The 72,089-nt window shown below is 39.1% G+C and overlaps 2 protein-coding genes across 3 annotated transcripts; both read left to right on the top strand.

The window, feature by feature from the left end:
* Nucleotides 1-15,994: 15,994 nt before the first annotated feature.
* LOC137223211 (peptidyl-prolyl cis-trans isomerase A-like) lies at nt 15,995-16,784 on the top strand. Its single transcript, XM_067734722.1, has 2 exons — nt 15,995-16,109; nt 16,450-16,784. The coding sequence occupies exons 1-2, from the start codon at nt 15,995-15,997 to the stop codon at nt 16,782-16,784; spliced, it is 450 nt and encodes a 149-aa protein (XP_067590823.1).
* A 16,868-nt stretch (nt 16,785-33,652) lies between these two features.
* Nucleotides 33,653-66,012, top strand: CCNI (cyclin I). 2 transcript variants are annotated; one of them, XM_067736329.1, is made up of 7 exons: nt 33,655-34,190; nt 41,339-41,495; nt 54,184-54,312; nt 57,509-57,583; nt 57,726-57,866; nt 58,166-58,396; nt 64,443-66,012. In XM_067736329.1, exons 2-7 carry the CDS (start codon nt 41,382-41,384, stop codon nt 64,884-64,886), a joined length of 1,134 nt encoding a protein of 377 aa, XP_067592430.1. In that variant the 5' UTR covers nt 33,655-34,190; nt 41,339-41,381; the 3' UTR covers nt 64,887-66,012. The 2 variants fall into 2 exon arrangements, with proteins under 2 accessions (XP_067592431.1, XP_067592430.1); XM_067736330.1 differs by lacking the exon at nt 41,339-41,495 and having other exon boundaries at nt 33,653-34,190.
* Nucleotides 66,013-72,089: the final 6,077 nt, after the last annotated feature.

The following is a 72,089-nucleotide window of genomic DNA, read 5'->3' as shown; positions in this document are numbered from 1 at the left end:
ACCCCTATCCTCCTGCTTGGCTCTAAATCCCCTCTTGTCCTTTTTGGGGTTGCAGTTGGGTCAGATCTCTGTTGGCTGCCACAACACCCCACGGAGGTAGTCTCCCTTGAATGAAGTCTGCCTGCCTGACTGTCTCTAACAAGTGTCATGAATAATTTTTTCTTTAACATTGCCTTGTCTTTCTCTTTAACTAATCAGTCATCTCTTGATGGTTGGTAGGCAGAGTGGGAGGAGAGGCACATTTTGGAGATGGCTCCAATACTTTAATCTTGTTTCTAATAATTTAACCTCATTTATTAATATTTAAGGTGTTGGTGGTGGGATATTTATGCCTTAACTACTTAGGAGGTTCGAAAAGGAGAATGTGATTAGAGGCACCAAACTGTGAGGGTTAGGAGAATGGACAGCAGGAGTTACACCCACCATAAAAACTGGTATTATAATAAAAATACATTAAATTTTAATAAGGTTGGCACTGCAGTCGCAGTTCATTTGTTGAAATGCATGGATAAGGAACACAATAGCTGCATGTCCTATGCAACTCCTGGTTGGAGGTTTGCTGAGAATGACTGGCTCAAGAGTAAGACCACCAGTTTCCACCTAGGTAGTTTTTATTCTATTATTGTATAGTGAGCATGGAAAACCTTTTTTTTTAATAATAGAAATGGCTTTTAATGACCACATTATGGGTTATGGGAAAGCGCTAAAACACATATCATTCATATAGATACATACATATTTACTGTCCTATTATGTTAGTCCATTCTCCAAAGAATATTTTTTTTTGGTCAATATTTTTTTTAATTGAAGTATAGTTGATTTACAATGTATTAATTTCTGCTGTACAGCAAAGTGATTCAGTTATACATATATACATTCTTTTTTAAAAAATATTCTTTTGCATTATGGTTTATCATAGGATATTGAATATAGCTCTCCGTGCTATACAGTACAATCTTGTTGTTCATCCATTCTATATATAAAAGCTTACATCTGCTAACCCCAGCCTCCCTCTCCATCCCTCCCCCAACCCCCTACCCCGCGGCAACCACCAGTCTGTTCTCTATGTCTGTGATTCTGTTTCTGTTTCATAGATAGGTTCATTTGTGCCATATTTTAGATTCCACATAAAAGGGATATCATACAGTATTTGTCTTTCTCTTTATGACTTAGTTCGCTTAGTATGATAATCTCTAGTTGCATCAATGTTGCTGCAAATGGCAATATTTCTGGTTTTTGATGGCTTTGTAGTATTCCATTGTATATATGTACCACATCTTCTTTATCCATTCATCTGTCGATGGACATTTGGGTTGTTTCCATGTCTTAGCTATTGTGAATAGTGCTGCTATGAACTTAGGGGTGCATGTATCTTTTTGAATTATAGTTTTGTCTGGATATGCCCAGGAGTGGGATTGCTGGATCATATGGTAATTCTATTTTTAGTTTTCTGAGGAAACTCCATACTGTTTTCCACAGTGGCTGCACCAATTTACATTCCCACCAACAGTGTAGGAGAGTTCCGTTTTCTCCACACCCTCTTCAGCATTTGTTATATGTAGACTTTTTAACTGGCCATTCTGACCAGTGTGAGATGATACCTCATTGTAGTTTTCATTTGCATTTCTCTAGTAATTAGCAATGTTGAGCATATTTTCATGTGCCGTCTGTATTTCTTCCCAAAGAATCTCTCTTAAGTGCCAAAAAAATATTCACTGAAATTCATATTGAAAAATGAGACTTTTAGTCTTTAGAACAAAAATGGAGGGGATGGGGGCTTCCCTGGTGGCGTGGTGGTTGAGAGTCCGCCTGACGATGCAGGGGACACGGGTTCGTGCCCCGGTTCGGGAGGATCCCACATGCCGCGGAGCGGCTGGGCCCGTGAGCCATGGCCACTGAGCCTGCACGTCCGGAACCTGTGCTCCGCAACAGGAGAGGCCACAACAATGAGAGGCCCACGTACCGCAAAAAAAAAAAAAAAAAAAAATGGAGGGGATGTAAGGTAACATGCTAAATGTCCTATAGGTAGCAGAAAATGTTGGGGTCTTTTAAAATGTGCACAGACTACATAATGTTACCAATCCTACCCTAGACAATGCATCTAGGAGATTACTCTGTAACCTAAAGAAACACCTATTCAAGGTGGGTTTTGTAGATGAAGAGCCTGAGAAAAGGGTTCTAGTATGTGTACTTTATTGAGCTAATGTTCTTTAGGAAAGGCTGGAGGAAGGGAAGAAGCAGTATGGGAAAGAGCTGAGCAAGGATATCTTCCTAGGTAGAGTCTGGGAAGGAATACGAAGGAGTGAAAATGAGTCAGTCCTCAGTTACCCTTGGACAGGGGAGACTCTCAGTAGTCTCCAGTGAAGTGGTTCCACTTAGCCAAGGTCAAGACTCTGGAGAAAGTCATGGGTATGAGCTGTTAGCCAAGGCCCTCGCAGCAGCTGGAGGATGGCTGCCCCAGCCTGTGAAGGGGATCTGGGCTGGGCTACATTGCACACCACACTGCTGTTCATTGTTCAGTGATGATTTTTAACACATGATGGAAGGAACTTCATTTTGTGCATTCTTTGTATCCCTGGTACTTATCAGTGCCTAGCATATGGTAGGTTTTTAATAAGTTGTTTCCTTCATTTAAATTACATTGAGAGCCTCCTATTGAATTTACAAAGCGATTTCTTAAAAGGGTCATCTAAATTCAGATTTGACGTTGTAGCCTTGTGAAGTAACACTGTGGTGTTTTCCTTCCTGCCCTGTCACCACCCCCTGGCTGCTTACATTTTACAGTCTTCTCTGCATATCAATAGGAGCGGAAGGAAGTGTGGTCTTGTGGCCGGAAGAGTAACTTGAGAACCCGGAGACCTAGCCTCACCTCTTACTGGATACCCAAGAGAAGTCACTGACCCTCTCAAAGCCTCCAATTTGGGGAAAGGAGACCTTAACATGGTCTGTTTTACTTCTGTTTAACTACTTGTGTGTGTCTTACTTCTCTCTTTTTTTAAAAATAAATTTATTTATTTTTGGCTGTGTTGGGTCTTCGTTGCTGCACGCTGGCTTTCTCTAGTTGCGGCGAGCCAGGGCTACTCTTCGTTGCGGTGCGCAGGCTTCTCACTGCGGTGGCTTCTCTCATTACGGAGCACGGGCTCTACGCGTGTAGGCTTCAGTAGTTGTGGCTCGCAGGCTCTAGAGCGCAGGCTCAGTAGTTGTGGCACACGGGGTTAGTTGCCCCGTGGCATGTGGAATCTTCCCGGACCAGGGCTCGAACCCATGTCCCCTGAATTGGCAGGAGGATTCTTAACCACTGCACCACCAGGGAAGTCCCATAGGATACTTTAAAAGCTAGTAAACAGAAAGTTCCTAGACCTCTAAGGGTAAATCTTGAGTATTTCAAAACTTTTCCTACATTATTATCTAGTCTGTTCTCAAGGACTGCGTAGAAATCAGATTCTCCTCTCTAGAAACTGACTCTCACAGGAGAAGACTGCACAACCCCCCTCATTATACAGAGGCAGGACCGGACGGAGAACTCTACTACCCCATCTATCATACCATGGTAGGGCCAGATAGTAAATAGGTTTGGGGAAAGGAAAGTTGGTTTCTGCTGGCTAGTCCCTTCTCAAGCATGGGAACCTTATCCTTCAAGGGATTTAGTTCCCTTCCATATATCACACCCGTATCCAAACATTCTTCTTTCTTAGCCTCCAACCTGCCTCAGAGAGTTTACTGCTCAGGAATGGGTATAGAGATACCTACAGATAAGTTGGGTCATCACTGCTGAGTGCATGGGTGCTGGGGTGGAAAGAACATTAGGGAGAGAGGGAATATGGTAGAAATTTAGCAGTGCTCATCTTAAGTATTTTTCCTCTCATTCCTGGGCACACAGGAACACTTCCCAGCCTCCCTTGAAGTTAATTTGGGGCCATGCTCAGGCTCCAGCCAATGAATTAGAAATGGAAGTGATGTGTGTCATTTCCAGCCTACGGCAGTTGAGAACACAGGTGAATTCTCACTCATCCCCTGCTTCGGTGTCACTGGAAGTCTTGTGTTCCAGATAGAGTAGCTGTAAGGTGAAAGCAACCTGGATTCCCAAGTCATCACTTGGGAGGGAGCTGCTGAACCTCCAGTAGACTCTGCAAGAGTGATCTGGGTAAGGTTTGAGGGTTTGTTTATTCAGGCAACACAGCAGAGCCTCTCCTGACTAATACAGGGAAGGATACAGAAAGAGATGTGATGAGGGGCCCAGAGCCGGCCCTGCTCTCCTCACCACTTTGCAGAGCTGCAAAGAAAGGACCTCTATTCTAGAAAAGGAGACATTAAAAACTCTTTGGGGAAGGTGGACCTTAATATCTGTATGCTTCTGTATTGTCTTTTACAATGGGAATGTACTTCTCATGTCATTTAAAAAATAAAAAAAGAAGAAAAAGGCTTCGGGCAACTTTGAGAAGAAGGCTTTCTGATGAGGAATTTGGAAGACTGCCACATCCCTCAAAACTGTTTCTTTCATTTATAGAAAGATTTATTTGGGTTACCAAATGCCCATTTAAAAAATGACTCAGTGAGGCCGCGTAAACAGAGTGAATTCCTGCACTGGTATGATTTCAATCACAAATACTGGTGGTTACTGCCTGAAGACACAGCCTGGGTCAGCTTCACTTGGCAGGTTGATGGTGTAGAATGCCAACTTGCTCCAGTTGGTCAAGCCTGACTTTTGTCCCCTCACAATGCTGAACAACAATACTCAAAACTCTTTCAGCAAAATGGGATGGTTTATGTGGATGAAGTGTATTTCCTGCCAGTAGCCTGAAATGCTTTGTAGAAGAATATAAAGTAAAATAAGATAGTAAATAATTAAGTGCTGCTGACTTGTAAAAAATGTGGGATGACCACTCTTCTGAATAAATCACAAGAACTCAGAGAGGCTGGTTTGCATACGTCCATGAAACATCAGTTCACTGTCCTCCGAGAAAACGAGTCTTCTTTATTCATGCTGTCGGTGGCACCAGGAACTGAATAAGACAATAAAAATCAGCTTCATAAATTCTGCTTCACAACCTTGGTAGCACCATGTGGCTTAGATGCTCCCAGCAAGTCTGCCACATAAATATACCTTCACAGAAACTTCTATTTGTCACCAAATATTGAAGAGAAAGAGGCCCAGATGAACAAGAAAAACTTGAGCTCTTCTCTCTCCCCATTCCTCTACTTCCCTGCTGCCTACACTTCCCAAAACTATGAAAACCTCTCTCATCCGTCACTGATTCTCCTCAGTGATCAACTGTTCACACATGGGCAAGAACTCAGTGAATTTTCCCCGTAAGCCTTTTATCTCTCATTGTGGAGCCGTGGCTATTTGACCCATTGAAGGGATTTCACACATCAACGCTCAGACAGAATGTTTGGGGGATAAAGGGCCTATGCAATCACATGAGGATTATTAGCAGGTTGGTCTAGAAATGGAAACTGATCAAAATCATTTCATGCCACTGGGGTGAAGTCAAAAAATCACAGCTCTGCCAGTCTCTCCTCTTCCAAAGGCATCCTGCTCTCCTAAATGAAGATCTAGAAGGCTTCTGGAAGGCCTGTCTCTATGAGCTCTCAGTGGTGGCCTGCTTTCTCCCCGCCCTGGACTCGGCCTTGACTTTGCATGAATTCTCTGGAACACGCCTTCTTCTATCTCCAGGCCCCGCCCTGTCTTAGCCTCCTGAGCAGGAGTTTGGGCCGCCCTCCCTACTTCCAAATTTTAACATTTCCCCTTCCTATGCTCTTAAGGATGGAGGTGGATACTTTGCTTTTTCTAGGAAACTTGGTTTTGTCTTCATTATAGAAATATATTTTTATCCCACCCCTTTTCTGAAATTTTGCAATGCTCTGATTTAATAAGGAAATGCCCTAGGTTACTTGATATAAGAAAATGGGTTTGTTATTACTTTTTAAAGCCTCATTTTAGCATCCATTCATTATTAGAGGCCCCCAGGATTCCAAAACTCTCCAAGCAAATGCATACACATATCATCACACTTTTTTTTACATATTGTGAGGACTCTTTCATTAAGCCTGCGTAATTATATTGAAGTTAAATTGGTCTGCAAGAACAGAAACTGTGACTCACTCAGTACTTAAACCCAATTCCAAGTTACTATGATAAAACAAGTATTTGTTTTTGATTCTCCATCTGTTTCTGTGTTACATCTTATTCTCTCCAAAAATAATTGGAAATTTTTAGAAAAGTCTTAAGATTTCCATTGAGGAAAATTGATTCATTGACTATGTTGTAAATACTGAACTAACTGGAGTAACAAATAATGATTCCTTCAAGTTGTCTAAGTTTTATTTTTGGAACTAAAATTCCAAAAATTAGATGGACTAATGGGTGTTTTTTTAGTATAAAATATCTTAATAATAAAATTACTGAATATAAACACCCTGATGGTTTTCCTGTTGCAACTTTAAGTTGTTATGTTATTTGAGTAGCTTGAAATCTTCACAAGTCTTGGGCAACATGCCATGTATTGTAGGTTGAATATTGATCGATGTATATATATTTTTTCATTTATTTATTTATTCATTTATTTAATTTTTGGCTGCATTGGGTCTTTGCTGCTGCATACGGGTTTTCTTTAGTTGTTGAGAGCGGGGGCTACTCTTGGTTTCGGTGCACGGGCTTCTCATTGTGATGGTTTCTCTTGTTGTGGATCACAGGCCCTAGGCACACAGGCTTCAGTAGTTGTGGCATATGGGCTCAGTAGTTGTGGCTCGTGGGCTCTAGAGCGCAGGCTCAGTAGTTGTGCGCAGGCTCAGTAGTTGTGGTGCACGGGCTTAGTTGCTCCACAGCCTGTGGGATCTTCCCGGACCAGGGCTCAAACCCATGTCCCCTGCATTAGCAGGCGGATTCTTAACCACTGTGCCACCAGGGAAGCCCCTATGTTTATGTTGATCTATGAACATTTATAACCATTAAAGCAAGAGGCTATATTATTAAAATGTTTAGGGTCATACAGAATAACATACAGAGTTATGCAAAAACTCTACTTAGCCTACAGTTTCCTTCCCTCCAATATCACACTAATAACCTGGGATGTTAGCTAGGAGGTACAACAGAAGAACTGGGGTTTTATTGTCTCTATGTTCCTCTCATGTTGTTTGTGAGTGTTGAAGAACCATGGAATGATCAAAAGGGAGACAGCAGAAGTCAGAAAAAACGTAGAAGTTGCAAGAAATACAGAATAGCCAGTCCCTTAATAAACTGGTATTAATGGTACTTTCAACTATTGATTAAGCAAATAAATGAATGGGGTGAGGATTTCCAGTTTGCTAGGGCTGTCATACAAAGTCCCACAGACTGGATGGCTTAAACAACAAAAAATTATTTTCTCGCAGTCCTGGAGGCTGGAAGTCCAAGGTCAAGCGTTAGCAACTTTGTTTCTCTTGAGGCCTCTCTCCTTGGCTTGTGGACAGCCTTCTTCTCCCTCTGTCTTCACATCGTTTTGCCTCTGTACATGTCCGTGTCCTAATTTCTTCTTAAAAGGACCTAGTCATATTTGATTAGAGCCCGCTCCCACAACCTCATTCAAATGTAGTCACCTATTTAAAGTCACCTATCTTTAAATATAGTCACATTTGAGGTACTGGAAGTTAGGACTTCAACATATAAATTTTAGGGGGTCCTGAAATTCAGCCCATAACAGGGTCCTGACCAAGCCACCTGCTGAAAAACCCCAAAATTCCATTTATAATATGCAAAGCATCTTTTCAAATGCATCAATGAGCTGAGAGGGGAAAAAAAGATAAACACAAAGACCAAAACCAAGTTAAAATGGGAAACTCGGTTCCCATTTTAACTTGGCTTTGGTCTTTGTGTAGCAGTGAAACTGGTTTCACTTTGGGGGTACTTGTCAAAATCCGGTGACCTTAAGCACCTTAAGTTTTTTTTGTTTTCATTTTTGTTTTTCTTTAATTTGCAGGGAGCAGAGAACAGGAGATGAAACCCAAGACCTACCCAAAGTGAGGAATCTAATTAGAGCTCCCCAAAACCAAAGGGATAAACACTCAGTATAAGGGTGAGCTAGAAATAAGCCTGTCCCCTACTCATGCCACCAAATCATGGGACCGCAAGGAAAACTGTCACTCTTGAACCATGGCGTTAGGTAGAGGGAAAAGTATTCCTCCTAATCATTCACAGTTACAAACCAGCCTCAAGCAGGTTTGTAGCCTGAATTTATGCTACTTTTGTTGCCCCCAAACCCCTAAAGTTTAGAATTTAATTTAAAGTAGTCTTAGGTTGGTCTTGCTCCCAGGTATCTGGCAGAAGTGTTCTGGTTATTGACTGCTGGACAAAAAATCCACACTCCCTCCAACTCTGCAGGAATGCTATTATACTCGTGGATTCTGTGGGTCAAGAATTTGGAAAGTGCAAAACAGGGACAACTTATCTTTGCTCCAAGGTATCTGGTGGCTATCTGAGAAGACTTGAAGACCGGGAGGTGACTCAGGGGCCGGAAGCTATAATTACCTGCAAGTTAGTTTACCCGCAGGTCTGGTGGTTGATACAGGCTGTTGTCTAGGACTTCAGCTGAGGCTATTGGTGAGAATACCTACATATGACCTTTCTATGTGGCTACATGGGCTTTCTTACAGCACGGTGGCTGCTTCCAAGCCCAAACTATCTGAAGAGAAGTAGGGTTAAACTGTGTTGCCTTTTATCTCCCAGCCTTGGAAGTCACATAGAGTTACGAGCCCTCCCTGATTCAAGGAGCAGGAACAAAGACCCTGCTCCCCCATGGGAGGATTGTCAAAGCCACATTGTAAGAAACGTATATGAAATGGGGGATATTGTGGTTGCCATGTTTGGAACCTACAATCTACCATCCAGAAGCATAGGCAAATTCTTTTTGAAAGAGCATTTTTTCAACTCAAGGTTTCAAAGTTTTTCATCAGATAAAGTTTCAAAGAATAGCAGTACAAGAATCACAAAATACATAAAATTCATAAAGAAAGAAGGCATGTTACGCAAGAGCCAGCAAAAGTAACCAACAGAAGAACCAGACTCACAAACCTTCAGATATTGGAATTATGAAACACAGAAAATAAAATAACTATGCTTAATATGTCCAAAGGAATAAAGGTTTAAAAATATGAATTCGGAAGAAATGACTCTAAAATTGACCATGCAGATTTGAAAAAGAACCAGCAAGAATTTCTAATAATAAAAATATAAGAAATAGGGCTTCCCTGGTGGCGCAGTGGTTGAGAGTCCGCCTGCTGATGCAGGGGACACGGGTTTGTGGCCTGGTCCGGGAAGATCCCCCATGCCGCGGAGCGGCTGGGCCCATGAGCCATGGCCACTGAGCCTGCGCGTCCGGAGCCTGTGCTCTGCAATGGGAGAGGCCACAACAGTGAGAGGCCCACGTACCACAAAAAAAAAAAAAAAAAATATATATATATATATATATATATATAAATATATATATATAATAAAATAAAATTTGAAACTCAATTGACAAGCTAAACAGCAGATTAGCCTCATTAAAGAAAAAAAGTCATGAACTGGACTATAGATCTGAGGAAATTATGTAGATTACAGCACAGAGAGTCAAAGTGAGAGCAAATATGAAATAGAGACTAAACAACATGGAGAGTAGAGGAAAATACCTACTAGAGTTGAAAAACAAGAGGAGAGAGAGAATGAGTTAGAAGCAATATTTGAAGAGAAAAGATCTGATAATTTTTATGAATTTTATTGAATTTTATTTCATTTTTATGAACCAATGAAAAAGATATCAGCTGACAGTTTTAGAATTAGCCATGAACCCCAAGCAGGATATATAAGAGGAAATCCACACCTAGACACATAGTGCAGCAATCCAGAAAAAAAGAAGATATTTAAAAGTCTATCCTTCCAAGGAGTAACAATTATGCTGACGTCAGACTTCTCAACAAATATATGAAAGCCCTAAGTCAGTAGATATCTTCAAAGATGTCATCCTAAAATTATATACCTGGAAAAAATATCATTCAATAATGAGGATGAAACAAAGGCATTTTCAAAAACAAGAAAATGCAGAAAGAGTTTATCACCAATATATCTCAACAGAGGATGTTCCAAAAGATTGAAAGAAGGAAAGTGATTTGAGATGGAAAGTCTAAGACGCAAGGATGAATGGCAAGCAAAGAAAGTAGGAAAATCTAAATAAATACAGACTATATATTATAAATATATATTTATATCATATACAAATATATTTAAATATAAAACAATATGAATAATATCTTTTTGGGTTAAAAATACCCAACAATTGCACATAAATCAGGAAGGAATAATCAAGAGCAAAAGTGTTTCAAAGATCCTCCTCTTATTTAGAAGTTAAAGATACTACATGATAAATTTCTAAAGTAACCACTAAAATAATAGAAATGGAATGAATAAAACAAGAAAAATTACTCAGATAATCAAAAATAGTCATGACAGGAGGAAAAAATATATAACGGGAGATATAAAATAATATCTTAGAACTAAATTACCCTAGTAACCTAACAAATGTAAGTAAATGGGCTAAAGGCTCCATTAAAAAAAAAAAACCTATCAGACTGGATAACAACAACAAAATCCAGCTATGAGCTGTTTACATGTGTGCTGGCTCTTCCTTACTCTTCTCTGCCTGGCTCTGGGCCCAGCTCTAAGCTCTGTGTCCCCTGAGATCTTTTGCTTTCTAACTTCTGGTTGGGTTTGGCCAATAGCAGATAGGGGCAATAGATCACAAGGCAGGAGGAGAAAATAAGGGTATCAGTTCCCCTAGTTTCCCTCCCTGCTGGGCCTGAGTTTTTCAGTGGTTGTGTTGTCTCTACTTAAGACCACTGGTCCTGCAGGTGCCCCCTCTCCCAGCAACAGTTTATATTGGATTCCAGTAACACTATTTCCTTTCTTTGACCGTTCAGTGCTAGGGTATACATGCTTTTCCGTTTCTAGTACCTGAGTACTTCACCATCTTTTATTGGTTCCCTTAATGCTGCCCATACCTTTATAAAGAATTTCTTCATTAAACTCTCTTCAGTTAACATTTTGAGTGCACTGCCTTTTTATTTCCTGCCAGGATCCTGACTCACAACAGGAGACACACCTAAAACATAAGGATACTAAGAGATTGAAAATAAAAGGTTGAAAATGTTATAGCATGCAAATACCAACTCCCCAAAAGCTGATGTCACTACATTAAAATGTACTTTAAGATTAAAAAGCAATATTAGAGATAAAAGATATAAGATGAAAAATTCACTTCATCAGTAATACAGCATTACTACCGTAGCCTCAAATTACATGAAGTGAAAAGAACAGAGAATTAGATAAATCTTTCAAACTAATAGTGAGTAAAAAAGATTAAAATGATCTAAAAATAAGAGTTTGCTTTCAAAAAGTACACCATACTTTTGAATGGCTTTATGACAGGCTGTTTATTTTTCTAATTTTATGTTTTCTTAGAGTAATATAACCCTTAGTTTGTATTTACCTGAGAAGAAATTGGTTGGCAGCAGAGAAGGACAAGTACAAATGTAGAAGGTGGCCAGAGGAAGCCAGTTATAGTTTAAAAACTCATCTCTCGGGGCTTCCCTGGTGGCGCAGTGGTTGAGAGTCCGCCTGCCGATGCAGGGCACATGGGTTCGCGCCCCGGTCTGGGAGGATCCCGCGTGCTGCAGAGTGGCTAAGCCCACGAGCCACGGCCGCTGAGCCTGCGCGTCCGGAGCCTGTGCTCCGCAACGGGAGAGGCCACAGCAGTGAGAGGCCCGCGTACCGCAAAACAAAACAAACAAACAAACAAAAAACACTAATCTTTCTTGCAATGAATATGACTAAGCATTAATATCATTAATAAATATTACCGACCTAAGAAAAATACTAAAATTCTAAAATGGACATGACAATGATAATTTATGAAACAGAAGCTAAAAATGACTAAATAAACAAATGGAAAAATGTTCAACTTCACTAGCAAAGAAAATAAAACAATACATTATTTTCATATAAAGTTAACAAAAAATTCTTTTAAAACTAGATCTAATACCCAAAGCTGTCTAGGATAAAATAGACACTGTCATGTACTGCTGGTGGGAGTAAAAAATTAAGGCAAGTTATTTCCTTTATAACACTTGACCCAGTAATTCCATTTCTGGGAATCTATCCCAGAAAATAATTTGAATTAATGATAGAGATTCAAGTACAAAAAGGGAATGTTATTGATAATATATTTGTTAAAAGACAAGAATGCTCTTCTCTTTCTTTTCCCCTTTCCTTCTTTCTCCCTTCCATTCAGTTGTTCACTTCTTGAGCAATTCAACCCCAAACGCATTAGGCTGGGGCTCTGCAAAGTAGGTGTCCCCGTAGGTGAGTGGGGGAAGAGCCACGGTAGCCTATGTGGGATGGCAGAGCACCACTGGAGAAAAGTGTCTCTGCAGGGGATTGACTCAACTCAGGATGCAGGAGCCCCAGCAGTAAGAGGAGAGCCTCTGTGGAAGGGTAGAGGGGTAGCCCAGAGCAGGGTGTCATAGCCCAATCAAGGTGAGGAGGGCATTTGCAGGGGTGAGAGTGTGGTGGCCATTAGGGGAAACAGTTACATATAGGGGATTGGTCAAGTAAGTAAATATATTGAGGCTAAGGGAGCCAGGTTTCTCACTTCTACAGAAACAAGTTACAATTATATAAAGGGAGAAAATAAGAATGAGATATTGGCTTAGAATTGGGGATATTGGTATAAACTCATGGCTGTCAATATAACAAAATAGATATAAAAAATAAAAACAAACACAGATATAAACACATGTATGTATATGTACATATGTCTGTTCTGAGGGTTTGGGAGCAGTGTCACCACTATAGCAAGGAGCCCACTAGTGCATAGATATTGGTTTCTAAATATTCTTCTCCACTAAAAGGAACCAGGGCTCTTCAGAGAAATAGATGATTCCAATGTTGGGGCAGGGAATGTACAATAAAGCTGGAGCATCTTGCACCAGAAAGTAAGGGTGGGTTCAGAGAGTAATGGGATCATTTCCAAAGGACACATAAGTCATTGACTAAAATAGAATGGGTCATACTCATTCAAATGATATCAACAAATGGATGAATTGACTGCTTGAAAAGGAATGACTGTTTAAATAGTCTTTAAGTATCTCCCTACAAAATATTTACTATTTATAAGGGGGGAAAGATGTAACCATGCGCTGGAAAAGCCTGGAAGACACCACCTTAATAAAGTGATCTAAGTTAACATCACCATTGATGGGACAAATTGAAATCATGCGTCATCTGATAGGATACAATGAGAAGAACACAGCATTGTTTCTGGAATACACGTACCAAAGACACATGACTTGAATCCAATTATGAGGAAAGATCTAACAAACCTACACGGAGGAGCATTTTACAGAATAACTAACTTGTAATCTTTAAAAGGATCAAGGAAATGAACATCAAGGGAAGGGTGAGGAACTGTTCCAGACGGAAGGAAACTAAAGAGACATGACAACTAAACACAATGATTTACTCTGGACTAGATCTTTTACTATAAAAAAAATTATTGGAACAACTACTGAAACATGAATAAGTTCTGAGGATTAGAGGGTAGTAGTGGATCAACATTGCTTTCCTAATTTTGGTGGTTGTGTTATGGAAAATGTCCTTGCTTGTGGATAACACACACTAAGGCATTTAGGGAGACAAGAGGATTAAGCATCACGTTGGCAACTTATTCTCAGATGATTTGGGGAAAAAAAGTTATTTGTTCTGTTCTTTCAACTTTCTCTAAACTTGAGATTGTTTCCAAATAAAAAGTTTTTAAATATAGAAACAATCTAAATATCAAATAGCCTAGTAGACTTTCCATAATCTGGGTCCAACTTCTCTAACTTCATCTGTCACCAACCCACCAGGCGCCCATCCCAATGCTCAACTGTTTGGTCAATGTTCTCACACCCTACACAGTGTAGTTCAATTCAGCTAGACCATATTTCGTCCCTTTATGCACCTGAATGTTCTATTTTCCTTCAAGATTTGATTCAAAAGTTTCCCCTAGAATATGGTTCTCTCTTCTCAGTGTGATTAGCTGTCCCTCCAGCTCTCGCAGCATCTGGGGCTTCTCTTGATCTTACAGAGGGCACTCCTTATGTCATTAATGTACTCAACTCTCTTCCCCTCTGAGCTTCTTGAGACAGGGACTGTGTCTTCTTGATCCAACATTCCTCATTGCCTGACAGTGAGTAGATTCTCATAAATCTTTGTTAAATCAAAGGATAAATAAACAAATGAACTGGTCTTCTGCAAATACAATCAGTCCTTCCTCCACAATCCATTCTCAATGGAATAGCTAGAGTGACTCATGCCTCTTTCTCCTGAAATGTCTCTCTAGGGCTCTCTACAAAGCTTAACATTGCGCCAGAGGCAAAGGGAAAATATTTAAGAGATTCAGATCCATTTTCATGGAGCAGGCTATGAAGGGTGAATTTGGAGCTGAGAGACAATAAATTGATAACTAGCATAGAGTCTATAGTAATTCTTTTAGGATTCACTAACTAATAGAGCATAAAGTGCCAAAGAGTAACTATAACTTCAGAAATACCTCAAAATATGTTGACATGTCTGAGTCACTATGCTTTTTTAATAGACATATTATTTGGTGAGCCTATGGTTTTGGAAGTCTCTGGCACAACACCAAAGCCCTTGGGAACTGCTAGTCGAGAAGGTGGTGTACAAATATCTTTGCATAGACATAATGCCCTTTACAATCTGCCTATGTTATCTTCCCAGATTCCTTTCACAAGACTTTTCCAGATTCTTTTCACAAGACTTTCTCTACATTCTTTCTACAGTCTAACCAAATCAGAATAACCTGGCAAATTCTTTCTCATCCTTCAAGACCCTTTTCAAATTCTACCCTTTTTCCTAAGCTTTTCCTGACAACCCTGGCACAGTTATTCTCTCCATCTGCTCTATTCCCACTGAAGAAAATGTATAGAATACATGCAAATTCCTTTTTGTGGGGGATAGAGATAAATAGTTATAAAATATCAAGCACTATTCTAATTACCTTATACTTTATATGCTTTATACTTTATATACCTCATATACTTTATAAAATTCTTTATATAATTCTTAAAAACCTTAATAAGTGGCTACAACAATTAATATCTCCATTTTGCAAATGAGGAAACAGAAGCTTAGGTTGTGTAATTCTCATTTAGCTATTGAGGAGCAGAGCTGGAAAATGTACCCAGACCTGGGCAATTCCAAAACTCATGTACTAAACCATTATGCAATATATCCTTCCAATATTATCACTTATCAGAGTGTATTGTAATATTTTAGTTTGCATACATGTTGCCTCCCTGGATAAAACTCTTTCAGAGACTGAATCTTACCCACCTTTGTATTCTCAGCATTTACACAGTGCCTGGAAAATAATAAGGGCTCAGTATTTTTTTTCTGGGGTGAATAAATAGCAATTGTACAGAGAGCAGTTAAATATAAATCAAAGTACTTCCTGATTGAATAGGAAAGTAATGGTACAGACAGTAAGTGGTCTTAGAGGCTCTGAGAAAAGAAAGATCCATGCGTACCGTAGCATTCATGAAGACTTCATTGTGGTCTGAAGCCAGACCTTAACTCAAAAAGAGAATTTGATCTGACAAGAGGAAAAAAGATATAGGAGCAAAAGTCAAGGCAAAAGAACCTGCAATGAACATGATGTGTGTATGGTGCATTAGTGAACCCACCCTCAGGATAATGTAGAGGGAAACAAAGGCTGATATTGGATCAGAAGGGTGGGGGCAATTTGCAGAGCATTTTGGAAGTCATGTTGAGGGATTTGGATAGCATGGAAGAAAAGACTAAGAGCGAGACTTCTGGTTTCATGTGGAGTTTGCATTCCAGAACCACCAGTAGCTGGGTCATCTGGGAGTTTCCTAAATGTTCTAAAATTCTTCTGGCCTTGAAGACACCACCACCTCAGAGCTGATGGCCATGGATGGTGGGCCCTCAGGCCACATCTCCTATGAGCTGTTTGCAGACAAATTTCCAAAGACAGCAGAAAACTTCTGTGCTCTGAGCACCGGGGAGAAAGGATTTGGTTGTAAAGCTTCCTGGTTTTTGTTTGTTTGTTTTGTTTTGTTTTTAAATGTTAAGCCTTCTTTTAATTTATTTATTTTTATTTTTGCTGTGTTGGGTCTTCGTTTCTGTGCAAGGGCTTTCTCTACTTGTGGCAAGCAGGGGCCACTCTTCATCACGGTGCGCGGGCCTCTCACTGTCGTGGCCTCTTGTTGCAGAGCACAGGCTCCAGACGCGCAGGCTCAGTAGTTGTGGCTCACGGGACTCGTTGCTCCGCGGCATGTGGGATCTTCCCAGACCAAGGGCTCGAGCCTGTGTCCCCTGCATTAGCAGGCAGATTCTCAACCATTGCGCCACCAGGGAAGCCCAAGCTTCCTGTTTTCACAGAATTATTCCGGGATTTATGTGCCAGGGTGATGACTTCACACGCCATAATGGCACAGGTGGCAAGTCCATCTCTGGGGAGAAATTTGATGAGACTTTCATCCTGAGTCATACCAGTCCTGGCACCTTGTCCACGGCAAGTGCTGGATCCAACACAAACGATTACCAGGTTTTCATCTGCACTGCCAAGACTGAGCAGTTGGATGGCAAGCATGCGGTCTTTGGCAAGGTGAGAGAGGACATGAATATTTTGGGAGTCATAGAGTACTTGCAGCCCAAGAATGGCAAAGACCAGCAAGAATATCGCCGTTGCTGACTGTGGACAAATCTAATAAATTTGACTTGTAGGAAAAAAAAAAATCTTCCAGTTGTACAAGAATATTTACAGGACTCTTCTGAGGATTAAAATAATTAACCCATGTAAAAAAGAACTTAGTGTAGCAGTCAGCACAGAGCAAATACTCAGTATATATTAGTGGTTAATGTTGTAATTATTGAATATTATTAATGGGAGCCACATTCTAGAACCACATGATATTAGTAATATTCTAGAAATCTTAATCCTTCTGTAGGAATGGGGGAAACTGGAACTTGAAGACAAGTTAGGGGATTATTGAAATAATCTTGGCCTATAGTTAAAAAATTTTTTTTGATTACAACAATGAGAATGGAAAGAAATAACTCTGAGAAATGAGTTTAAGAAAAAAAATTATAGAATTCACAAAGTAATTGCAGTTGAGGGGCACAGAAAATGGAGGCATTAACAAATAACTTCAGTGTTTTAAACTCTTCAGCTCAAGAAATGTAGATTCCATTGGAAAAAATACAGACAATGGGAGAAAATCGAATTGAAGGGAATGAAATGATACTGGATTTGAGGAGGAGGAGATAATTGGAAATCCATGGAAAATATCTAATCTGATTGAAGAGATAAAGGATTGGAGTTTAGTTAAATGAATAAGACAGCAAGTATACATTTAAAAAATTATCCGAATAAAAGTAATTAAAGTAGTAAAAATCGATAAACTTACTTCTTTAAAAGAATTATGTCATGGGGCAAAACCAAGATTTGACACATTGGGAACATCCAGAGTTAAATGATGGAAGAAAGAAGAAGAGCCAATGAAGGAAAAATGTTCTCAGAGGCAAGAGGAAGACAGGGTAGAGCCCTGCTATGAGCAAGATATGCTATGTACTCTGAGAGGCAATATTAGGCATGAGAGCAGGCCACTATATAGACTACTCTTAGTAACGTGATGATGAATGGCCACCTGAGGAATGAGAAGAGAGCTGATACAAGAAGACCTTCTCAGTAAAAAGTAAAGAATGAGGCAAGGTCATTTGCTGAGAATGACGGAAGAAGATGGAGCTAGTTCTTAGTTGGGACCTTGGAAGAAAAGATATGAAATTCTTGAATTGGGTAATCTGAGGAGACTTCATAGAGTTGTGAGCAAGGATTAGGAAGAAAAAGGGATGGTGCATTACCCCAGGGCTAGTGGTTGGGAAAACTATTACCATCCCTGGGCCTGGAGAAGAGAGAGGAGAGAGCAGTTACTGGGACCCAGAGAAAGCTGTTTGGAGAGGACCACTTGGCAGGAGCTGTGGCCTTTAGGTAAAGGGACATAGCCAACCTGCAGGAACTGGTAAGGAGGGATCTGGGGGAATAAGTGGTCTGACCTCACTCTCCTTTTGCCCTCTAGATTTCAGGTAAAGCCATTAGCTGAACCAAGCTGGAAGCTAGAGGGCCAGGGAGCCAGATTGTTACAATCTCATGGATCCTACAGCACAGAGCAGGATAGATACCGTGGGAAATGGATCCAGCATGACTGCTTAAAAAGAGCGGGAAAGGTTTGGCAGTGCCACTGTCGGAACAGTGACGGGGAGCCAAGGGATGAAAAAGACCTGCCAAGCTTTCTAGAAGATCTAGTTGATGCTAGTCAGTACTTTAAAATAAAGGCACTACAGAAGAAATTAACAAAACACTGTAAATCAAAAATATTTCTTTTAATTTTAAAATAAAATAAAGTTACTTTTATCTTATTACAAGGATCATATGTAGTCATTGTAGAAAATTTCAGAAGTGTTAAAATCAAAAAAGAAAATGAAAACTACCCCCAATCCTACTCTCTAATGGTAATCACTTCTAAAATTTTTGAATATACTCCCATTCTTTTTTATATGCACACACACAAAATTTTTCTAAAAAACAAAATGAGATTAAATTTTGTTTTTACATTACATTCAGGGGTGTACACCCTGAAATCATCTAAAGTTCTTTGGAAATACTAAGCAACAGAAACCAAATCAGATCAACTTAAGTATTAATTAATTAATTAAATATTTATTGACTGCCTACAATGTATAAGGAATTTCATAGCAGGTAAAAAAACAGATTAGGGCTTCCCTGGTGGCGCAGTGGTTGAGAGTACGCCTGCCGATGCAGGGGACATGGGTTCGTGCCCTGGTCCGGGAAGATCCCACATGCCGCGGAGCGGCTGGGCCTGCGCGTCCGGAGCCTGTGCTCCGCAATGGGAGAGGCCACAACAGTGAGAGGCCCGCGTACCGCAAAAAAAAAAAAAGAAGTAAAAACACAGATTAAGTTTGTGATTTCATGGAATTTACACTCTAGTGGAGAGAGACAGACAATAAGCAAATAAACAAACTATGCATAATATTTTAGGGGGTCATAAATGCTGTAAAAATATTAACCTGGTAAAGGGATAGAAGCTGATACAGTTGTCCAGGTGAGAAACAGCGGCTTGGACTAGGAAGGTAATAAGGGAAATAGAGAGTGAGAGTTGGATTCTGGATGTATTTCAAGGCAGAGCTGACAGATGTGCTGATGAGGGCACACAGGGATTCTGATTGCCCCTTCAGATCCACCCTCTACTCCTTCCCGGGGACTGGAAATCTGACCTCCACAGACCACACATCTGGAATCTCCTGTCCTGCTTTGGTTGGGTTCAGGCAGTGAAATGAAGTGAAAGGAAATTGGAGGGCAGGAGGAGAACAAGACAGAAATATTTATTCTCCTGGCGCCTGCCCTGCCAGGCTACAGTTTGGCAGCCACCTTTTATGACCACAGCTCTTGCTGGTTCTGGTAAGCCCTTCTCACCCCTGCCTCCTTCCAGCCTTGGGTAGTAATGGCTTCTCACCGTGACTCTCCCACGGCTGCTTCACCATTTCTTATTAGCCTCCCTTAACCTGACCACACATTTGTATATAATCCATTGAATTTTTCTCAGATACCGCTTTTAGTGTGCTATCTGTATCCTGCCAGGACATTGAGTGACACAGGATGTGGAAAGAAAAAAAAAAGAGTCAACGGTGACTCCAAAGTTTCTGGTCTGAGCAACTGGAAGAACAGGGCTGCTATTTACCGAATTGGGGAAAAAAATCAATAGTGTAAAATGAATTCATTAGAAGGATAGGGGGTAGTTCACAGAGTGGAATAAAAGGCAGAAATGTAAAGCAGCAAGTTGAAGTTCCTGGCCTGCTGAGAGCTCAGGATGGAAGTTGGCAGTGATTGGTTAGAGCTCCTAAAGGGAAAATGGGCTCAAAGCCCTCCATTGAAGGGAAAGGGCCAGAGGTCAGCTCTTACTGCTTGAAGGTGGAAATAAAACTATTGTTGACTGCTTGCCTGGGCTACATTTAGCATGCTTGAGGCCTCAAGGAAACCAGAGACTGCTAAACATCCTTCAATGCACAAGACAACTCTTTCACAAAGAACTACTCAGCCCAAAACATCAATAGTGCTGAAGCTGAGAAACCCGTCTCTGTACGGAGGCTGCCTCGAGCTTCAGTTTCTATGTCTTAGAAGACAAATCAGATTACTCTAGATCCAGGGCCTCAAACTCCATTGGAAACCAATTTTAAAAGCGACAGTGACAAATATATGGATACTGTCCAAATAGGCTCTGCAAGCAGAGGTACTACCTTTGGAAATTTTTGTTTGAAAGCCTAGAGTGGAACTTGACAACACTATGGCAAAGTGCAACTGTGCAAACGGACACAGCCCCACTCAGTGTAGCGCAGGCTTATTCATGGTTTAAATAGAGCACTCTGTATGTGCTCAAGTTTGCAGCTGAAATTAATAAGGTTGTAAATCACATTACAGCTTTAAAACTCATGCAGGAACCTTTCCAGGCAGCAGAGAGCTATGGTATTGTCTAATGACAGGTTCTGAAGCAGGCCTGCAACAGGGCTGCATTCATTGGGCACAATATGCTTTTTGTGTTCCAAGGATTCTCCTGGGACACCCTGACTTACCTGGAGTAGGTAGACAGTTTCACTGGAGAAAGCAGCCTAGGGTCCGAACTCGCTTTTGTCCTTAGCACAAAGGCAGGACTGAGAACCGGGGTCTGGCCCAGGACCAGGGAGGCGCGGAGAGCAGATTAAGAAGGTGAACTTTGCAAATGAGCCACAGAGCCTCAGGGCTTGGATGGCTCAGTTGTCTCCTAATGTTCTGGCAGAGAGACACGTTTTTTATAAAGAATGATTTTTTTTCCATTTGGAGGTAGAAAGTTTTCTGTCTAAAATAAATAAGAAAGCTCCGTTCTAGAGAACTCTGTATCCTTAGCTGCCCTACGCCCCACCACCTTCTTAGAATCTGATTTCTGATTCCCAACTGATAGCTCTGCCCTTTATTTTCGAGGGCCAGGAAGGAACCAGTCTTCGGGGTAGAAATGATGCAGCCATGTCCCAAGAATTTGAGCTCTAATTATCAGAAAAGTGTGATAATTCTGTAGTTTACCCCATCTCATTTTGCTACCTCTGAAAGTCCCCTAAATTTACTTAACAGTAATGTATCTCCCTAAAGCTATAAAGTTAGGCTATTTTTTTTTTCCTTAACACGAGAATGTTTTAATTGAAAATATGAATTCTACAGAGATTGTGCTTGAGTACTACAGTTTAGGCGGTCAAATTAGTTCTGCAATTTAATTCAGTAAACTCCATTAACTGTTATTTTTCTATCAGTTATAATATAATAATAAATATGTAGGTGATCTCTTCAGATATATATGTTTTGAACTTTACGCGTATTAAAAATCAGTTAATGTGATAAGACCATTAATTCACTCACAAAAGTGTTCTTAACTCATGAGATTAACCAAAGTTTATTTATACTGTTAGTAAATTGCTCTGTGTGTTGTATGCATTATACAGGTACATAACCACTTTGTGAAACACTTATTTCATAAAATACAATCATCATAGTAATATTTGGAGTAATTTTTTTAAATTAGTCTCATTTTTTAAAAGTTACATTTAGCATTCATATGTTTAATTCTTATTTTGATGCGGAAAAATGACATCCTTGGGGCATTTTCTCCTCCAAATAATGTAAATATCCTGTGAAATATTATGATATTCATTATTATCTTTTTCAGCTTTTGATTTTCCTTCTCTTCATTGGCTTATTCTTTCTGGTTATAAAACAGCTAAATAAAAATATAAGCTTATGATGAATTCCCATTAAACCTTGTATACAAAATTTGTGTTCTTTCTTTCCCACAGCAATAATAATTGAAATTCCTAGTAAATGCACACACAAAAATATATCATTAAAATCTTATTTAATTCACTACAGTAGTCATTTCATTCATCTCAAAACATGGTCTTCAGACTGCCTGAGGATGCAAGTGCTAACATGCATCCTCACCTCAGAAATTTTGAGGATCTCACCTCAGAAATTCTGATTTAGTAAGTCAGGAGTGGACCCAGGAATCTGTTTTCTGTTTTTTGTCTCTCAGTGTAGCAAGTGAGTAGCACTCTCCATCATTTTTAACATGTGTGGGGTTTTTTCTAGCTTAATTGAGGTATAACTGACAAATAAAATTGTAATATATTAAAAGCGCACAACATGGTTTGATATATGTGTACATTGTGAAAAGATTCCTACACTCAAGTTAATTAACACATCCATCACCTCACATATTTACCTCTTTTCTGGGGGCAGAGGAGAGGTGAAAACATTTAAGTTCTACTATCTCGGCAAATTTTAATTACACAATACAGTATTATCAACCATAGTGACCATGTTATGCATTAGATCCTCAAGCCTTATTCATCTTATAACTGAAAGTTGGTACCCTTTTGCCAAACTCTCCCCAATTCCCACATACTGCAGCCCCTGGCAACCACCATTCTACTCTCTGTTTCTATGGATTCGAATTTTGTTTTAGATTCCACAAATAAGTGATACTATGCAGTATTTGTCTTTATCTGATTTATATCACTTAGCATAATTCCCTCCAGGTTCATCCATGTTGTCACAAAGGCAGGATTTCTTTCTTTTTAAAAGGTTGAATAGTATTCCATTGCGTGTGTGTGTGTGTGTGTGTGTGTATCACTTTTTTTTTTTTTTTTTTGCGGTAGGCGGGCCTCTCACTGTTGTGGCCTCTCCCGTTGCGGAGCACAGGCTCCGGACGCGCAGGCTCAGCGGCCATGGCTCACGGGCCCAGCCACTCCGCGGCATGTGGGATCTTCCCGGACCGGGGCACGAACCGGGTTCCTGTGCATCGGCAGGCGGACTCTCAACTACTGCGCCACCAGGGAAGACCCTGGTGTCTGTATGTTTGAGTCTGTTGTTTCAGCAGCCTAACCAGTATCCTAAATAAGGCCATCATTATGCAGACCTTTCATGTGATTCTCTCCACATATATTGGAACCTGACACAAATCTAGGAGAAGAGCACAGCATATTTTTAGAGAGGGGATAGATACCCCACTGCACAGTGAACATGTGCAGGGCAATAAACAAGGGCAGTAAACAGAGGTCTGGGCAGTGAGACAGATCCACTAAGCTCTCAGCAGGATCTTAGAATAAAAGAGTGTTTAAGAATACTTAAGAAAATAGGAACTCTAAGTATTTCCTAAGAATATATATGAAACGTGTGAGGAGATATACAACTGTAAGTTCAGTATGATTAAATAAGGAGAATAAGGAAATGAGAATAAAAACACAAAACAGCTGACAAGAGACAGAGTTTCCTGATGATGACAGTGTTTTGATTTTTCCCTAGGGGAAGAAATAATTTGGGAATCTCCAAAACTGTGCAATCTAGTAAAGCCTAAAGGCCAAGTTTCTAGCTATTAGAAAAGCAATAGGAAGTATTTGTTCTACTTATGTCAGAAAAATTTCACACCAGACCACTGGAAAATGGTAGACTAGCCTGTGAATTTTGGGGCATTTGCGTCCTTTCATCTGGTCTACTCCAATCCTGAAGAATAGTAAGTACAAGCCTAATCCAATGTAGGATTCCCCAGATCAAAAATGTCCTCCAAATGAAGAGCTCTATGACTTCCTGGATGATTTCATTCCAGTCGTATACAGAAATTTCTAATTTTGTTGCACAAAATATCTGTATAGTTGTTCCCAATTTTCCCATAAAATTACCATTACTGCATATTTCCCAAAAGACATACTCGTTTTTGTAATATTTTCTCCTGGTTTTGTGGTCAGCTTGATATTTCAATTCAGTCCGAGGCCTTGTAGAGAGCTGATGCTCAGTAAACATTTGGCTATTTGTTTATTGAGTCAGATAGAGTCTCACATAACCCCAGCTTTTACTAGTAACCGTGGCAGGCAAAATCAACTGACGCCAGCATCGGCCTGTACCATACAATGTACCGTGTCGTGTTTAAATGTGCCTTTGAGAATTGATTGCACTCTGAGTCTCAAAGAATTTGAAAGTTACTTAAAATTCACTTTTTAAAATGTCTACTCATGGAAGAAGAAACAGAGACTCTACTGAAAAGACATAGTTTCATCGACTTACCAGCAAATACAACCTGGAAAGATGTTGCTCTGGCCAGGATACTTCATCCCAGGAAATAATTCTTCCCAGGAGCTTCTCTGAGGGTCTTATTTAGAAAAGACGCTTGACAAAAGATGCTATGGAATGATAGTAAATAACAGTTTATAAGAACCCAGTTAACTCTGAAGAACTGAATTGTTCCATCTAACTAAATTCAAAAATGTTGTATTTACAAAATTATATACAAAAATGTTTCTGATAAGAAAAAGAAAAACTTAGAAAATTGAATAATAAAGACTGATTGCAAATTTAATCTTAAAACTAAAAAGCCAATTAAAATGATGAAAGTGAAGGGCTTTCCTGGTGGCGCAGTGGTTGAGAGTCCGCCTGCCAATGCAGGGGACACAGGTTCATGCCCTGGTCCGGGCAGATCCCACATGCCGCGTGAGCCAAGGCCGCTGAGCCTGCACGTCCGGAGACTGCTCGTCCGGAGCCTGCTCGTCCGGAGCCTGTGCTCTGCAACGGGAGAGGCCACAGCAGTGAGAGGCCCGTGTACTGCAAAAAAAAAAAGAAAAAAAAAATTATGAAAGTGAAAAAAAAATGTAATCTTCAGATACAATGCTTTTTCTTCATCTCTGTCTTAGCTAACCATAATATTAAATGAAAAGTCATAGTACTATTTATATTAATAAGTCTATGAATGAATAATTATGTTTATTGTAAATAGAATTTTATGTTTCTACTTCTTTGTTGACAGAAAGTGAATTTTTCTCTTAAAAAGTAAAAGTTACATTTAACATGGGGGCTGTCTTTACTTACGTACATTAGAAAGTAGGGCCACCAGAGGCTCTACCGGGCCTTCAGATAGAGAGAATACTTTGGAACTCAAGAGTGGTCTCCACAGGAAGGGAGCAGAGGAGGGACAAAGGCTGCCCCCTGATTTCTTTGGGGTGACCCAGAGTGGGTAGGGAACTCACCTGAATAGCTACAAGTTAGAGTCAAGACACTTTAGGTGTTGATGAAGTAATGTCACATTTAATATTACCGGATTCAGTATCCACAGAAGTTGGTGAGAGCCTAAGAGCTAAGAACCGTAAGGAAATGTGTCAACATAAAATGCAACATTGTGAGCTCTATAAAAATAGAAAGCAAGACCACCCTACTTACAAATTCATTGAAAGGACTGAAGCACCAGCAGAGAGAGGGCCCCTTCTTCACTTCACTCCCCCTTTACCCTATAACAACATAGATGTTGACCGCAAGGGACCTAATCCAACATCAATCAGCCATTGGGAAGGGATGATTTTAAGTACAAACTGTGAGGCAGTGACCCCCATGTGTCATGCCGAGGTCAGTAGACACCTGAAGAGCCAGCAGGGCAGCTGTGCCAAAGCAACCAGGCAGAGACAAAAAGATGGGATTCTTTTAAAGACTGGCAGAGAGATCAAGTTAACTCTTCTAGGACCTGCCAAGGGAAAAGAGGAACTTGGAGTGCCGGGAGAATTGAGGTGCCAGTAATTACACAGGGGGAGCTCAGAGCCAGCACTGTTGTCATGACACTTACCCCTTCGGTTACCCTCTCAAGCTGCTGTGGAAGCTGGGGATATGTACTGATTACAGCACACTTCACTGAATTTTTTGTTTGTTTTTGTTTTTTGGTTTTTTACTGAACTTTTTAATGTAAAATTGTTGACTCAATACAAAAAAGGCCCTGTACTCAAAAGAATCTTTTGAAAACCTTTCCTATTGTTGGTTTTTACTCTAACTCTTAACATTAGGGATAATTTTAGTATTATGATAAAGGATCCTGGTATTGTTAGTATAGGAAATTGCATTTTGTCTTGCTTCCTTTGTTTAGTGTATACTAAACATAAAAATCAACATGTGCTTTCTGACACTATCATTTTATAAATTCAATTTGAATTTAGTGACGAATGAGAACTTAGGGAATAACCCCTTGGCTTTTAACAGTTGTGGGGTTTTTTTGGGTTTTTTTTTTTTTGCGGTACGCGGGCCTCTCACTGCTGTGGCCTCTCCCGTTGCGGAGCACAGGCTCCGGACGCGCAGGCTCAGCGGCCATGGCTCACGGGCCCAGCCGCTCCGCATGGGATCTTCCCGCACCAGGGCACGAACCCGTGTCCCCGCATTGGCAGGTGCACTCTCAACCACTGTGCCACCAGGGAAGCCCTGAACAGTTTTAAAAACTAAAGCAGTAATATATTTTAAAGGCAAAGACAAAGAGCAAGATACTTACACATACAAGATATATGTATAAACATAAGAGCAATACTATTAGTAACATCGATAGCCTTGTTTTTTTCTTATGGACAAGACAGTTTCTATGACCTTAACTGTAACTTTCTACAGTAAGGAATATGGTACATATAATGTATGCGGGAGTAGCTGTCAAAGGAAGTCTGTTCTATATTCAACAATTTTCTAGTTAAAAAAAAACTGACTTGGCATTCAAATTAATCTTTTAATATTCATTACCTATTTATATGTAGATTGTAAATTCCTGATAGTGGTCAAGAGGCCAAGTTTCAATGGACCTGTAAAAACTGATCAGTGGGCCTCTCTGAGAGGTCTGAAGGAGGAGATCTGTTATTGTGGGAGGGAGGGAAGGTCCATAGAAAACTGCAGTTTCTTCAGCATAAAGCTTGATTTCTCTCACCATATTTCTCCAGCATTATCTTTCCTCCTTAGACAACATTATCCTTAAGCATTCAGAAGACATTTTGGATTCAGGAATGGAAATTATCTTATACTTTAGAGTAGTGGATTTCGGGTATGTATTTTTTCACTTTAAAATGCAAGTGGTTATAAGTATAAATACGATTTAAGTCAAAATTAGCAGATCATTTTCTAAGATTTACGTCAAAATTAGCTGGGTTGATCCAAAGTGTATTTCATATGGTCAGATCTTTGGGTCTTAGTTTCCACTATCACACAGTTCAAATGAGCAACATATTAAGAATAGCTTTCTGATATATGCAAAGGAACACAACTAAAAGGAGACTTTTCCTTTGGAATGGATTACTTAGAGAATTTATAAGTATACCTCCACTGGCAATCTTTCAAGGTAAAATAAGAAAACTATTTTTCCAAGATGGTTTAGGTATAATTTTATTAAAGATAGAAAGATAAATAAACTATCAAAACCTCCACTATGTCATTAACATAATATTTGTGTTGATATGTTAGAAAATAAAAGAACCTGATTTTGCTAAAACCTTTATTTGTTCTTTCATGCTATTAATGAAGCCCTTTTTTCATAGCACTAAAGATGGAAATCACACTTGATTGAGCTTGTAGAATGATCAGTATAGCAACAGGAGATAGGGGAGAGAGAGAAAGGAACACAGAAGAGCACTGATGCATTAAATGTTCCTTTTTTAGGAAACTAGCTTCTCCTTTGAATGGTGCTGTCTTCTTCACTCACACAAAATCTGCTCATCTGCTAGAATTCACCAAACCATCTAGTGGTGTTATCCACCCCTCCCCGTGTTTTCAAGCTCAGAAATTATATCATGCTGTTCTTAAGAAGGAAAGCTTAAAATGGGCTAAATCCATAGCCCAAAATTTAGCTCCCAAACTCTCTAACCTTGTTTTATGCTTTACCAGCAGGTCTCAACCCCTATTTATTCTGCAAGTCCAGTTCTGCTTTCCTTTCCAACTTGTTGTACCTTTTGCTCTACTGGTTTTCTAGATTTTGCTTCTTGTTCTCTCGTCATAGGATGTATCCATAGATGTATACGCCACATCACTTTCACGTGTCCTCACAACACTCTCCAGCCCACCCCCTATCTGTGTCATGTCCTCAATGGGGACCCAGACTGGAGTGGGTCAAAAGAACAGGTTGGGACCAGTGCAATTTTCAATTCTGAGGCTCCACAAAAAAAGTTAAGAGTTTCCTGCTCTGTGTTAGTTACAAAGAGAAATATCTCCAGCAGCAAGTTTGAAACAGCTTTTCTTATTCACAGTCATCAAAGAAATGATACCTGAACAATATTTATACCTTTGGAATCATCAAGTCCAGCTGATGTACAAACTGGGTTCTTTAGTTTGCACCCATATTTTTGTCTTCTTCCCTAATTTCGCATTTCATTCTCATAGGAGACATGACTAAAAGGAAACCTTGAAATAAAGCATCAAAGTGAATGAAAAAGTTAAGAGAAAAGCTCCAAATAGGGGAGAATAAATAATAGAGAAAAATATTTTTGAAATGAAAGTCATCATTTCAAAATATGTGAAAGGCTGATTACTAAAAATATATGGCCTGAAAAGGAAAATATTGAAAGGAAAAAATATAATGTTAATAAAAACCGTATTTGTCATTTGTCAAAACAGGACTGAAGATCAAGCATGATAGACAAATATCCCAAGATACATTTCCTAAAGGAATTACAATATTCTATGGGAACACCCCATCCAATGTCACTTGTTCAAGGTCATGTCTCTCAGACAGAGCCACTGGTTAATTTTCATAAGTCCAGCTTACTGCTTAGTATGACATTCAGGGCTGTTTGCAGTCTGGTCCCCAAGTTGTCACTATTGTAGAGGGTAGTATAATTTCATGTGTCATCTTCTCTGAGCCATGGTACCCAGATACCTGGTCAACAATTATTTTGGATGTTTCTGTGAAGGGTATTTTTGTGTGTTTTAGATGAGATTTAACATTTAAATTGGTGGACTTTGGATAAAGCAGATTACCCTCTGTAATGTGGGTGGGCCTTATCCATCCAGCTGAAGGTCTCAATATAAACAAGGCTGAGCAAGAAGGAATTCAGCCAGCAAACTGCATTTGAACTTGAACTGCAACTCTTCCATAAAGTTGCAGTATGCCAGCCTCTGCAGATTTTGGACTTACCAATCCTCTACAACCATGAGCCAACTTCTTAAAATAAATCTCTCTCTCTCTCAAAATCTTTCTCCATATAGAGGGTAGAGATGGAGACATAGATGCATCCTCTTGGTTCTGTTTCTCTGGAGAACCCTGCCCAGTGCAGGTAGTAATAAGATCATGGATTCTATAATCAGAATTATATGGATTTAGGACCCAGCTCTGCCATTTACTAACTGTATAATATATATTGGGAAAGTTACCTCTCTAAGCCTCAGTTTCCTCATTTTAAAAATAGGAATAGGGCTTCCCTGGTGGCGCAGTGGTTGAGAGTCCGCCTGCTGATGCAGGGGACACGGATTCGTGCCCCGGTCTGGGAAGATCCCACATGCCGCGGAGCGGCTGGGCCCGTGAGCCATGGCTGCTGAGCCTGCGCGTCCGGAGCCTGTGCTCCGCAACGGGAGAGGCCGCAACAGTGAGAGGCCCGCATACAAGGAAAAAAAAAAAAAAGAAAGGAATAAAACAACCGCCTCAATTCTCTAGCCATGCCAGATTACATGGCATGTAATCTAGTATCTCTATTCTTTTGTTTCTGCTGCTCCCTTGCCTGTCGTAAATTTGTTCCTGTTTACCTAGCAAAACCTTACTTTTCCTTCCACACCTGCAGTGGTTTTAAAAATATGTTCATGGGACCTGGTGGCTCAGTGGTTAAGAATCTGCTTGCCAATGCAGGGGACACAGGTTCGAGCCCTGGTCCGGGAAGATCCCACATGCTGTGGAGCAACTAAGCCCATGCACCACAACTACTGAGCCCGCATGCCACAACTTCTGAAGCTCGCACGCCTAGAACCTGTGCTCCATAACAAGAGAAGCCGCCGCAGTGAGAAGCCCACACACTTTACCTTACTTTACCTCTTTCGGTTGTTTATTTTTACTTTACCTCTTTATCTTCTGAAAAATGAGGATAACAAAAATACCTACAGTAGAGGAGAGCTGCAGGAATAAACAGAAGCGAATGCAATAGAAGTGCTTTGTGCAGTGCCTGGTACACAGTGAGTAATCAATATATTTTAGTTATTATTATTCTCAAATACCACATAGAAAGGTGGTAGTTTTATTAATTAAATAATAAATATTATTTTATTAGTAAATCATCAATTGCTATTTTATTAATTATTGTTATTAATATTAATTAAATATTATTAAATGTTAATTTTTTAAATTTTAGTAAAATTTTTACTATTTGTGACAAAATATTCCTAAAAATATTTTAAAAATGAAAAAATATGAATTCCTTACCAATACAAGGATTTTAATGTTTTCTTTATATGCCTTATTTATTTTCTCAGGGAATTTCAAAGTCTTTCCATTTGTTACAACTACACTTAATTTTTTAAAAAACTACTACAGTTATTAACAAAAAAGAGATGTTGATTAAAAGTAAGGTCTTTGAATGAATAGTAAAGAAAAAGAATGTCCATATATTTTGCTAGGACAACTGGAACAAGTTCCTTACCCACCAATTAATTACTTGTAATTATATTTACAGTATTCTAGATTAAGTTGTCACTGGTAATCTCACAGGCAGTAAGGCAGTTTTGTTAAAACTAAGTTTCAAGGGCTTCCCTGGTGGCGCAGTGGTTGAGAGTCTGCCTGCCGATGCAGGGGACACGGGTTTGTGCCCCGGTTTGGGAAGATCCCACATGTCGCGGAGCGGCTGGGCCCGTGAGCCATGGTCGCTTAGCCTGCGCGTCCGGAGCCTGTGCTCCGCAACGAGAGAGGCCACAGTGAGAACTCTTAAATACTCAGGTTACATTTTCATTGATTCAACTCTTCTGCCAAGCAATTTGGCAAATGGGTATTCATCAAAAGCCGTAAAAGTATAAATACCGTTGGACCCAGGAATAACCCAGAAAAGGTTACACATGAAGATGTTAATTGTATTCTTTTTGGTTTTTTTCCCCTTCTCCCCTTTTTTTTTTTCTTTTTTTTTGGTAACAGCTGTATTGACCTCTCAGACAATTCACCTATTTAATGTGTACCATTCAATAGTTTTTAGTATATTTAGTTTGCAACCATCATCAAAATCAATTGTAAAATAGCTTCATCAAAAAGGAATGCCAAGGGCTTCCCTGGTGGCGCAGTAGTTGAGAATCTGCCTGCCGATGCAGGGGACACGGGTTCGAGTCCTGGTCTGGGAAGTTCCCACATGCCGCGGAGCAACTAGCCCCGTGAGCCACAATTACTGAGCCTGCGCGTCTGGAGCGTGCGCTCCGCAACAAGAGAGGCCACGATAGTGAGAGGCCCGCGCACTGCGATGAAGAGTGGCCCCCGCTCGCCGCAACTAGAGAAAGCCCTCGCACAGAAACGAGGAGCCAACACAGCCATAAATAAACAAATAAATAAATAAAATTTGAAAAAAAAAAAAGGAATGCCAAAACTTTTACCTATCATTTCCCAATCCCATCCCCATCCTCAGTCTCAAGCAACCACTAATCTACTTTCTATCGATAGATTTGCCTATTCTGGACATTTCATACAAAAGGAATCATTATGCTAAGTGAAAGAAGCCAGCCACAAAGGACTGCACATTGTTTTCATGGGTCATTCATGTTACACCATATTTCAGTACCTCCTTATTATGGCCAAATAACATTCCATATTATAGATATACCACATTTGACTTACACTCGTGTTGTTTCACCTTTTTGGCCATTATGAATAATGCTGTTATGAACAGTCACGTACAAGTCTCTGTGTGGACAGGTTTACATTTCTCTTGACTACATATCTCGGAATGGAATTGGTATTATTCTTAAAGTAGTGAAAATCAGAAGCAATTTCATGGTCCTGCAGTGAATGGTATTGTGCAAAACAATGTTGCCAATGTGTTATAGAAGGAAGACCATGTAGCAATAAAGCCCACGTAAGAAAGACTACATGAGGTGAAAAAAGCAAAATAAGATCCACCTAAAATCCTTCCTGGGCTTCCCTTCCCTGTTCTGTCATAGGTACCTGCCCCCTGCCCCAGCCTTCAATTCTCTGAGGACCAGCCACACTACCTTTCCGAGATTTTTAGAATGTCTCAGCTCGAGTCTTTGCACTTGTTGTTTCCTCTGCCTGTAACACTCTTTCCCCAATTCTATGCCCAAGTGGTTTCAAGTCTCACCTTAAATGTCTCTTCCTCACAGAAACCTCCTCTGATATCCCTGACTAGGCTAGGATTAAGTGTTTCCATAGCAGCCTGCAATTTTCCATCTTAATACTTTTGATACTGGTAATTGTTTATTCAGTCAGTAATAAAATATTGAGAGCCTCTTACATGCAGGAATACAGGGTGAAATAAAACATGCAAGATCCCTGCCATCCTAGACCTTATATTCTAAGGAGAGAATACAATGTACGAGTAAGCAAATCAACGTACTGGGTGATTTTAGATAGTGATAATTAGCTCGGTGTTTGGATTGTAAACTCCATGAAGGTAGAAGCTATTTGTCCTGGTTAATTCCAGCTTGCTAGAGCTTATTAGCCCCTGGCTCGCTGAATAAGCTTAAAACAAATTTAAGTGACTTAAAATAGGCATATAAAAGACAAATGGAAATACAAATCAACTACTTCTGTAAATGGTTGAGTTTGAGGGTTTTCTTCTCTTTCAAAACTTTCTGTAATTCTACTCTTCTTTTTATAACTAAAACGATTAAAAGATGAGCAAAATTTACCATAGGTCCGTAAAGGAACCCCAAATAAAACACATTTATATGTCACCACTCACTCATTAAAGACCTGGTAATAAAACCTACTCGGAAATACTCTGATGTGTTGGTTAAGTGGATAGAATTCCCTTGGCGCGTTACAAAGCAGGTTCCCTGCTGCCAGCAATATAATTTACTGTTTTAGAAGGTGCCTGAGCCTACGCTCCCTGCAATTTCCCGATTTCTAATGCGCTTTAAAATCTCCCTCCACCCACGACGTGGCAGCGAAAAAACGCGCAATTCTATTTACACGTCAATGGTAAGAAGAGAACACAGAACTTTTTGCGAGGTCAACAAAGAACGCAAGATCTTTACACAACAGATCGCGGCCCTTTCTAACAAATCCTTTTACAAGCCCCAGAGACAAAGACAGACTGGATAAAACCACGTAACGCTCGGTTCGGTCAGAGGAGCATCCCTATAAGACCCCACCCCCAAGCGAAGCGCTCAGCTGCTTCTTTCTTCCCTGGGGCGCATGCGCAGCGCACTCTCCGGCCACCGCACGCCTCTTCCAGCGAGCTGAGGAGGCGCTTACGTCACCGTGCAGTCGAAGAGGAACCCTTCCTCTCCTCCAAGGAAAACGAGTCCATGCACATTTAGCTTCTCTTAGCCCTCCTCCCACCCCAATGCCAGAGATTTTCCCAGCCCGTTTCCAACAGCCCAGCTTTTTGCCGGACTTCTCTGTACGTTCGCTGGACGGAGAAGGCGGCGGGGAGGAAAACGGGAGAGGGTCCAGAGGCCAGTTCAGTGTTGTTTACAAGGAGTGAGCGCGTCTAGGAATCGGTCCGCGAGGGCGGAGCTGACGAAACCGGCACTTCTTTCTTCTTTCCCCTCCCTCCCCAGCCTTCCCCGCGAGCGGACGCGGCAGCGCCTCCGTCTCGTTTTTTCTTATTTTTCCCCCCCTTTCCCCTTCCTTTTTTTTTCCTTTTCTCCCTTTCCCCCCTTTCACCATTTCCCCTCGGAGGCGCTTCCCCCGGGCAGGGGCAGAGCCGGTCTCACCCCCCGCCTCTCCCCGGTCCCCGCCGCCCTATGGCGAGAGGGAACCCCCTCCCCACCCGGGCACAAGCGGCGGCGGTTGGAGGAGCGGGACCGGCGGCGGCCTTAGGTCCGGGGGCGTCATGGAACTAATTCGCTGACCGACCCACAGGCCGCAGCCGTGCGTCCCGCTCGAGCGCCAGCGCCCGCGCTCTCCGGCCCGGTTCCCCTTCTTCTCCCTCCTCAGTCGGCCCAGTCCTCGTCCCGCGCGCCCCGTCGCCGCGCGCTGAAGAAAATGAGGTGGTAACGGGCCGCCGGATGACCCCTCGTCACCACTGTGAGGCCTACAGCTCTGCCGGGGAGGAGGAGGAGGAGGAGGAAGAGGAGGAGAAGGTGAGCGGGCGGGGACGGGGGGGCTCCACGCGTCCCCGCGACCCGCGCGCGAGCCCCCTGCAGCCCCGCGCCGCCGGCGCGCGCCCCTCGGGTGAGCCCCGCCCCCGCCGTCCCCTTCGGGAAACCTCCTGGACGCCCCTCTTGTCTCCTCGCGCCTACAACTCAGGCACCTGCCCAGTTTGGAAACGGCGCCGCTGGGTTCCCTTTCGGGCCAATTTTCCCGTCGGCGACTAACTTTCTTGCAGCAACAGCAAGCTGCCTCCTAGTGCGCGTTCTAGGGCCCGCGAGCCTGTGCGGTACACAAAGAAGGGGACACACCCCCGCCCCTAGATCTCGACGCCTCCGCGGGACCCGCGGGAACATCATTCACATTGCTGAGCGGGCGGGATGGGGGAGGAGGACGGATGAATGGGGTGAGCCGCTGCGGGAGCTCGGGGGAGGGGCACGTTTCCCGGGGTTGGGGTGAGTCGGGGGAATCTGGAGAGGAGGTGAGCTTTGAATTGCACCCTGTAGGGCAGATAATACCGGAAATTTGAAAAGAGGGCAGAAGCCCCTCTGCCGAGCTAGAAGTTCCACTGCAGATCGTTTTGTTAGGAGTTGAGAATTAGATGGCAAAATAGTGGAAGGTATCGCTCCGGAGGTAGGATGGAATCAGACTGGAGATCTTTGAATGTTAGGCTAAAATATTTAGCTTTTATTCTGTCAGCGGGAGACACTCAACGTTTGAGCAGCAGCAGTGTGGCTTTAGGATGTTAATAATAACACTTGTTGAGGCTTATTATCGGAGAGGCATCGTTATAAGTGGTTTGCAACTTATTGAATCTTCACGGGGCAGGTAGTTCAGGAGCATTTTACGGATGAGTGAAACTGAGGCTCCGTAAGATTAATTTTCCCACTAGAAGGCAGCTAGAACCCGGTGGCCAGAATTCCAGGCCAGGCAGTCTGTGCTATACAGTCTCTGTCCCGGAACAGATTAAAGGCAGAGGAAATAGAAGGGAACGGACAAATAGATTAAGAAAGAAGGGACAGGATTCAGATTTGCTAGTCTGGGACCATACGCATCAGAGATTCTAAACTTCTGGACTAGAAGAAGTTTCTCAATACTGATGAAGAGCAGACTAGTAGAATCAGCGTGTGTCGGGAAGGTGCACCGGGATGGTTTGCGGTTAAACTGAGATAAGTGAGTTTACGTGGCAATGTGACGTCCTAGTATCAGTAGTTTAGAATGGAACTCTAAAATGTTTCTTGGTCAAGATTGGAAGCTTAAAGTGTGTGTACATGTTCTATTCTGATTGTATACTACTTAAAAATGAAAAGTATTCATTTTTCTGTCCATGTTTCTTCATCTTTGAAGGGGGCTTAATAATAATACAGACTTAATAATTATACCCTCCTTTGTGTTTGAGGAGTTAATATGGCATAGTACTTTGAACAATACCTGGCCAAGTAGTAAGCACTCATTGTTTTTAGTTGTTAAGCACTTAACAAGTGTAAGCTCTTATTATTTATTTGGCACAGTGCTAAACTCTGGAGAGTGTTTGCCATCAAGGAACTCATGGTTAGTAGGAGAGACCAGCCTACAAGTAGTCAGCTCTCACGGAGCAATTAAATGCAAAAGTAGAATTATGTTCAAGTACATATGATGCAAATGACAACTCTGTAGGAAGGAGGGTGCAAGCTAGAGAAGGACATTTCAAGTTGAAAGAACAGTATGTGGAGAGTCATGGAGATTGGGATAAAGCAGAGTGTTTTGGAATTATAAGTACCTGTAGTTCATTATTAGGTTAAGGGCGTAAAGTCAAGGAGATAATAATAGAACATGAGGTTTTTGTATGGTCACATTAATAAATCCCTCTTCTTATAAGAGGAACTAAGATCCGGAAGTCAGCACCAGTACAAAATTATTAATGGAGTTGGTGTTTTGAACATAATAAATACAGTAATTCCATGTTAATGAAGTTGTTTCTGTTGTATACCCAGCACTGTGCAGCACTTTTCCTCAGAAGAGCAAGAGGCCCTGTATGCTGATTTGTAACATAGTTAATGCTGTACAATAAGTGTTTTATAAACTATTCACTCAGACATTAAGGTATTTGATAAACATAGAGGAAGAAGCAGAAGCAGCAATTGAAAGAATGGGAGGAGAAATGTGAAACGCTCAAGGTCAAAGTTTATGGAATATGCCAACCAAAATACAGTCTTTTTGTTTTTTAGTTCCTAGAGACTTTTCTGAGCGTTCAGAATTCTGAATGTGACCATTAATGGGCATAAAATAACAACATAAAACTATAAAGTTCTGTTATTTAAAACAGTAAGTTTATATTTTTAATGTTTGTGTTTTATTTCTTAGCAGGATTCATTTTTCATCTAGCTCAAATAATCTGTTTTAAAACATTAGAAAGCAGCCTTGTGGATTGTTAGTAAAAGAAGTAGAATTCAAGCCAGCGCTTTCTCCACTGTATCATATTTTAAAAAAGGAATGTAGAACATTTTCTCATAAATTATGGTTTCTGTTTTGTTTTGCTTTTTCTGTGTTGTTAACTTGTAAATAATTTCAAAAAGAAACTACCTGGATTCACTTATTTTCAGCCTTTTACTCCATTTGTTTTATCGTGTCTTCCCTCCCCTCATCTTCCACCCCCTCTCTCTACAGCATTCATTATGGCCCTTTACACCTAAATTTTTCAGTGTGTATTTCCTGAGAATAGGGATATTCTTTTACAGAGTCACAGTAAAGTTACCAACTTCAGTAAATTTTAAATTGATAATTTACTTTTGTCAAATCTGTCCAAATTCTCATTATGTCAGTTGACCCCAAAATGACCTTTATAGCATTTTTCTCTGCAGTACAGGATCCAGTCTAGGGTAAGGTACTGCACTTTTATTTTTCTATAGCTTGGAAAATCTGGAACATCCCCACAGGTGTCCTCCATCCTTTTTGTTTCTCACTTGTATTATTTATACCTCATTTTTTAAAGTTTAAGGAAATTTGAACTCTTTTTTTTTTTTTTTCCTTTGTTACATTTCCCTATTGTGAGCAAAGAATGATTGCTTTCTTTTCTTCTGTTGATACAGTGTGTTACACTGATTTATGAATGTTAAACCAACTTTGCCTTCCTGGGCTAAATCCCACTTGGTTATGGTGTATAATCCCTTTTTTATGTTTTCAGATACAGATTGCTAGTATTTTGTTGAGGAATTCTGCATCTGTATTTAAGAGATACTAGTCTGTAGTTTTCGTGCTGTTGTCTTTGGTTTTGGTAGCAGGATAATAACTGGCTTCATAAAATGAGAAGGCCTCCTCCTCTAGTTTTTGGAAGAGTTTGTGAAGAATTTGTATTAGTTTTTCTGTAAACGTTTGGTAGAATTCACCAGCAAAGACACTGGGGCACGGGCTTTTCTTTGACACTAGTTTCTTTACTAATTCAGTCTCTTTAGTACTTGGTATATGACTATTCAGCTTTTTCTGTTGTCAGTTTTGATAGTTTGTTTCTAGGTGTTTGTCTTTTTCATCTAAGTTGTCCAATTTATTTGCATACAATTGTTAATAAAAATTTCTTTATGATCCTTTTTATTTCTGTAACATAGGTAGTAATGTCCCTTCTTTATTCCTGATTTTAGTACTTGATCTCTTTTTTCTTGGGCAGTGTAGCTAATGGTTTGCCAATTTTGTTGATCTTTTCAAAGAACCAACTTTTTTGGTTTCATTGATTTTTCTCTATTTTTCTGTTCTCTACTTCCTTAATTTCCACTCTGATATTTATTATTTTCTTTCTTCTGACTTGCTTTAGGTATAGTTTGGTCTGTTTCTTCCAGTGTCTTAAAGTGGAAGGTTAGAGTGTTAACTTGTGATCTTTTTTTTTTCTTGTTTATTGAAGTATAGTTGATTTACAGTATTGTTTCAGGTGTATAGCAAAGTGATTCAGTTATACCTATGAGATCTTTTTTAATATAGGCATTTACAAGTATTTCATTGTTTCCTGTAAGTTTTAGTATGTTTGATCTTTTTTATTCATCTCAAAGTATTTTCTAATTTCCCTTATGATTTCTTCTTTGACGCAGATTCCTTTGTTTTAAAAAAGTTGTTATATCATCTAAATATTTGAAAGTCTTATTAAGGGCCTTAATTATAGAAGATTGAAGAACAAGAATCCCTTGAATCTGAACTTATACTTCTTTACATGACTCTATCCTATATGTTCCTGTCAGGTCCCCCACCCATCCTACCCTAAAAGTAATCTTCAAAGGAATCATTGTAAAGGAAGAGTAATTACTAGGGGCAGCCACCCATTGGGGTATGCTGAGAAGGCTGGCAGATCCTGGTGAACCACCCTGTTGAGAGTAGCTAAAGGAATGAAATAAGTAAGTTTTGACAGGAGTTAATCAATTACAGACCAAAATTAGGTTTAGAAGAAGTTCTTAGAACCTATGAAGTTCGGTCTCCATCCAATATAGGTGTTTCTTCTAAATACGTCTAGACAGGTGAACATCTAGTTTATACTCTGTTTCTGACGTTGATATTTACGTTTGCATTCGATGAAGTTGTAGTGACTCTGTTTATCTAATTGTGGAGAATTTGAGAAAAGTACCAGTGCAACAAAATTGGAATCTCAGAACATCTAAGCAGAATGTAACAGTAGATAGAACTTAACAAGATGACTTTTTTTAAAGGAAAAAACGCATTTAACGTCCTGAACAAGGATGTAACGCACCTCCCGCCGCCCAAAGGCACCAAAAACCCATACAAGGTGGGGGTGGAGGGGAAGTTCACCTAAGAGTTACCTTAGAAAGCCTTAAGAGTTTTAGTTGAGCATTAATTTTATCTGAATTGATAATGTGGTGTAGCCTTTAAAAAAATAGCTAATGATCTTAGACTGCATTAAATTAAACGTGCTAATTTAGAAGAGCAAAAACAATGTCATGTGAGAAACTTTTGAATGGTTTTTCAGCAATGCAGTGGATGAACTGGTGAGCATGATAGCAGCCTTTAAACATTGAAGAATTCACCTGTGAAAGAGATTAGACTTGGGTTTGTTTGTTTTGGTTATGGTTTTTTGTTTTTGGCCCCGAGGGTTGAAATGAGCCTTTGGTTGTGTCTCTGTTTCATCAGGATACCGTGGGATGGGCACTGTGAGTAATAAAAACATGATATTTGTAGATATGACTGCAAGGGAATTTATAATTTATTAGGGGAGATAGTTCTTGGAAGAAATTACCTTTGAGTTGGACCTTTCGGATAGTTATTATTTTCCACTTTCTAAGTTATTTAACTTTATTCTGCTTAGTATGAAAAGCACTTCATGCTTGATATAGAAAAATTGCAAAAACCCAGGAGTTTAAAGAAGCAAAAAGAAAAAAAATTACAATCCAGTTAACCAGTTTGCAATAGGTTGAATAGTAAGTGAAGTATGTGGGTGATAAATAGGAAAGAGGATAGTAGCTGAAGTTGGGGCAGAGGGAACATGGAAATTGAAGATTAGGTTTGTATTTTTTGTTTTTTCAAATTTTAAATTTTTATCAAAAATTAGGAACTTTTCACATGTTAATTCTAGACATTGAATTTTTTTAAAAAGAATCCCTGGAATTTGAAGCATATACGTAATACAGGTCCAGAGTTGAAAAACGGGAATAGTTATATGAGGTCTATAATGAAAAACCACATTCCTCTGCTGCTTGGCTTCTCCACCCTTTTCTCATTCCCCAGAGGTTAATCACTCTCAGCTCTTACCTATTTCTCTTGTTATTTAAGATCATATTTTCAAGTAACTTACCTATTGCTGTTTTTTCGATATTTAAGTTTTAGATATTATTTATGGTTTTCCTTTGAAGTATAAAGATGAGGCTCTCATTCTACCTTCTCCCAACACCCCTCATCCTGCCAGTGTAGTTTTATTACAGCATTTGTGTTGAAATCTCTATCCAGTATTTTATTATTATTGCTGTGTAAATATTGTGGTATATTATTATGTTTATTGTCTTGCATAATCTCTTTCTCTGAATTTAATAACCTTATCAGTTGCTTAGCTTCATCAATCTAGTTAAGTCTTTTCACATTCTTCAGCAGCTTCTCAATCCAATTTTCCATACACAGTCAAACCTCTGTAGTTTCCTTTTTTTTTTAAGAAACATAGAAACGTCTCTCGGACTCTGAGATGCCTTGTACTGTGTTGCTCTTTAGACTTGCTGCTCATTTTAGATTGCCAGTTACTCTACTGTTGAGCTTTCTAGATCAACATCGTCCAGTAGAACTTACTGCATTGATAGAAATGTTCCTTTCCTGCACTGTCCAGTGCAGTATCCACTGGCCACATGTGACAGCTGAGCACTTGAAATGGGGCTGGTGTGACTGAGGAATTATTTTTTAATTTTATTCAATTCTAATTTTAATGGCTACACGTGTAGCTAGTGGACACTGTAGTGGGAGCACAATTCAAGATGGTTTCATACTTAAAGGGGGGGATAGTCTAATAGTGATTCAGTAGAAATGGGTGGGATTTAATGTAATTGATGTAATTTTTTTTTTTTTTTTTTTTTTTGTGGTATGCGGACCTCTCACTGTTGTGGCTTCTCCCGTTGCGGAGCACAGGCTCCGGACGCGCAGGCCCAGCGGCCATGGCTCACGGGCCCAGCCGCTCCGCGGCATGTGGGATCCTCCCGGACAGGGGCACGAACCCGTGTCCCCTGCATCGGCAGGCGGACTCTCAACCACTGCGTCACCAGGGAAGCCCGATGTAACTTTTTTTTTAATGAAAAGAGGGTTTAGCCCTTATCTGTGTAGATTTTTAAGAGAAATATTTGGGACAAATATTCTAAGAATTCCTAGTCTAAAAAGCCTGTGACTTAAAATTTTTTGACACAGTGATAATATGTTTTGATCAAAGTCCTAAGGTTCTGTCAATTATATGGTCATGTTTTTATTCTCTTTACAACTGAATTTCAGATTTAAAGTGAGAATGTTTTAGATAAGTGATGATTATGGTAACATTTTAATGTATGATATCTTAAAGAGCTGTAAAATCCTATATTGGCTCATAACATTTTTATTTTGTTTTATGAATTGCTTCATAAGTACCAACATATTTATATTATGCTACAGTTACTATATATATAATTAAATATAGAGCATTGTTTTATATTTGATTTTATAGGTAGCTACATCAAGCTGGGCGGCAGGCAGATCCAAAGGATATCATGAAGTTTCCAGGGCCATTGGAAAACCAGAGATTGTCTTTCCTGTTGGAAAAGGCAATCTCCAGGGAAGCCCAGATGTGGAAAGTGAATGTGCCGAAAATGCCTACAAATCAGGTAATGATTTCTCTTTTCACTGTAGACAGGTGACTTTTATTAGAACTAAGTGTACTACTATCATATGTAATAGCATCTTGACACTGTATTGGAGAAATATGTACCATTAAATATATGCTCTATTCTTTACTTGAGAAACATCTCCTTGTTTCATTCTGAAACAAAACAAAAATGAACTGTTTTTGTTTGTTTTGTTTTATCTGAGTTACACCTTTAGGAAGCTAGGTATGTCCCTCCTCTTTTCTTGTAGTACAATACTTACAATAATAAGCCTTCTTTATTTCTAGATATATAGTTTGCCACAGAGGCTGAACACAGTCAAATCCTTGTCTTTAGTGATCAACGACTTTCTCTTTCATGAATATAAGGAATTCACTTAAACTGCTATTGTAATGTCAATGTTGAAAGCTTATAGGGAGATAATCAGCAGCTGACCTCTCAATTACTGTTGGCTGTATGCCTTTTAGAAATTTCATATAGAGTTATTTTTTCCAAATAACTATGAAATTTGTCTATCCCAAAAGCTTACTATGTAATATGTCTTACACATCTTTTTATCCCTAGTACCTAGCATTGTGTTTGGGATAAAAAGTAATGGCCGAGAAATTTTTGGTATGTGTAGGCAAATGACAGTATCTAATCTCCTCCTGTGTTGGTTTAGGTTAATCTTTGCTCATAGGTTATTGATATCTGAATGCTTTTTCTAATTCCAACCTACTTTTATCTTCTTTCCCACAAGCTAAAGAAATACATGTCTTCCGTTTACTGTTATCTAATTGTCATTTAGTGAATTGAAGATTAGTTAGCCTGAATGAATGCCTTTTATACTAGGAGCATTTGCATGTGCTATCACATTTAATATCTCATTTAATCCTTTGAAAAAGGCAGTAGTCCCAATTTGTTCAAGACTTCAACTAGTAAGTAGCAGAGTTATAATTTTGAACCTGAGGCAGTTCTCTTCCCATTATACTTTGTTTTTCATTTTTTATTTTTGTATGCTTGTGTGATTTTTAGATGACTGGGGATTCAATCATTCAGTAAATATTTATTAAGTATCTGCCATATTCTGAACACTGTTCTAATAAGCCTCAAAGCTTTATTACAGCTGCTTTTAGAACCATTTCTTTCATTTTTCTCCTACTATCTCCTTGGGTCAGCATGCAACCAACAATGATACACTTTTATAACATGGTCTTTGAAGGTGATATTCTACCAAGATTATAGTATATTGCTATATTATCATTTAATCTGGCCTATTTTTATAGGTATTTTAACAAATATTACTAAGATGTTAGACCAGAGAACAGAACACTATTGGAACTTCTAAGAGGGATCTCTTTAAGGTTTTGCCTTTAGTAATGTCAGGTAGAAGCCATACTTAATTCTTGTAAAATGTGTGTGGGCTTGGTCTGGTGGGTATAGGAGATAAGATAGAGATTGGAGTAAAGAGTTATAGGGGCTTGAGCCACTTGACAGGGTGACCCCAGGGACACTTCTCTATTCTAGTTCTAATTCTTTTTTCTTCTGTGACTCTCAGGGACTGGCTTTTCTACTTCCCTTTCCAATATTGCTTCTAACCATGATTTATCTCCTTCTTGACTCCTCCTTGCATAAGAGAAACAATCTTGTCTCTAAAGTTTAGCATCTAAACCATATATGTATCTTTTCCAACTTTCCTTTTTAATTTTTTGGGAGGGGGTGCTGGTTAAAACAGAAAAATAAAATATTTTTAAGCTTTTTTCCCTCCAGTTTTCTTATTCCTACCGCTTCCTTCACCTAAACTCTACTTCAGGGTCATTCTCTCACAGTTTTCTTGTCATTTACATTATCCTATCTTGCAGTTTAGGACAGAGTGGTCATGCAAAAATATTACACACCTATCACTCCCCTTCTGTTTGCTTCCCCAGCACTCTATACTTCCTGTATGATAGCACACAATATTATAATTCTCTGATGATTTGACCAAGTTCCATTGAGGTAGGGTTGTCATTTTTGTTTATTGACATATAATAGGCTCACAGTAAACACTTGTTAAATGAACGTTGATTATCATTTCTTTATAATTCATCCAGGTTGGAGGAGTTCTTTTATATAATAATAGTATTTTCAAGTACACAGCCATTTTTTTACAAATTTGGGGGAAAAAAATTAAAGACTGGTTACAGTGACATGTATTTTCAGATATTCTCAATTTATTTTGATGTACAGAGTGCTTTTGATATACAAAGGTAAACCTTGCCTCAAGCTGTTTATATAAAGATGATTTCCATTAGAAATTTGAGAAGGAACCTTAAAGGCCATCTAATTATGTGGTTTTCAAATAACAGGATCTTGAACCACTAGGCTACTAGGTATATGAGAATCACCCAGGAGGCTTCTTACAGATTCCAGGCCCCTCCCAGACCTACGTTGCTTGTGGTGGCAACTATGGAATTTGTATTTTAAAAAAACTTCAGTTTTATTGATATGTGTTAGGTTTGGGAAACACTGATTTAGTCTAACCACAAAATAAAAGAAAAAGTTCTGACATCTAGGATAAGTGATCCTCTACTTTGGATACTTTGTCCATTCCACCATAGAAAAGCTCTATCAATTATTGGAAAGTTTTTCCTGAATTGAACCTGAAAACTGCTGCTTTCTAGTGGCTACTTACTGGTTCTAGTTCTCTCCGCTGGAGCAGTACAGAAAATATTCATTTTATATTTTAAATGATAGCCCTTTATCTACTTACAGTCAGGTGTTAAGCTCTCAAAGTCATCTCTTCTCCTGGTTGAATATCCTTTGTTCTTTAACCATTTTTCATTTGACAAGATTGTGCCTCTCAGTTTTTCTTTCTCTATGTATACTCTTTAATTTACTGTGTTTCTTAAATTGTGACATTAGAGTTGTGGTCATTAATGAGCAATAAAGTGCAACTATTACCTCACTTTATCTTGGCTTGATAATTTCATTAATATAGCCCTAAATTAAAAAAAAGTTTTATGCTTTAGCAGCAGTGTCATGTTGTTGGCTTATACTGAACTTGTTTTTAAAACCTTGTTGGTTTTGTTTCTCTACTTTTAAGCAGAGTTTCCCTTATCCTAGGTGTACTTTTAAAATTTTTAACTTAGGTGCACTGTTTCATATTTATTCTTACTAAGTTTCAAATTGTTGATGCTGGCCCATTTTTCTGGCTTTAAAATGATGATTGTTATGTAATGTATTGACTTTGTCCTTTTTGTACCATCTGTAGACTTGGTAAACAAATAAATCTATTTTGCCCATAGGTTTTGTTTCTTTTCCTTAAGTAAACAGTTTCTTAAAGTATATGTATACGGATCATAAGTGTACAACTGTATAAATTTTCACAAAATAACACTGTGTAACCACCACATTACTAGCACCTCCTTGTGTCCTCTTATAGTTACTACCATCTGTCCCCTCCCCACAAAGAAACCATTATCCTAATATCACAGATTAGTTTTTCCTTGTTTTGAATTATATTTGTATATGGAATCATAAAGTGTGTACTGGCCGCCTTTGCTCAGCATTTTCTTTGGTGTAAGATGCATCCATGGTACTTCATGTAGCCATAGTTAATTTAATTCTCATTTCCATGTATTATTCCATCATATGAATTCATTTATCCATTCTGCTGTTGATGGTCATTAGAGTCTTTTTTTGTGCTTGTCATTTGTTGAACATATGTGTACATTACTGTTGAGTATATTCCTAGGGGTAGAATTCCTAGAACCTAGAATATGTGTATACTCAGGTTTAGCAGATACCACCAGTTGTGTTACTTACCAAAGTTGTTATACCACGTTTACACCACATTTTTTTTTTTTACCCCTTATAGCAGAATATGAAAGTCCCAAGTTCCTCTGCATCTTTGCCAACCCTTGGCATTGTCTTTTTCATTTTAGTTATCACGGTGAGTGTTGTAGTATCACATTGGGTTTTAATTTGCATTTCCTTGATAACTAATGAAATTCAGCAGCTTTTCATATGCTTATTTGGCCATTAGATATCCTTTCTTGGTTAAATGTCTGTTCAAATCTTTCACCTGTGTTCCATTGGCTTCCTTTTTAAATTGTTAAGAGTTCTTTCTTTTGCAGGCTCTGTGTATTACACATATCTTCAGCTCTATTTGTGTTGACTTTTGATGAATAGAAGTTTTTAATTTTTAATGACCTAATTATCAAAAAAATTTTTTTGCTTAGTCCTTTGAAAGAAATGTTTGCCTAACTGACAAAGGATTAATCTCCAAAATATATAAGCAGCTCATGCAGCTCAATATCAAAAAAACAAACAACTGAATCCAAAAATGGGCAGAGAATACCTAAATAGACATTTCTCCAAAGTAGACATACAGATTGCCAACAAACACATGAAAAGATGCTCAACATCACTAATCATTAGAGAAATGCAAATCAAAACCACAATGAGGTATCATCTCACACCGGTCAGAAAGGCCATCATCAAACAATCTACAAACAGTAAATGCTGGAGAGGGTGTGGAGAAAAGGGAACCCTCCTGCACTGTTGGTGGGAATGTAAGTTGATGCAGCCACTGTGGAGAACAGTATGGAGCTTCCTTAAAAAAACTAAAAATAGAACTACTGTATGACCCAGCAGTCCCACTACTGGGCATATACCCGGAGAAAACCATAATTCAAAAGATACATGTATCACAGAGTTCACTGCAGCACTATTTACAATAGCCAGGACATGGAAGCAACCTAAGTGTCCATCGACAGATGAATGGATAAAGGTGTGGCACATACATAAAGTGGAATATCCCTCAGCCATAAAAAGAAACGAAATTGAGTTATTTGCAATGAGGTGGATAGACCTAGAGTCTGTCATACAGAGTAAAGTAAGTCAGAAAGAGAAAAACAAATACCGTATGCTAACGTATATATATGGAATCTAAAAAAGCGGTACTGATGAACCTAGTGGCAGGGCAGGAATAAAGATGCAGACTTAGAGAATGGACTTGAGGACCACAGGGGGAAGGGGAAGCTGGGACGAAATGAGAGTAGCATAACTATGTACACTACCAGATGTAGAATAGATAGCTAGTGGGAAGCTGCTGTGTAGCACAGGGAGATCAGCTCGATGCTTTGTGAGGACCTAGAGGGGTGGGATAGGAAGGGTGGGAGGGAGGCTCAAGAGGGAGGAGATATGGGGATATATGTCTACATATAGCTGATTCACTTTGTTGTACAAAATAAATTAACATTGTAAAGCAATTATACTCCAATAAAGATACTAAAAAAAAATGTGCCTAATCCAAGGTAATGAAGATAGGATTTTGTTTTTCCTTTTTGGTATGGTGTGAAGTAGGAGGAGTCAAGAATAATTTTTCTCCATATGGAAAACCAGTATCATTTATTAGAAAGACATTTTTCGCCATTGCCCTGCAATGTACTTCTTTTTTCTTTATTTATTTGGCCGCGTCAGGTCTTAGTTGCAGCACGTGGGATATTCTTTGCCGCTTACGGGATCTTTGTTGCGGCACATGGGACCTTTTAGTTGCAGCATGGGGAATCTAGTTCCCTGACCAGGGATCGAACCCAGGCCCCCTGCATTGGGAGCGTGGAGTCTTAGCCACTGAACCACCAGGGAAGTCCCCCTGTGATACATACTTTTGTTTTTAATCAAGTGACTGCTGTATATGAGTAGATACATTTGTGGGTTAGTTTCTTGCCCCTTTTTTCATCATTGGTCTGTTTGCCTCTATTTAATACCACACTGCCTCAGTTATTGTAGCATTATAATAAGCCTTTGGTGGCATAAACTTTGTTCTTTTTTTTAAGATTGTCTTGGCTATTTTAAGCCCTTTGTTCTTCCATATGTATTTTTAAATATAGTTGTCAGTTTTTGAAAAATAAAAAAATTTGGGGGTTTTGGTCTGTAGATTGATTTGGGGAAGAATTAACATGTTTATAATATGAGTCTTCTATTCCCTTGACATAGAGTATTTCTCCATTTTTCTTTAAAGATGGTCTTCAGTTTCTTTTAACGTTTGGTGATTTAGGTTTATTCCTGGGTATTTGAGTCTTGTTGAGGCTATTACAAATGGTATTGTTTTAAATTTTTTATTTTTTTACATGCTTGCTTCTATATGCTGGTATATAGAAATAAAATAGATTTTTATATAGACCATACTAAATTAACTTACTAATAGTTTGCCGAGTCTTTAGGATTTTCTGTGTATTATACTCAGTCATGTCAGATGTGAATAATCATGGTTTTATTTAGTTCTTTCCAGTCCTTATACTTTCTATATTTCTGTTTTACAGAATTAGCTAGGGTTTCCAGAACACTGCTGAAGTCTGAATTTGAGGAGAAAGTTTTCAGTATTTCACCATTAACTATAATATTTGCTGTATATTTCTTAATCTTTATTAGATTAAGAAGTTCCTTTCTCTGCCTTAGTTTGCTAAGAGATTTTTTTCATTAATAGGTGTTGAATTTTTATACATCATTGGATTTTGTTAATATTTTGGTTAGGCATTTTGCATCTGTGGTCATGGGTCAGATTGGTTTGTAATGCCTTTGTCAAGTTTTCATGGTAAAGTTATGCTGGCTTTGTAAAATGAGTTGGGAAGTATTCCTGCTTTTTTTTTTTTCAGTGCTCTCAGTTTGTTTAGATTAATATTATTTCTTAAATGTCGGAAGGTTTTACTGCAGAGCCACTGGGGCCTACAAATTCATTTGTGGGAAAGTATTTAATAATCAGTCCCATTTCTTTGGTAAATATGAGGCTAATCAGGTCTTCATTTAAATCTTATCTCAGTTTTGGTGAGTTGCGTTTTTCAAGGAATTTATTCATTTCATCTAAATTTTCAAATTATTTGTGTAAAGTTACTCATATCCTCTTTTTAACATCTAAAGGGTCCATAGTGATGTTCCCTTTTTCATTTCTTAGTTGATTTGTGCTTTTTCTTTCTTAATCACCCTTTCTAGAGGTCTGTCAGTCTTTCAGTTCTGTTGATTTTCCCAATTATACATTTGTCTTTTTTTTTTAGTTTTGCTCTTTTTTTCGTTATTTCTGTCTACTTTCTTTATATAATTTGCTGTTCTTTATCTTGAGATAGATGCTTAAATAATTGGTTTTCCAGTTTTCTTCTTTTTTAATATACTCATTTAGAGCTATAAATTTTCTTCAAAGCATAGCTGTCCACCCTTGCCTAGTTTGTTGTTAGGTCCCATATTGGGTTCTTAATTTTTTTTTTTTTTTGCTGTACGCGGGCCTCTCACTGTTGTGGCCTCTCCCGCTGCGGAGCACAGGCTCCGGACGCGCAGGCTCAGTGGCCATGGCTCACAGGCCCAGCCGCTCCGCGGCATGTGGGATCTTCCCGGACCAGGGCACGAACCCACGTCTCCTGCATCAGCAGGTGGACTCTCAACCACTGCGCCACCAGGGAAGCCCATGCCTCGTTATTTTTGATTGGTTGCTGACCATTATGAAAAATTGTAGAGGCTCTAGATGCTATTTTTCTGCAGGATGGTTCAGTCTTCCCTCTGGTGGGCAAACTGAAGAGGAGGTTAATCACTTTAATCCACTGAGCTGTGCTGATTGGAGGCTGGGTTGCTGTTGGGTATGGCTTCATCACCTCTGGTTGTCCCCAACTCCTAGAGTGTAGCCAAGGATTCCAGCTGAGAGCTTGGAGTGTTTACTAGTGCCCCTTATTCCTGAAGGGTGCTAAACTCCTCCTGAACTCATTCTTGCTTTTCAAAGGCTTTCTGCTTAGCCTCTGAGAACCTTGTCCTTCCCAACTTCAGAATTTCATTCAGAAAATGAGTTAAGAGGAAAGTCAGCTGAGTGTCACATTCAGATCTCTGACCCTCCCTCTTCCCACTAGGTTCTTGGCTCTTCAGGTCTCCAAATTTTGTCTCTTGCCTTGTAAGACTCCCAAAGCTCTGTTGGTTTCTTTGCTCATACTTTACACCTCTTGCCGTACTCACAGGATGGGCAGATGCCTGAAAGGGGAAGCTGTGCAGAGTGTTGACTCCTCTCTTATTGTTACCTCCTCTCCAGAATCTTGGCTCCTCAAGGCCCGGTTATCCTAGCAGTTCTCATGCCTTTCTGTTGCTGTTTGTTGTTAATAGCTTTTCTAGTTCTCAGCTAGAGTGTAGGTTTGCTGCTACCTACTCAGTCATAGGCAAGAGCAGTAAGGTAATTTTTTAAGAAGTGTTGAACTTAATAGTTGTGACAAGAGATGCTGTGGGAGCACAGGAAGGTACGTGGCCTGACTTATCGGGGAAAGTATCTGGTGGGGACTGACCATTGAAATATCTCTTAAAGGATAAATAATAAAGACAGGGAAAAGAGAGGGAGTGTGTTCCAACCAGAGGGAGCAGTATGAGCAAAGGAGCAGTGATGTAAGTAGCATTACAGGAACAAGGAAGAACATAAATACAAGTACTGCTGTTATGAGTTTTAAGGCAGAAAGTGATGAAAGGTGAGTGAGGCTGGAGAGGTAGGTCAAAGAGGGATTTGTATGCCATGCCTGGGGAGTCATACTTAATCTGTTCGGTAATGGTGAACCTTTTAGAGTTTAAAGCTGGGGAGGATTTGTGTTTTAATGATCAGAATAGCAGCAGTGGAATATAAAGCCCTGTGTTTTACCAGGTTGAGTCAAACCATTATAAATTCTCTGTGGGATTAGTTGTTCAACCAATTTACTGAACTCTCTTAACGCTATTTGAGAAATCCAAATAAGAGAAAACAGATCCCTTGATCAGGGAATACTATCTAGGGTAGGCAGACCTCCTTCCTTCCTCCCTCCCTCCCTCCCTCCCTGATGGGATTACTTATGCACAGAACTTAATTGTTTAAAGCTATTCTGATAATATTACTGTTCAGTGCAGGTTTTAATTGATTTGAAAAAGTGATCTTAGGATCAGTATCACTTCACTTAAGAGTGAGTCTTCTCAAACCATTATCTTCTGTGGGGTTTTTTTGGTTATTGTTAGTTTTGGCTAGTGTTGATAATACTAGCCATGCAACAATGCTTTCTTGGTTCTATTCTCAAATTTTTAATATAAGTTAAAGTCCAAAGATTGTCATGATCTCTTTCATAACTAATTGCATTGTAACTGGTTTAAGAGAATTATTTATATCTAATATTTTGTAAACTTGTTTTTTCTGGCATCACAGAGTACCAGGTATTTTTAGAGGAGGGAAAGGACAAAACTAATATTTAAGTGCCTTTTGCATTCTGTGTATTTTACGTAAGTTATATCATTTAGTTATAAATATGGTATGGAAATCTCTATTTAACTGTGTTCCCTTGTGTTGCACCCATACTTACAGAACATTATGTTCATCTTCTGTGGGACTGCTTACAGTTATATGTTTGTGTTATATATTTTTTTAATGTCAAACACCAGATAATCACATTACATAATATAATCTGTTATTTAGGGATTTTTTTTTCCCCTATATCTCTGACCTGAAGGTAGAATTAATGGTGTTTTTATTCCTCATTGCTACTCTAGATCATTGTTCTTTCACCTCCCTAAAAGCGTCCCCAGTTTCATCAGATTGTATCACCATCTGCCTTTCCCTGTATGAATTTATTTCCTTGTAATTGAATTGTTCTGATGGCTTACTTAACATTACTTTTTTTTTTTTTGGCACTTTTAGATAAAAGCTCAACTTGGTAGAAATTTAATTTCTCTTGAATACTTAACTCTCTCCATCTAATAGTTTTGTGATTGCTTCACTTGGTTCCCAGGGACCTTTAGGGGCTCCTAGTCCAGCTCTTAAAGTAGCACCTGAAGGCTCTATGGAAGATGGAATATTGTAAAACCAATGACCATACTAAGAGCTGTCTGACCCAGGGATTAGCTGTAGGGCTGTGTCTGCTTCCTCCCACCTCTGGAGAAGCCATAGAATCCAGATAGTTTTTTTTTTTTTTTTTTAGCGGTACGCGGGTCTCTCACTTTCGTGGCCTCTCCCATTGCGGAGCACAGGCTCCGGACGCGCAGGCTCAGCGGCCATGGCTCACAGGCCCAGGTGCTCCGCAGCATGTGGGATCTTCCCAGACCGGGGCACGAACCCGTGTCCCCTGCATCGGCAGGTGGACTCTCAACAACTGCGCCACCAGGGAACCCCCCAGAAAGTATTTTGCTGCCTTTTTCAGACTCCTTTTGTAAGAGTGAGAATCCAACTCGTGGCTTTAATAGCGTAACTCCAGTTTCCTCTTGTCAAGTTGGATAATAGTCTCTGCAGGACATACAGTTCCCTGCTACTCTATATACCCCAAACCTGTCAAGCCCACAATTTCAGTCCCATGAACAAAAGAAACTTACTGTTTCTTTTTGATTCATTGAATTGTATTCACTAGTTGTCAGAATATCTGTTTCTAGCAGTCTTTTCCATCCATCTTGATTTTTATATGCAAATCTGAGGAGCTTAACAATAGGTTATTGCCTCCAGGTTGACATTGGTCCTATCCTTCAGAGTAAAGTTCACAGGTTTAAAATACTTGGTTCTTTTCCTTGCCTCACAAATGATCGCCCCATCCCCTCACCTTAAGATACAAGTTAGTTACTGTCTCCTTCAAGAGCCTTTTACTCTACCCCCACACTGGGCCAGGTGCCCTTCCAGTGTGGTCTGCTAGCACCCTGTGTATGTCTCTATTCTAATGCTTACCATATTTTATTAACATTTTCTGGTTGTTCTTCTCACCGTGAGACTTTAAATTTTAAAGTTTAAAGCGGGAGTTCATTCTTTTTTTATCCCCCCCTTGGCTGCATTGGGTCTTCGTTGCTGCTTGCGGGCTTTCTTTAGTTGTGGTGCGCGGGCTTCTCATTGCGATGGCTTCTCTTATTGCGGAGCATGGGCTTTACGCACGCGGGCTTCAGTAGTTGCAGCACACCTGCTAAGTAGTCGCGGCACGTAGGCTCTAGAGCACAGGCTCAGTAGTTGTGGCGCACAGGCTTAGTTGCTCCGCGGCATGTGGGATCTTCCTGGACCAGAGATTGAACCCATGTCCCCTGCATTGGCAGGCAGATTCTTAACCACCGTGCCACCAGGGAAGTCCCAGAGTTCATTCTTCATTGTATTCCCATGACCTATCATATGACTGACACTTAATGTTCATTAATATGAACTCAGTTAAATGTCTTGATTGTCAGATGTTTTCAAATTATTGTTCATAGTCTTAACACCAGCTTGGTGGTGAGATGTAAATATAAGAGGTTGTAAGCCATCTTTATCTCATTTTCTTCTCAGTATTTCTTGTGCAGTATTCTAGATTCAATCTTTATTTGATAAAAGGAATTGACCAGAAGGTGAATGTATGGCAGTTAACCTTCTAAAATACCAGTTATAACTAAGTTTAGAGCTAAATATAAAAATTACATGTGTGATTAGTTGGTTTGGCCAACACAGAAACACTTTATTTTGTTGTGTCAAAGCTGAAAACTGACAGAAAGAGGAGTTGGAATAAAATAAGAGAAACTAGCCAGTGCAATAGTAGAGATTATAATGATCATCAAAGCGCTTATTCCTTACAAACTAAAGAAAGCCAAGAGGAAGGAGAGAAGAAATTCCAACTGAAATACCTGTTTGAGGAGATACATTGTCAAGATGTACAGCCCTTCGTGCTTTAGTAGCTCTTGAGGCATCTTTCTGTGATATAGGAATTAATTTCATTAAGTTGAATGATCAGGAAAAAGGTTTAAGCTGTGGTCTCTATACTTTCTGAGGAATGAGATAAGTATTATATTTATTTTTAAAGAGATTTCTATCCAAAATGGTTATGATGATAAATCCTGCAGTGCTTAGATTAAACCTTTACTTGTCTGGAACTCTCACTTATTGAAAATAGTCTTTCCCACTAATCACAGAATTATTTCTGTACTTTGTTGTGTTTACCTGGCAGAAGTAGTACTTACATAGATCTGTTTTATTAGTAGTAGATCAAGTATTACTAGGTTTGTTTTGTTTTTTATGGTGCTTACAAAACTGAAGAGTAAATCATTAAATACTGCTTTAAAGTGTGTACCTTTTAAAAATTAAGCCTATATCCAGCAGTTTAAAATAATATGTTGGAAGATTAAAATGCCAGTAATGTTTAGTGTTTGTGCAGTGATCTTTGTAATGATAAGTTGGTTCAGGTTAATTTCCCCTTCAATATTCTTTCATCATCTTTAAATGTGTAATTTGTCTCTTGTTCCTGATATTTTTCATTTATTCCTCTTGACTTTAGTTTTGTTTTTAATGGACTGTCATTCTGTTATCATAGTCCATTTGTGTTTCCTAAAATAGTTTAATGGCTATTTGCTGCCTTTGAAAGAAATTCAGTATATTTTCTTATTCTCAAGAATTAAGACAACTTACTTCCAGAATTACTATCAGTTGATATTAGTGTTACCTAAAATTTAAAACCTCAACTTAATTAAAGTATAGATATATAGTGAGATGACATCGTGAAAATTTTATTTAATAAATAAGAGAATATTGGATATTGATATTAAATGCTATAAGTAGTACATAAGGTTTTATCTTCATTTATCTCAAGTTTGATAGATTTTGAATAAACTTTAAAACATTTTTTAACATATAAATACATATTCCATAGCATTTGCTAACCTTTTATAAACAAGAATTACAAACATATCCTTGATGATAACTTGAAACTTCACTTGTTCACTTTATTTTTATTTTTTAATTGTTCCCTTATAGAATGTTTCTCCATCCCAGAGAGATGAAGTGATCCAGTGGCTGGCCAAACTCAAGTACCAATTCAACCTTTACCCAGAAACATTTGCTCTGGCTAGCAGTCTTTTGGACAGGTTCTTAGCTACTGTAAAGGTAAATATTTTAGAATACACTTACATACAGCTTCTTTTTTGAGGGTTTATATGCTACACCAGGGACTATTAGTAAAATATTCTACAAAGTGGGAAGGAGTGGAAAAGCTTCCTAAAGATTATATATATACTTATAAGCTATTGCTTTGAGTTTTCGGAAATGTTTCTAATTATATTCTGTAGTTTTCTTTTGGCTACAAGTATTCATAATTTATACTTAACCTATGAAAGTTTTGATCTCTTGATTTTAATACAAACCATATAGCATTGGCAAAATGTTCAGTCATCTTTTTAACACACTGAGTACTAGTTGTGAACAGTGAATCAGACTAGAAAAGTGTAAGCCTATTGCATATTTTTCTCTGTCACTACTTATTTATTGAATCCCTTTTGTGTAGTTTTCTGAACAATATATAAATACTTTCTAGAGGAGTATAACAAGATGAACTGAACTGTCATAAAATAACTTCATTGTATTTTTGTTAAATGGCAGCATTACAGGTAAGTTTTATGTTGTCCCTATTGCTATAATATATTGTTGGTTATATTATGTGAAATCAGTCATAGTAGGCCCATAACAGATTTAAAGCAGAAAGTCAGCATTTATTCAATAGCAAGGCATGAAAAGCAATTCAGTTGTTATTTGTATGCCTAGGAATATGTAGCTGCAGGAATGATGTATTCAGTGCTGAGGGTGCCGTATTCTTTGTTATTAGGTATAAAAAAATAGAAGCCAAAGAATTATGGAGTGGAAGAATTTGGATGGCCACTCAAGTTACCTTTCTATGTTTCAAACTTCTACTTTTGAGAGTAAAGCAACTTAAATTATAATGACACTAATTGCCTGAAGTCTGGGTTATCTGAGATGCCTACATTTATCTCAGCATCAAGTCCCCCTCCCTTCTCCCTAGTCCCCTACTGTAGCTAATCTCCCTTTCACAGAGAAAGATGCGTTTGAGGTTAGTGTCGTATCTTGGGTTGTATATTTCTCAAAAATTTTAATGGACTTGTTGTAGCTTCTATCATAGAGAAGATTTTTACTGGCCTTATTATTAAACATTTTAAACAGATTTAGGGGAAGTTTCTGGAACAATTAGAGAATTTTGCCAAATAAAATATCATTTCTTTCATATTGCTTATTTAATGGGTCCTATCATGCTACTAGCATCAGATACTTAGATATGGTTAATCTATATTGAAACAATTCATCTAAAATGTATTCATAGTTTAAAGGTGCTTAAAGCAGACCATTAAAGGGCTACAACAGTGAATGGAACCTCAATCCCAGCTGTGCAGAAGAAGGTACTATGAAATTCTTTAAAAATAATAGACCTCGAGCCCTATCCCAGACATACTGAATCTGAATCTCTAGTAGGTGAGATCTGGACATCTGTATTGAAATAAACAAAAACTACATAGATGATTCTGGTATACATCCAGGATTGAGAACTACTGTTTGTTTAAAAAACACACCCCCACATATTTGCTGTTGGGATTCATTTCAGTACTAAATTTATTATTGGTGCCCTTGATTTGGGGGTTGCATTTCCTACCCAAAGTTGTTAACTGTTGGACTCTTTTCTTTGTAATGAACTCTGATTACCTCAGGGATATGGTTTTGATATGTTGTGTACATGGAGAAATAAGGGAACCTGGAAAACTGTCTTAGCAACAAGATCTGACTTCACTTTCTATATCACTTGTGTGGTGTCCATTAACCTCTGAGACTGTTTTTTCATCTGTAAAAGAAGATATATTTATGGCAGTGCTTTCTAAACAGTAATATTCTGATTAATATTAATGATTATTTAAAAACATTGATAGTATTGAACTAGCTTTATTTCTCATACGGGCAGAGAATTGGAAGATTCCTAGACAGTCTGCCACTTATACTGAGGCACAATGGTCATTAGTTGGCATGTTTATTAAGTAATTAATCAAGGCCATACTCTGGTCATCAGAAGCCTTCCCCAGGGCTTCATGGGAATGTAATATTTAGGTATAAAATAAATGTTGAAACAGGTTTTCTTTATGTTATATAACTTATCTCTGTGTCATTCAATATAATTGGACTAAATTATCATGGTTATTTATTTGGCTGCACCGAGCAACTGCGGGATCTTAGTACCCTGACCAGGGATTGAACCCAGGCCATGACAGTGAAAGCACCAAATCCTAACCATTGGACCACCAGGGAAATCCCTGTCCTGATTATTTAAAATTGGATTCTGATGCTGGGTTGGCAAACCCTATTCTACCAATGATGTAGAAAGCGTGCCTGCTCATTATAGGTAAGGAAAATAGGCAAATTCAAGCCCTCCTATGGGTGTCAAACCCAAGAAAGGTTTTTTCCCCACTAATGGTTCTGTATATATTTAGGAGCCTTTCATTCTTATCGTGGATCTTGAATATATAATTTTTTGGGTGAACATTTAATTAGAAAATTTCATCTGCTAGCATCCTATAATTTTTTAAAGCATGTGAAATATATTAATAGCCTTTATTTTATTTTCCCTTCTTTCTCTTTAATTCCCCTAACACCTAGTATGTTAATCTAACTGATATAACAGGCAAAGAGAATAAAACTAGCTTAAAAAATATACAAATATATTTTTAATTTGGGGAATTTTATTAAATAAAAAAATGTCTTGTAAAATCAAGCTCATCTCTGCTGGATAGAAATTAACTTTGGCTAACTAGCATTGGTTGAACTTCCAACAATGGAATGGTCTTAGTATTTCCATAGAGTATAAGGCTGAGGTTATGAAGTTAAAAGTTAGCTCTGATCTAGAAAGCAGTGGGTAGGGGGGCTTCCCTGGTGGCGCAGTGCTTGAGAATCTGCCTGCCAATGCAGGGGACACGGATTCGAGCCCTGGTCTGGGAAGACCCCACATGCCGCGGAGCAGCTGGGTCCGTGAGCTACAGTTACTGAGCCTGCGCGTCTGGAGCCGGTGCTCCGCAACAAGAGAGGCCGTGATAGTGAGAGGCCTGCGCGCTGCGATGAAGAGTGCCCCCCGCTCGCCACAACTAGAGAAAGCCCTCGCACAGAAACGAAGACCCAACACAGCCATAAATAAATTAATTTAAAAAAATGCGTAGGAATCAGATTAATTGAATTCCATAGAATTGTGTGCATACTTTTAACTCAACTTTTTGAAGAATCACTGAAGTTGCTTTTTCTCTCTTCCCCATTTTAGGCCCACCCAAAATACCTGAGTTGTATTGCAATCAGCTGTTTTTTCCTAGCTGCCAAGACTGTTGAGGAAGATGAGGTAAATATTTTCCTTTAAAGATTAGTCATGTCTCTTTTTTGAAATTATCCTTTTATTTTCTGTTTACCAAAACAAAAACTGAAAAATGAGTTTATTTTTTTCTGTCCTGTCCTCCTGCCCCATCCCCCTTTGCTTTGGATAGAGAATACCAGTACTGAAGGTGTTGGCAAGAGATAGTTTCTGTGGATGTTCTTCATCTGAAATTCTGAGGATGGAGAGAATTATTCTGGATAAGTTGAATTGGGATCTTCACACAGCCACACCATTGGATTTTCTTCACATTGTAAATATACCTGAAATCTTTTAGTTTCTTATTTGAATGTGTAGTCCTATTTCAGTAACTTGAAAAGTAGATTGCCCACTCATTTTTTTTGTTGTTGTTCTGATTTTTAGGAAAAGGAAAATTATTGCAATTAGCCAAGGAAAAATGAGAAATTGGGGTGTATGTCAAATCATTGAAGCTAAAATTGCAAACTTAGAAATTGAGTAATACCTGAGGTTACATCAGTTTCTGTATATAGCTTATCTAGACATTTGAGTAAAACTAGAATGATGTTCTTGTGATTTTTTTTTTTTTTTTAGTTCCATGCCATTGCAGTGTCAACTAGGCCTCAGTTACTTTTTAGTTTGCCCAAACTGAGCCCATCTCAACATTTGGCAGTCCTTACCAAGCAATTACTTCACTGTATGGCCTGCAGCCAACTTCTGCAATTCAAAGGATCCATGCTTGCCCTGGCCATGGTTAGTTTGGAAATGGAGAAACTCATTCCTGATTGGCTTCCTCTTACAATTGAACTGCTTCAGAAAGCACAGGTAGGTGTCAGTCTAATTAAATAGTGTTCATTTTAAATTTTTTCTCCTATTGGGATACATAGGGTTAGCAGATAGTTATAAAACTAAGAGACATTTTAATCTTGTAATGGCAACTCATTTTTAAGAGTAGAGTATAGTTTTACACACTTTAAATTTATGTGTTAGATGTCTTTTTTTCCTTTTTTAAAGCTCAGATAGTATTTTCTTGATTCTTTTCATCCCTTCTAGATTACTTTAAAAGTAAGATTCTTGATAATATATTCTCCATTAGTTTTGTATGAAGAACATTCCTAGCTATATTTGTAGGTTTCATTATAGTACTTCTGACTTACTCATTTTATAAAAGTCAAGAACATAAATTGCAAGAAGTTACTTTTTTAGACAAGCAGATAATTTATCGTTGGCTAGAGAGGGAAGTATTTGGCAAATAGAAACTATATTCCTGAAGTTCCAGGACTTTCTGAAGTCCTGGTAGTTCTCACTCTTGCTTAAGATTGGTTAATAACTTGTATCTGCAAATTGATACAAAATGTTAGCAGTCAGTTAAATTTTTTTCAACTGTCTATATAAAAAGTAAAAGTTTAGTGGAGAAAATTCTCATTCAAATGAAAAATTAGTAATGGTGCTGTATGTTAGCAGCAACTTGGAGAGAATCCTTATTGCTTCTATTCATGTCACCAAATAGAACCTACAAGCTTAGATCTGCTGCAAACCATACTCCTCGGCCAACTGAGTCCATAAAAGACTTATGAACCTACTTTCCTTTTAAATATATATGTCCCTATTTATTCTCATTTGGCAGTAGTTATTCTGATTTGTTTCATTGAGTGTTATTTAGAGCAACGTCTGTTAAATTCTGAGCTTAAAAACATTTTGTAATATAAAAAGAACTAACTTGAGCAAAGGGCTGCAGATACTGAGCTAATAAAACTTATAATTCTATAAAAGAAAAGAGAATACTTGAATTTGGTGTTTTGTAAGATAGTTATAATTGACGATTTTATAGATATGAGCTATAAAAGTTAGCAGACCCAGACATGTAAGGTATACCAGTGCAACCTCTCAGCTGAGAATATCATGCCCTAGTTTGTGAGCAGAGAAGGGCTGAGAGTCTTTTCATAAAAAGAATGACGATGATGGTCAGATCAATATATCAACTAGAGCTCCGTTCCTCTTACATGTGTCTTGTTCCACTGTTCTTAGCGTGGCTCAGCTTGTTCTGTATCCCTGGGAAACCATGGTAGTGTAACAAAGGCTGTTTCTCCTTTATGTTCTTTTAATTGCATGTGTTAGATTAAAATAATTGAGAAGTGCTTCTTTGCATTGAAATAAATGCTATAATGAAAATAAACCCAAGGAGATAGTTACTGTTTAGTGAGAATTTTTAGAAACTAACATAAACTACCACATAAGTGAATAGTGTAGAACAGAACATTTACTTTGCCTACCTAGAGTGTTGGAAAATGAAGTTGAATATTAATCTTTTACATTAGACTGCAGAAGGAGGGGAAGGGACATAAAGAGAACATCCTACCTCCTACATTTTTCATCTTTTTTATTGGAACAAAGGACATATTTCTAAACGCCTCCATGACTTGGTCTCTGTGCCTGTTTCCAATCTAGTACAGAGAAAATTTGCTATATGAAGAGTTACTGTCACAGAGAAAGGACAGGCTTCGAAGCATAAATAGTAAGAATGTAAATAGCATGTACATTCTGTAGCTTTGAGGGCTTGTTCTCTACTGAAGAACACTAGAGAATCTGCTTATTCTCTTTTATAAGTCTTCTGGTGCTAGAAGAAAGTGTTCACTGAAACTGTTTTCCCCAAGTATTATTATTATAAGCTTGGAATTTGAAGGAACCTTCTTAGAAATCATATCATTCAACTCCTTTATTTTATAGCTGCAGTCCAGGGAACCTGGGACTTTCTCAGAGACACACAGAACTTAGTAGCAAAGAAAACTAAAAAAAAAAAAACCAGTGCTTTTTCTGTACCACAGAAACCTTGAAGATTCTAGTCCAGTGGTTTTAAGAGTTTCCTTTAGAACTGGAACCCTTCCCTCACCCCCAACAAAATCTTGTACACACACAATCCCAAAATCCTAGTAGTAAAGTATTACTTTGTAATGTGTGTTTGGGGCACAGGCCTATCAGATGCGGTCCTATATAACATGGCCTCTTCCCTTTCATAAGCTATTTGGACATAGTTTGAAAACCACTGTTCCTTTCTCTTGTATATGTATATAGTTATATTCCACAGACATTTATTGAGAAATCTATGATCAAGGCATTGGGGATACAGTGATTTTAGTCTAAAAAGTCTCTGCTTCATGTAATAGTCAAGTTATAATAAGGAAGACAATTTAAAACAAGTAAGGTCACAGAACTTCAGAGATTTTGAGACTTGGTTTTAGCAATTCTCTGAAACCCTCGTGGCCCAAATCTGAGTGGCTTCTTATTCTTTAAGACTCAGACATTTTTACCTTTTGCTAAGTTCACCTGTGTTCATGTATGAACACCAAGTCTAATATCTTTGTAATTAGACCCATGACAAGGCCATAGTAATATCAGATGTTTCTCCTGGATTTCTGGTTCTAGTTTAGAAAATTCTTGCATCAGATGGTAAGATCATGCTGGAATTACTTCTGACATGTTTCCCAGGGTCCTGGTTTGAGAGGTCCTGCTTAGTGGTCCATCATAGACATCTCATGCTGTGAGGGGGCCCACTATCACCAACTCTGCCTATGTTCCCTCTGGACTTCAGACGAAGTACAGTGAGTGTTCCCTGGTTTGAAAGGCAAGCTTCCTCTTGTCCCTCCCTGTCCCCTCACTCCCCAGGCCACTGCCCCCATCACCACCCCTCATCTCTTTTGCTACCTGTTGTTGCTCATCATTCTGGGATAGCTAACCCTCTCTTTCCTCTTACACCTTCTCTCATTGCTCTGCTTCTTTGGCTATACTCATGTTCTCCCCTTTCTGATTGACGTGGTCCACCTTGATTATCTCAGGATGTTAAATCTACCCAGATTAGTGTGGTGGTCTTCCTAGACCCTACTCAGGCACTAGTCAAAGTAGATGTTTCTGCTGTGGTGTAGTTTAAAATTAGAGTATGGAGTTAAGGAAGCAGACCTTCCCCACCAGGGTCTTCTAGTTCTTCTTAAAGGTGCTTAAAATCAGACTACTTACTGCACTGCACGGTATTTTCAGTGCTTTATGCTGTCCATTGAACCTTATGGGTCCATCTGAACCAATTACATCATGCTGTTCTGATCCCCTCTTCCCATCAGTAACCTATTTGGATGTCTGCTCTGTAAACTTTCAGTGCTATTTACCTACCTCCTTGGTGAGCTATATTATAGTTCTGTTTGTTGTTGCAGGGGATGCTTTAAAATGGTTACCGTATTTGAATTTGGGGAGATAGTTAAATGTTCTCTTGACACTCTGCAATCAGAACAAGTTCATTTTAAATCTTTTTATAACAATTTCATTAGAGGACTTGTCTGGTGTCTGAAGTTGCAGCAATTCCAGTATGTGTACTTATTTTGTTTCCTCCACTGCGTCTCAATGAGGACCATATTATTTTTTTTCTTAGAACAAATTTAGGTTGTAGTAGATTAGAAGAAATTTATTTTGATGCATTATTTTAGACAAAGGACTTAACTTGGGTGGAAGTAGAGTTCATTAGATGGTATTGGTTTGCATAATCTTCATTGTCTTTCCAGCCCCGTTTTCTGCCAGTCCTCACCTATAAATAGAACTCCCTATTTACTATTTTCACAGAGGAAGTTTATAATGACATAAATAGTCTTCCTTTTACTTGAAATACATGTCCTTCTTCAGGATTCTTCTGTGATACTATGCCCAGTGACCAACGCATTAGAATATTTGTGATATTTTTACTTTTCTAGGCCATTGAGTATCATTCATTTGTTAAAGAACAGTTCATTAAACCTAGGTATACTTATAATAATTTTTACCCTGTAGCCTTCTTTTCACTTACCAATTCCTGTCTTTTTTTCTGTTACCCCTCTTTTGTAGGCTTTTTGAAGAAGCGTGGTACCTGGCCTAGAGTACCAGTTGCCTTAAAGAACTTTGAAGCCCCATCCCTATCCTGTGTGCTTTGTTCCATTGTTTTTAAGAGAGGAAAAGAAATTCTAATACTAGTTAATAATATCTTACCTGTTTGTTAGGGTGTTATCTAGTGCCTTTCAAACGAGGGGGAAAAAATTAGTGAACAAAATAGTAGATATTAAAAATGGTCATTTTCAGGTATAGTTTCTGCAGACATTTTTACCTTTGTACTATGTGATGACTAACACCAGCCTTTCGTCTTCCTTTCCACTGACCTGGGTAACAAGTAATGAGTATATTTAGAGATAAAAATAATTTTGTCACCAAATATGTTCTTGCAGAGCATGTTATTTTCCTTTATTTTCTCTGTGGTATTGCGAAGTCATGCTGTGTGCTACAGGTTTTATAGGTATGAATAAGAATTGATTATATAAAGAATATGTAAGACTGGAAAGTGATCCCCGATAGTTAAATAGTCAGGACAGGCTTCCTGGAGGTGGCATCAGTTAGCCAGACCTGGAAGGAATACGTAATACAGTTTCAACGTGTAGAAACAGGATGAGCAAGGGTAAAGTAAGAAAGGGCAAGATTTGTGCAGAGCAGAGAGCAGACCTGTTTGGCAGGAATGTAGAGCACAAATTGGGATATGGTAGGAGGAAATAAGGCAGGGTCAGATTGTGGAGAGCCTTCTTAATACCGAGCTAAAGAGGTTAGATTATTTCCGGCAGGCACTTGGGGTGCCGCTAAAGAAATTTGAATAGGGAGAAATATATGTTGCCAGAGGAATTCTGACTAGAGCTATAATTGCAGGGAAAGTAAGGCAAAGAGCAACTAATTGGACTCTCTATCACAAGTAAGATTTTGAAGGCCTTCCAGGTACAGTCAGTGGTGCTAGAAACTTAGGGAATAAAAATGAATATGAGGGCTCCCCTGGTGGTGCAGTGGTTGAGAGTCCGCCTGCCGATGCAGGGGACACAGGTTTGTGCCCCGGTCCGGGAAGATCCCACATGCCGCGGAGCGGCTGGGCCCGTGAGCCATGGCCGCTGAGCCTGCGCGTCCGGAGCCTGTGCTCCGCAACGGGAGAGGCCACAACAGTGAGAGGTCCCCCGTACAACAACAACAACAACAACAACAACAACAAAAAACCATGATACAGTGCCTACCTCTTGGGATCTTGTAGTCTATAGTAGAAAAGCTTAAATGGTTAAATAGATTATTGTAATACAGTGTAGTAAGTATGATGACAGGTTGATACAAAAACAGATGACCCTGAAATTTGGGTTTGTCGGGGGGTTAAGGGGAGTCAAGGGTGGCTTCAAAAAGGACTGATACCTGAATTATCCTGAAGCATGAGAAGGAATTAGTGAAACTCCCAGATTAAAAACATTGGCAAGAACGTTTTTTCTTATTGTTGTCAATTCTGCTGTTTTCTACAAAAATATAACTTGTCAAAGGTTCCCATTTACTGTTTTAAAAACAAAATAATACTTAAGTTGTTCAAAATTCTTAGTCAGCCTTTCCCCATCCCTTATTTAAATTTTTTCTTGCCTCTGTCTGCTTCTTTAAATGCTTAATGGATTTTATGTTTATCTGTACCTTGGTCTTCACTAAGGAGGTTGGAAGAGAAAAGGAGGGTAGGGTGAAAGGCCTTCTAGACAGGGGAGATAGCCTGAACAGCATATGTTGGAATATATAGCAGTGAACAAAAGAGAATAATTTCAGCTTTCATGAAGATGTACAGCATACAACTGCAAATAAAGAATTCAAGTTCCAAAGAAGTTTATAATACAAATACAGATTTGGACACAATTTCTAAAAATGATAGGTAGGCTGGAGGAGTAGACGAGTTTGAGGTAAAAGATGTGGGGAGAGAAATCTTGGGGGGCAGAGGGCATGGGGAGAAAAAGTGGCCAGCAAAGACGACAGACAGCCTATATTAATTATCAACTTTGTGTTTTCTTTCCCCCGGGCTCAGATGGATAGCTCCCAGTTGATCCACTGTCGGGAGCTTGTGGCACATCACCTTTCTACTCTGCAGTCTTCCCTGCCTCTAAATTCCGTTTATGTCTACCGTCCCCTCAAGCACACCCTGGTGACCTGTGACAAAGGAGTGTTCAGATTACATCCCTCCTCTGCCCCAGGCCCAGATTTCTCCAAGGACAACAGCAAACCAGAAGTGCCAGTCAGAGGTACAGCAGCCTTCTACCATCATCTCCCAGCTGCCAGTGGGTGCAAGCATACCTCTGCTAAACGCAAAGTAGAGGAAATGGAAGTGGACGACTTCTATGATGGGATCAAACGGCTCTATAATGAAGATAATGCTTCAGAAAATGTGGGTTCTGTGTGTGGCACTGATTTATCAAGGCAAGAGGGACATACTTCCCCTTGTCCACCTTTGCAGCCTGTTTCTGTCATGTAGCTCCAGGTGTTACCTTCAAGCGCAAACTAAGGTAGACTACTGTGGGAATGGGAACATGGAAAACAGGATAGGCTGTATAAAGGTATATACCTTACCAGGCTGATTCGAAATGAGCCAGAAAAAAAAAAAAACCTGTTGACTTGTATGGCTAATTATAATTCAACATTATTTAAGCACTTAAAGACCAAAAAAAGTGTAAAATTCAAGATCAAAAAATTTTTAAGTAAAAAATTTCTTTGTAGTGTTTGTCAGTTCCACCCTTTTCTCTGCTAAAATGTAATGTAGATTACCCTGTGTCAGAAATTCACGTTCAGTGTTTTTTCTTTTTTAAAGTTCCAAAATTCCTAGCTAGCAAACCTTGTCCCAGAATCCTGATTTAATTTTCCTCTTGCTTTTGCTTGCTGCTTCTTTGAATACTAAATGAATTTTATGCATGTTGACCTATAGCCTGACTTCCACTGATGAGGAAACCCTGAAAATTTATTTTTAGCAATTTAGTGAACAAATTATTTCAGTGACAGCCATGTTTATAATCCATGATTCAAATTCAGCTTAATCTGAAAAAGGTACTTCAAAATTGCCTGTGAATCAGAGTTGGTAACAGAAAAAGGACTCCCATTACCATGTTGATTTTTGTTTGTCTCCTTTCAATTTCTAGAGTTTGGAAACAAAATATTTTCATTTTTATCTTAAATTGAAGCTTAAAAGTGGCATGTGATTAGGACACTCTTAAGATTTGTTGGAAGCATTTTTGACATTTGTATAATAGAATTTGTGATAAAGTTAATATATCCAGGTGCTCACCAAAGAAACATGTAACAACTAAAATTAGATTTAAAAAAAACTGTTCAGTTCACTCATTTATAATCAGTAGGAGAGACGACTGTCTAGATGTTGGGGCAGCTCTATGATTTGGATCTGTAACATGTAATAACTGAATTCAGTACCCTAGTTTTATGTTAAGCTATTAGGATTTACTTGATAAAAGTTAATCCCCCTGCCTCCCCAGCCTACCTGTATTCTCTTCATGACTTCTGGGTCCTGAGCTCCCTGTGCAGCCTGAAGAAGGTACTGCAGTCAGAACCATGTACTGATTGGTAGCAATAAAAGTTGTCCTTAACCTTTTTATCTCTTTTTTTCCTGCTTGTGAAGAAGTGCAAGTTCTTGATTAGATAGGCACTGCTATTTCAACTACGGAAGATGATAAAAATCCTAATATGCTTGCAGAAAATAAAACATGAAGAAAGGGGGGATTTAAATGTGACTGAGTTTAGGTTTTGACATGGTGGACTGTGACCTTCCAAACAGTAAATTCTTAGCTTAAGGAACTGTGAGGGCAGACCCATATCTAGATAACCTGTCACTTTTAAGCCACTGATTTTTTTCTGGTTTAGCAGAGCAAGAGTATTCTCCGGTCAGCATTTGACTTTTAAATTCTTTTATGGTAGGGCTGGCTACCTGCTGTAGTCCAGTCAAGGGGGAAACTTACGTGTAAGTAAGTACAGGGAGTAAGAAGGAATATAGAAGAATGAACTATTTTTGGGGTGAAGACAGCATGAGGCTGGCTTTGCAGATACACATAAAAAAAAAAAAAATCCCACTTATCCTAATCTTCATCTGGTTCTGTTTCTTAATTCTCCTGAATTGTGGGAGCTCCAGGAAGTCCACAACTACAAATGTTCATCATTAAAATAAATGCTACGTAACCCCCTGCCCACTTCCACTTAACAAATGAGGAACATTTTTGTTATGTAGAAAGCTAGGGATAAAGTTGAGTCTAGAATCAGAATATTTCATTTGTGGTCCAGTTGCTACATACAGATGGTACAGAAGTTAGAAATAATATTTTAATTTCTTGATCTTGAGGCTTTCTAATCAAAAATGGATGGTAAGTCCATTTGGAAAAAAGTATTTTCATGGGAAACTGAATTGGAATGGTTGGGCTGCTGCTAGGTCTCATGCCTCAAAGCTTATTTAACCCATAGATCAGTTAAATGATAGTACTTTGGAGACCAGCCCCTCCTGAGCACCCTTTCAGTTACATCTCCCTGCCACTGTCCCAGAGACCTGCGCTACCATGAGCTCTTGGAGAACTTTGGCTCTCTGGGGCCTGAACTCACGGACTGAGACAGAAAAAAGCAGAACATTCTTGAACAGTGTGGAACTTTTCATTAAGAATGTTCCTACTGTTAAATTAGATCCTGTTTTATCAGAAACTATTCTCATTAGCCTGTCCCAAGATACCTGTCTTAAATCTTGGCATCACACCACAATTACTCTCTTCCAAGATTTGGAAACTCGAGCTTTATGGATCACGATTGCCTGGTGCCTCCTGGTGGTGAGAAAACCTGTTATTCCACAAAGGCTCTGCAAAGGCAAGGGAATAAACATGATGGGAGAAATTAGTTCTTCTCTAATCCTCCATTCAACAGAAGTGAAAGTGCATGCTCTAGCTCTTGAAGCTCTTACTAGGAGTAGCCGAACAATTACTTGTCTTTCAGGGTTGAAGTTCGTTACCTGTGGAGAACTGAATTTTCTGCAGATGATGTCTTACATTAGTGTGGAGGGGAGGGCTGGGAAAGGAGAGTGCTCTCAAATGCCACTTAAAAAGACTGATACAACTGATTTGTCAGAAATGTTCCTGACACCATGCCTTCGGCTCTGAAAGAAGCTGTAGCGTAGCTCCTCACTTGGCCAAGCTGATGAGAATCGGAGCCTACAGTCCTGCCATTGAGGGAGTTAAGACATTGGCGTCTGCCCCCGAAGAAGTATTCTTTCTTTTCTCCTATGTCATTAGAACCAACACGTATGTATGTCCTGTCTATTCTCTTTACATACCTGGATTTTCAGGATTTCTAATTCACTCCTTTGGAGTTCCTGAAACAAGAAAGTAAGTTGTCCTTGAACATCACTGCCCGAAACAGCACAATGTGGTTCAAGCCACTGACGCTCAGCAGGCATAACGGGGAGCCTTGTTATCTTCATCCTTAAGGTAGTTTGTACATTTCCAACTGGAAAGGGAAGATACTGTGCCAGATGTCTTTCTTCACAACCCTCCTGGGACATAGCAGGTTGAAGATTAGAGAATTGTCCACATAGCCAAGAATTTTTAACAAGGTTCAATTTCCGACTTACCAAATATAAAGGATAAAGCTTTGAGATATGATGTTTTGTCTAACATGTAATTGTTATTTCTAAAGCCTCCAAAATTGTTGAAACTAGCCTTTAAACTGTGTTAACAGGAGAATGTCTCCTATGCTCATTTATAATGTTTTGAGCTTTGGCCACTAGATGGTGCTTTTAGAAAAAATAGAACATCTTTTTAAGTTTCAGGGAGAAACTGGGCTTACTGTGTGGGAATGAGCAGCTGAGCGCTCACCTCTTGTTGCTAAGCAATGCATCAGCATCATTTGCAGTTACAAGTTCACATCACGTAAGCCATAGGAGGCCTGTGTGTGTGGGACTGAGGGAAATTAGCAATATCTGCCATGGTTTGGGACAGATGGTGGCTAAGTATGTCTCGTACCAAAAAAAAAAAAAAGTTTTGCAAATTAAAAATCCTAATACTCGTTCATTGTTTGGTCCTGCAAGATAACTTCGAATTGAGAATACTTGAAAATAGCCAACTCCCAAAAGCTTGCTGCTTTCATTTTGAGCTGGATCTGACCAATCATTAGGACAGAAAAGATGAAGTACAGGCTTTGTAGCACAGCTTGCATTAAGGAGTTAAAATGAAAGCTTTCCCTCACCATACTGATGAGTTTACAGACCTTCCTTTATTTACAGTGCGGTTACATCCCGATAAACTCATCGTAAGTTGAAAATATCCTTAAGTCGAAAATGCGTTTAATGCACCTAACCTACTGAACATCACAGCTTAGCCTAGTCTACCTCAGATGTGCTCAGAACACTTACAGTAACCTTACAGTTGGGCAAAATCATTTAACACAAAGTCTGTTCTATAATAAAGTATTGAATATTCTATGGAATTTATTGAATACTGAATTGAAAAACAATGCTTCTAAGTGTATCTGTTGTTTACCCTTGTGATTGCATTGGCTGACTGGGAGCTGCAGCTCGCTGCCACTGCCCAGCGAAATGAGCATCCAAACTGCGTATTGCAAGCCCAGGAAAAGATCCAAATTCAGAAATACGGTTTCTGCTCAATGCATATCACTTTCACACTATCATAAAACCAAAAACTTGTGAGTCAAACCATCTTAAGTCAGGGACCATCTGCAGTGGTTTTTATGATGTAAGACCCATGTGTAGCACACAGACATAACTCTCCCTGGGCCATCTCTTGATTATTGAAAAGGTGTCATGAGACGTAACCAAGAACGTCTTATCAGATAGAGAAATCTGAAGAGAGCACAAAACACTAGTGTTGAAGTTTCCAGGAGGCTGAACCTCTCCATTTCTCTTGACTCTTGAAGTACAACCTTCATAGCAGATCAGATGCCAAAACTGTTGACCTTATTGTGTTACACAACAGTAGGGCAGTGTAGAAAAGCATAGGCCCAGTAAACTGGTTTCTCATTCTCAGAAACAGCTTATTTTGTTAGCAAGAGAACACTCCAGAAAGAAGGGCAACCTTAAGAAAGAAACCACTGAAAAGCAATTGGGGGTGGAGGTGGGTTTTGCTTTTCAGAATACTCTCTCTCACAATTTAGCATAGAAAGGGCTTACCTTTTCTGTTTACCCCCAGAATTTGCTGTGTTTGAGGTATGCAGAGAGACATGCAATTCATAGTGCGTGGCTACATCCACAGTACCTAATGTAGGCCTGGTGCAGTATATAGAATAAAAAAAAGAATTGGGGGGGAGTGTGTGGGAAAGATGGATGGATATAAATAAAGGGCAAGGAGAGCTAGAACTGCAACCCTTCAGTATTCTCAACGCACGGTGCAGAGAAGGCATGGTTAAGCAGAGTTCTTCGTGGAATGTTATTCTGCACCCTCCCCACCATACACAAGTTTTCTTTTTGACAGGGACCAACCTTGTGATAATAGCCTCTGCCTCCTCTGATCTAGGTGCCATGATTTTGAAAGGAAGTTTCCATAGTGGACTGAAATGCCATTCAACTCACAGCATGCAAATAACTGATTTGAGGCAGATGTGAAGTCTTCATCTGTACCTCCCACGATGTTCCACTAACAACCAAAAGAGCTCACTTGTAAACAGCTACCTGTCAGAATAGGAAGGTTGGAAAGCGAGGTGAGCAGATACCGAGGCTCGCAATTAGTCTTTTTAGATTAACACATTCAACCTCTACACCAGCCCTGAGGGTGCCAGTTGTTTGCTAGAGATTGATCTGAAAGCCAGATGGTATCAGTCTCAAGGACTAAATACCATGGTCTTAAGGATTCAAGTACAAGGATCTTCAAAATGAGCCACATTGCCAACACTGTCAGTCTCCAGGGTGGAAAGATGACAGTCATCTGCAAAGCAAAAGGCTTTGCATAGAAATGTCATTTAAATACAGTGAAAATTATGTACTTACTTTTTCAGATATCCAGAACTTTTACCCATAAGCTGGGACAATGATAGGCAGAAAAATAACCAAAATAACTAAGAAGGACGTTTAGGTACAGTTGATGGGGAAAAGTATGGTCAAGCCTATTGGGAAGATGACCTAATTTTATCTGACCCAGCTCAGCACATACTAATTCAGATCAGGTCTCTCCTTTATACGTGTGCTGTGCCTATCTCAAGTAGACCATCTAGACTACACTCACTTTTCAGCAATAAGGCCGAGTCTGTATCTGAAGTCAAGTAAGGTTTTTGTTTTAAAGACTGTATGAAAAATAAAAAGCCTATCACCAATGGAAATAGGTTCAGATGGCTCAGTTCTCCCTGCTTTCCAACAATCTAGCTTGAGATAAACGAGTAGTTTTTATTATTCGTTATCTCTTAGTTGGTCAGCCAAGAGAACTTGAGAACCTACCAGTTTTATCAACATTTGAGAAAAGGAACCACCTTAAGTAAAATGCCAAATCAATGGAGGATAGCTGTGTACTTGACCAGTGGTGTCTTATCCACTTTCCCTAGATAACTGAACAGAGGCCAACCTGCGTGTAATAGCCAGTTCCCTCGCCCCTCCCATTAAGATGATTACCATTACACTTCCTCCAACATGAAGATTAAAAAGGGAATAACAGAAATAGATTACACATTTCTCTACTTAAACAAACAAAAAAAATACTGCCTAATTTGCTTTTTAAATATTGCCAAAAATGTCTTTACAATCTGATGCAGAATTTACTTTTAAAATATGAGTGATAGGGTAAAGTTGATATTAAAATATTAAAAGGAGTTTAAAAATAAATCCAATTGTTGTACTTAGTAATCACAGTGGTTTCACACAACAGGATGTTCGTGTTTAACTTACAAACCTGACAGTATGTCATGCTGTAGCATCAGTTAAGGAGTTGATACCCACCATCCACGCGCAAACCAGCGGTCACATCATTAGCAAATTTCTGTCCTTACAGATTACACTGTAGTATGGAGGGGATGGCTCTTGACTCTTATATTTTAATCATTTAATGGCTCAGATGAACCTGATTTTGTTGCATTTAATAATAGTGTCTTTCTAAGTAAAGAAGGCCCCTTGCCAGCAAGCTCCTCCAATTGGTCTAAATAACCTCTTCCAAGAATCAAATGCTTCAAGAAGCAGGGACTGTTGCTTCATCATTTCACCTTTCAACAGAAGCATATGTTACCATTCTTAAATACAAGGGAACACTCTTAAGATCTTTACCAGATGCAATTCACGCCACCAATATCCACCTACTATGGGGCTAAAAAATGATGGAAATAAGCAGACTATTGACAAGTAATGAAATGAAAAGGTAACTTAAAATGCGTGTTCATGCCTTAAAATAGAAATGAATTTGAAAATTGTACCTTGACTACAAAAACTGCACCTAAGAGGTGGCTGCTAATAAAATAGCCTGTCACAAACGAGTCAGCATTAGAACTCACAGACTCAACTGGCAGAAGTGTGTGTGTTTGCATGTGGGTATATTTTAAGTGATTTCCAGATTTTTTTTTTTTTTTTTTGCAGACACAGTGGAGTAAGCCACCTGATCAGAACCAACGTTAAGTCACTGTTGCTGTTGTCTGGGACAGGATATGTACTTGTCGGGGGTTTGTTTCCATGGTCCAGGACACAAAAACTGGACACAAGGTAAAGAAGAGC

This window comes from Pseudorca crassidens, chromosome 4, assembly GCF_039906515.1.
Source record: "Pseudorca crassidens isolate mPseCra1 chromosome 4, mPseCra1.hap1, whole genome shotgun sequence".
NCBI lineage: Eukaryota > Metazoa > Chordata > Mammalia > Artiodactyla > Delphinidae > Pseudorca > Pseudorca crassidens.
This window is presented reverse-complemented; position numbering and strand designations above follow the sequence as displayed.

What these genes read in the sequence shown, in the direction of transcription:
- LOC137223211 (XM_067734722.1), top strand. Translation starts at nt 15,995, where the DNA reads ATGGCCATGGATGGTGGGCCCTCAGGCCACATCTCCTATGAGCTGTTT. An exon ending in CGGGGAGAAAGGATTTGGTT is followed by an intron (nt 16,110 to 16,449) that starts GTAAAGCTTCCT and finishes CCACCAGGGAAG; the next exon opens with CCCAAGCTTCCTGTTTTCAC.
- CCNI (XM_067736329.1), top strand. Translation starts at nt 41,382, where the DNA reads ATGAAGTTTCCAGGGCCATTGGAAAACCAGAGATTGTCTTTCCTGTTG. An exon ending in GGTTCTTAGCTACTGTAAAG is followed by an intron (nt 54,313 to 57,508) that starts GTAAATATTTTA and finishes TCCCCATTTTAG; the next exon opens with GCCCACCCAAAATACCTGAG. An exon ending in AACTGCTTCAGAAAGCACAG is followed by an intron (nt 58,397 to 64,442) that starts GTAGGTGTCAGT and finishes CCCCGGGCTCAG; the next exon opens with ATGGATAGCTCCCAGTTGAT.